Below are 72,089 nucleotides of genomic sequence, written 5' to 3'. Positions count from 1 at the left end.
GAAAGAGAAACAAACAGGAATATAAATATATAAAAAAAGAAGAAAAATTGTCGTTTCCAACACGAACCCCTATCCATTGTGAAGGACATGATCTGTAAAGAGTATTATAAACAAATTAATGTATATACATATTTAAAATGAATCATAATAAATGTCAATCTTAGCAAAGTACTACGAAATCTAGTTCCACATATGTTATCTTTTATCCTCAGCTCTATTTTCCAAGCCAATATAAATTTATATGGATAATAACCTTTTAAACAAGTAAAAGCGTGCTAAGTTCGGCCGGGCCGAATCTTATATACCCTCCACCATGGATCGCATTTTTCGAGTTCTTTTCCCGGCATCTCTTCTTAGGCAAAGAACTGCGCCCATTGGGGCTCACGAAGTAAAATAGAGAGAACGATTTATATGGGTCTGTATCGGGCTATAGACCGATTCAGACCATAATAAACACGTTTGTTGATGGTCATGAGAGGATCCGTCGTACAAAATTTCAGGCATATCGGATAATAATTGCGACGTCTAGGGGTCAAGATCCCAGATCGGTTTATATGGCAGCTATATCAGGTTATGAACCTATTTGAACCTTATTTGACACAGTTGTTGGAAGTAAAAATAAAATACGTCATGCAAAATTTCAGCCAAATCGGATGAGAATTGCGCCCTCTAAAAGCTCAAGAAGTCAAATCCCCAGATCTGTTTATATGACAGCTATATCAGGTTATGGACCGATTTCAACCATACTTGGCACAGTTATTGGATATCATAACGGAATACTTCTTGCAAAAATTCATTCAAATCGGATAAGAATTGTGCCCTCTAGAGGCTCAAGAAGTCAAGACCCAAGATCGGTTTATATGGCAGCTATATCAGGTTATGGACCGATTTAAACCATACTTGGCACAGTTGTTGGGTATCATAACAAAACACGTCGTGCGAAATTCCATTCCAATCGGATAAGAATTGCGCCCTCTAGAGGCTCAAGAAGTCAAGACCCAAGATCGGTTTATATGGCAGCTATATCAGGTTATGGACCGATTTAAACCATACTTGGCACAGTTGTTGAGTATCATAACAAAACACGTCGTGCGAAATTCCATTCCAATCGGATAAGAATTGCCCCTCTAGAGGCTCAAGAAAACAAGACCCAAGATCTGTTTATATGACAGCTATATCAGGTTATGGACCGATTTCAACCATACTTGGCACAGTTATTGGTTATCATAACGAAATACTTCGTGCAAAAATTCATTCAAATCGGATAAGAATTGTGCCCTCTAAAGGCTCAAGAAGTCAAGACCCAAGATCGGTTTATATGGCAGATATATCAGGTTATGGACCGATTTCAACCATACTTGGCACAGTTGTTGGGTATTATAACAAAGCTCGTCGTGCAAAAATTCATTCAAATCGGATAAGAATTGTGCCCTCTAGAGGCTCAAGAAGTCAAGACCCAAGATCGGTTTATATGGCAACTATATCAGGTTATGGACCGATTTAAACCATACTTGGCACAGTTGTTGGGTATCATAACAAAACACGTCGTGCGAAATTCCATTCCAATCGGATAAGAATTGCGCACTCTAGAGGCTCAAGAAGTCAAGACACAAGATCGGTTTATACGGCAGCTATATCAAAACATGGACCGATATGGCCCATTTACAATACCAACCGACCTACACTAACAAGAAGTACTTGTGCAAAATTTCAAGCGGCTAGCTTTACTCCTTCGGAAGTTAGCGTGCTTTCGACAGACAGACAGACGGACGGACGGACATGGCTAGATCGACATAAAATGTCACGATGATCAAGAATATATATACTTTATGGGGTCTCAGACGAATATTTCGAGTAGTTACAACCAGAATGACGAAATTAGTATACCCCCCATCTTATGGTGGAGGGTATAAAAAAGGTAATATTAATGATATTTTTACTTTACCAGCTGACCCGGGCCCGCTCCGCTGCGCCTTCTTTTACTTTATATGGAACAAAATTATCCTTTGAATATTTATTTTCGACAATTAAAGAGCTTTTAGTGAAATACTATGCTACAAATATAGTATATCGCTTGACTAATTGTTTAACAATATAAGTGCCTTTGTCCGAATCCCATATGATCTTTATTGGTATATGAATTTTAGTTTGGATGTAAGGTGTACTCCATTCTTGAAATACTTTATTTCAGCCCGCTACTCTCATGATATATTCTTTAGGGGTGTTTTCGGGGGTGAGGTGGTTCCCCAGGCACTTGGCCCTGAAAAAATATCAGCTTCATGCTCTTCTTTCAAAAACCATTTATTTAAACCCCATATTGCCATTGCTTTAGGGGAGTTTGCACGATGAGGCCTCCTCCAAACACGTGGCCCAAAATAGGTTATCAAATTCGTTTTCTAATCTTAAATACCACATATTGGCATGGTCGAAAAATTTTTACCCTTTGGGGGGTGTTTTGGGCAAGGGGTGATGCCCTAAATTTGGATATCAAATTCGTATTCTTCTCCCAAATACCTTTATTTGAGCCCCATTTTGCGATGGCCACTAAAAAATTGCTGTTTGTGGGGTATTTTGGGAAAGGGGTTGACCATCAGAAAATTGGTCCCGAAAGTGCGTATCAATTCTTGCTTTACCCCCAAAAGCCTTTAATTTAAGCTCCACATCGATATGGTCGGTAAATATGGCCGACTTAGGGGTATTTTGGTGATTGGGGTGGTCGCCCAAACACTAAGCCTGGAAAATATATCAGCAACATGCTCTATTCTCATATATCTATATATTATTTATTTGAACCCCATTGCCAAAGTCAGCAAATATGTCCGGTTTGGGTATTAACCCTAAAAACTATAAATATTTAGTTCCACTCTCTTTAAGACCAAAATTCTCTTGGTGAGCAAATACGGCCTATTTGGGGGTTGATATGTTGGTGGGACGTCCGTAATGTTGAAAGGTACTATGGTCGTAAATTTGTCCCCTTTGGGGGATGTTTTTGGGGAGAGGCGGCCCCCCAAACACTTGGTCCCATATTTGGATATCAGATTCTAATTCTACACGCAAATAACTTTTATTTAAGCCCTATATTCCCATGGTCAGTGAATAAGTCCTGTTTGGGGGGTGTATTGGGGAAGGGGTGGACCACCAGAAACGTGGTCCCACATTTGGATATCAGATTCGTATTCTACTCGCAAATACCTTTCATTTGAGTCCCATATTGCCATGATCGGTAAATATATCCGATTTAGGGGTGCTTTGGGGTTTGGGTGGTGTTGTGGGAGTGGCGTGGCCCCATAGACACTTTTCCCGAATATTGATATCAGATTTGAGCTTTACTCCCAAAGACCTTTCATTTGAGCCCCGTGTGGCTATGGTCGTAAATGTGTCCCCTTTGGGGGAGGTTTTTGAGGAGAGGCGGCCCCCCAAAAACTTGGTCTCATAGTTGGATATCAGATTATAATTCTACACTCAAATACCTTTTATTTAAGCCCCATATTCCCATGGTCAGTAAATATGTCCTGTTTGGGGGGTGTTTTGGGGAAGGGGTGGACCCCCAAAAACGTGGTTCCGCATTTGCATATCAGATTCGTATTCTACTTGCAAATACCTTTCATTTGAGTCCCATATTGCCATGGTCGGTAAATATGTCCGATTTAGGTGTGTTTTGGGGGTTGGAGTGGTCCCCCTAGCACTTGGTTCGACAATTGGGTATCAGATACGTTTTCTTATCGTAAATACCTTTCATTTGAGTCCCATATTGTCGTGATTGATCTAAATATATGTTTGGTAGGTTTAAGGGTGGGGCGGCCCCCCTAGGTACCCCATCCGAAATACCAAATTTTGATTTTTAGGATACTATATGAGAGTGCACAAAATTTCGCCTTAATCGCACCACCCATCTGGCGTTTCTGAAAATTAGGGTTAGGGGGAGGGTCCGCCCCCTTCAGATATCAAAAAATGTAGTACCCTGTTTTCACCACGGGATCATTATGCACCATCTGTGAAAATTTCAAGAAAATCGGTTCAGCCGTTTCTGAGTCTATAAGGAACACACAAACATACAAACAAACAAACAAACACAAATTGATTTTTATATATAGGATATATACCACTTTTGCTTACCCCACATTTTTTTAAATTGCCAAAATTGCTGGAACTGACCCATCAGTGGTGACATTTGGTCATAAAATCATAGCTTAATTTAATACTGATTGCCAACACACCAATCTTTCAAAGCCTCTAAAGTGTGGTTTTCTTTCCGAATATCTTAGTTATATTGTGAAAGTTTCGGCAAATCATTTTCAGTATTTTGTTTTGGGTTTTTAACAGATTATTGTTTGTGTCAAACAAACTCAAAACATTAAGCAATATTCGCCCTATTTTTACGAAGAACCTTTATTAAAATCGATGTTAAATGACCTAACGGCAAAGGCAAGTGAAATATAAAACTTGCTCTCATAGATAGAGGTCTGCTGACTTATATTATTTTAACACATTTCCTCACTTAAGGTGGGTATTCAATTAGTGTTTCACAATGAAAATGTAGACAACAGATTATGAAAAAAAAGAGTTTCTGATTTCATTCATTGTGATATACCCATAATCTACGAAAAAATTTAATAAAAGTGTTATACTATCAGTGATATTTTTGTAATTTTTCAAAAAAGTAATCAAGAAAAATATGGATAATTCACTCTGAAACACGAACTTAATGCCCACCTTGCAATTTGGCTCGTCGAATTTCATTAAAGATTTTCGTTCATAACACATTAGGAAATCATTATTCATAAAATATTTTCATTGTAAAAGAGATTTTTTTGGAAAAAACCCAAAAATTCAAAAAACAAATTTTAAAAAGTTTTAAGTAATATTTCACTGTGATCAAATCTACGATCAAAGCCAAAAGAAGTTTCTACAAGAAACTTCGTCCCTTAATCACTACGAGCTCCGTATCAATTGCCTTAAATACTGTATTGGGAATTAAGGAATTCCAAAAAAGTCGGGATGGTTATATTTGAAATAATTATTTTAAAATGTAAATTAAGTTTTAAAATTGTGTGTTTGAGCCTTTAAAATTCTTTATTTCATTGCTGATGTAATTCAAATAATTTATAATTATATATAACTCTCTTCTTTAACTCACCAATATCTATTCAGGGTGGGGACACTTCTCCCTGAATGCGGATATCGAATTCGTGCAATTGTGGTAACATCGAACAAGGCGGTGTTTATCCCCTCTTAATGTTGGCGACATTTGCGAAGTACAATGCCATGCATGGTCATTTAAAAAATTTTCCTCAATGAGGTGTCGCACTGCGGGACGCCGTTCCGACTCGGCTATAAAAAGGTCCATTATCATTGAATTTAAACTTCAATCGGAAAGCACTCATTGATGTGTGAGAATGTGCCCCTTCTCGGTTCCTGGTGGTAATATTGTTCCTTAGGGTAATGTTCTCATTAGGGGAGGGATGGCACCTCAGACATTTCGACTCAAATATGGATATCAAATTCGTGCTGCACTTTCAAATCCCTTTAATTTGAGCCCCATATTGCTATGGCCGGTAAATATGAACCGTTTGGAGGGTGTTTTGAGGCTGGGGCGGCCACCGGCAATTTTCACTAAAAAAGATATCAAATTCGTTCTTTATTCCCAACGAAAATGAAGTTCAGTTTAGGGGATGCTTTAGGGCGTACCCCAAAACACTTTGCTTCAAAATTGAATAACAAATTCGTTTTCTACTCTCAAATACCTTTCATTTTAGTCCCATATTATCATAATGGGTCAAACAACACATTTGACGTATCCTTAGGAGGAAAAGCGCCACCTAGACTTGAACGCAAATTTTAAATTCGTAGAATATATCTGTTTACAGGAGTTTTGGAGTTAGGGGGCCCGCTGGTTACTTGAGCCCAAAGTTTAATACCCTATTTGTGCTCTGGTCTCCAATACATTTCATTTGATACCCTTATTGTGCCCATCGGAACACTTTCGCGTATGGGTGACGTTTTTGGGGTAAAGGGGAGGGTCCGCCTCCACCAGATATCTAAAAATTATATAGCCTATGCTTCCTTCTACACAAACGTACACAATCTATGAACATTTTAAGAAAATCGGTTCAGCCAAGTATCGTATAGCCATAATGGGTCTAATGGCGTTTTTGAGGGGTGGCGTGACCCCCTATACTTCGATCTGATTTTGTATGCCAGATTTTAAATCTACTCCCGAATACCTTTCATTTGAGCCACATATTGAAATGAACGTCCAATATGTCTGTTTATGGGAGTTTTGGGGTTGGGGCAGCCCGTTGGGTACTTAGACTCAAATTTTAATACCATATTCGTATTCTACTCTCCAATGCCTCTTATTTGATATCAATATTGTCCCTATCGGTCCACTTTTGAATATTGGGTTGTGTTTTTGGCATAAGGGGGAGGGGCCGTCCCCCTTCCGATACCGAAAAATTATATAGCCTATGTTTCCTTCCAGTGGAACCTACACAATATACGAAAATTTCGAGAAAATCGGTTCTGCCATTTTTGAAAAACCGAGTCCCATATATCCGTGATTGGCTAATGTGCCCATTTTGGGCGTTTTTGTGGGGGTGGGGTGACCCCCTATACTTCGACATGAAATTGTATGCCAAATTCGTTATCTTCTCCCACATACTTCTCATTTGATACCCATATTGTCCATATCAGTCCACTTTTGATTTTGGCTGGTGTTTTTGGGGTAACGATGGAGGGTCCGCCCCTTCCGTTGTGAATAAATTATAAAGCCTATTCCTACTTCCTGGCCATATTTGCAATCTACTCCCGAATACCTTTCTTTTGAGTCCCATATTGTCATGATCGTCAAATAAACCTATTTTAAAGGGTTTTGGGGCTGGAGCGGCCCCCCAGGTACTTGAACCCAACTTTTATTATTAACTTCGTACTCTACTTTTGAATACCTTTCATTTGAATCTCATATTGTCCCGACCGGTGCACTTTTATTTTTGGGAAGTACTATTGGGGTTAAGAGGAGGGTCCGCCCCCTTCCGATATCAAAAAACTATATATAGTCTATGTTTCCTTCCAGACCAACCCACACAATCTGTGAAAATTTCAAGATAATCGGCACAGTCGTTTTTGAGTCTATACGGAACAAATTAACAAACCGACAAACAAACACAAATTGAATTTTATATATTTGGTTGCCAAAAAAGTAATTGCGGATTTTTCATAAGTTCGGCGTTGACAAATTTTTTCACAGCTTGTGACTCTGTAATTGCATTCTTTCTTTTGCCAGTTATCAGCTGTTACTTTTAGCTTGCTTTTGAAAAAAAGTGTAAAAAAAGTATATTTGACTAAAGTTCATTCTAAGTTTTATTAAAAATGCATTTACTTTCTTTTAAAAAATCCGCAATTACTTTTTGGGCAACCCAATATTAGACTAGTTGAGCCCGGCCCGGTTTGCTGCGCCCGATTATGCAATGTTGCAGAGGAGTACTCTAAATTTGAAAATTTCTGCATAATTGTAAAGGGTGATTTTTTTGAGGTTAGGATTTTCATGCATTAGTATTTGACAGATCACGTGGGATTTCAGACATGGTGTCAAAGAGAAAGATGCTCAGTATGCTTTGACATTTCATAATGAATAGACTTACTAACGAGCAACGCTTGCAAATCATTGAATTTTATTACCAAAATCAGTGTTCGGTTCGAAATGTGTTTATTCACCGTAACGTTGCGTCCAACAGCATCTTTGAAAAAATACGGTCCAATGATTCCACCAGCGTACAAACCACACCAAACAGTGCATTTTTCGGGATGCATGGGCAGTTCTTGAACGGCTTCTGGTTGCTCTTCACTCCAAATGCGGCAATTTTGCTTATTTACGTAGCCATTCAACCAGAAATGAGCCTCATCGCTGAACAAAATTTGTCAAAATTTGAACACATTTCGAACCGAACACTGATTTTGGTAATAAAATTCAATGATTTGCAAGCGTTGCTCGTTAGTAAGTCTATTCATGATGAAATGTCAAAGCATACTGAGCATCTTTCTCTTTGACACCATGTCTGAAATCCCACGTGATCTGTCAAATACTAATGCATGAAAATCCTAACCTCAAAAAAATCACCCTTTAGTTGAAAATCTATTCTAATTTTCTTATGGATTTTTCTACACTCAAGTACCTCTTATTTAAACCCCACATTGCAATGGTCAGTATGGTGTGGGGGTGTGGTTGACCCCCAGAGACTTAGTCCCAAAAGTGAAAGTCAATTTCGCGCTCTATTCCCAAAGACATTTCAATAAAATATGTCAGATTTGTGGAGTTTTATGGTGGTGGGGTGACCCACGAAACACTTAGTTCCGCATATGGATATCAGATTCGTTTTCTACTCTCCAATACCTTTAATTTGAGTCCCATATTGTAGTGGTTGGTCTATAAATCAGTTTGCCGGGTTTTGAGGGAGGGCGGCCCTCCTAGCCATCCACCCCAGAATTTGATACCAAATTTTTTGCTTTTAGGTCGCTGTATGTGTGCAAACAAAATTTCGCTTAAATCTCCGACATCAGTAATTTCGAAAATTAGGCTAAGGAGAAGGGTACCACCTATATGGAACACAAAAAAAGAAATCGACAAACAAATACAAATACATTTTATATATAGATAGCATCGCCTTCATTTTCAACCCGCGGAAAATATGTTTCTTATTCTTACTCAAAAATTTTGGCTAAAATTTAACTAATAAGATTTTTCTGGAATTTTTTTTTCTACAGAAATTTTTAGTATTTATATCTATTTTTTCTATGGCAAAGATTGGCAATTAAACAACCTAAAACACCGTCTGGGTGGGAAAGCTAAAAAATAATACCGCAAACAACCGCAACGAAATTCCTATATTTTATTTTTCTTTATTCAAAGGACCGATAGGTTGCCATAACAAAGATACATGCTGATGATTAATTTTTACCACGCTGCCCTCTCTTTGTTCATGTTGGCATGTTTTTAATTGGATCAAATAAATTCAATTAAAGACTGCCAGATGACGCTAATTTAAATGTTAGTGCTAGTCGCTTAGAGTGGATCATCATGTGGTGGTTGACTTTGACTTATAAAATACTTTTCAAACAAGGTGTTAATTACTTTTATAATTTTTGGCATAGAAATTCGATTTTCTTTTGTAATACGGCAAGTGGTTGTTAAAAAAGGCATTCGTTGAACCTATTTTTAATTGTACGAATTAAATTCTTAATAAATAGTATAAATTGTGCATTGGTCAAGATTATATTGTGTTCCCTTTCACTCATATCCATTGCGAAAAGAAGTGAGAATGAGTCAAATATATGCCTCCCTTCCATCACATATAGACACAAAGTTAAATGGGTAAACAAAAAAAGAAAAAAGTAAAAGCGTGCTATGTTCGGCCGGGCCGAATCTTATATACCCTCCACCATGAATCGCATTTGTCGAGTTCTTTCCCGGTATCTCTTTTTAAATAAACAAGGGATAAAAGAAAAGAATTGCTTTGCTAATTGAATTGAATGTTGGAGACCACAGTAGAAGTATATGTAAAAATTTCAGCCAATTCGAATAAAAATTGGGCCTTTTAGGGGCTTGAGAAGTCAAGATCCCATATCGGTTTATATCGGTTTATCAGGTTATGGACCGATTAAGGCTAGCACAGTTGTTGAAAGTTATAACAAAACACCTCATACAAAATTTCAGCTAAATCGGATAATAATTCGTGGCTCAAGAGTCAAGATCCCAGATCGGATTATATGGCAGCTATATCAGGTTATAGACTGATTTGAACCATATTTGGCACAATTGTTGGAAGTCATAACAAAATAACTCATGCAAAATTTCAGCCAAATCGGATAGGATTTGCGCCCTCTAGTGGGTAAAGAAGTCAAAATTCAAGATATATCAGCTATATGAAAGTATGGACCGATCGGAACAATGTGCGTATCAAATGAAAGGTAATAGAGAGTACGAATATGGTATTAAAATTTGAGTCCAAGGACCCAACGGGCCGCCCCAACCCCAAAACTTCCCCATACAGACATATTGGACGTTCATTTCAATATGGAACTCAAATGAAAGGTATTCGGGAGTAGATTTAGAATCTGGCATACAAAATCAGATCGAAGTATAGGGGCTCATGCCGCCAATCAAAAACGCCATTAGACCCATTATGGCTATATGATACTTGGCTGAACCGATTTTCTTAAAATTTTCATAGATTGTGTACAAACGTACGTCTGGAGGGAAACAGGCTATATAATTTTTAGATATCTGGTGGAGGCGGACCATCCCCTTTACCGCAAAAACGTCACCCATATCCGAAAGTGGTCCGATGGGCACAATAAGGGTATCAAATGAAAGGTATTGCAGACCAGAAATCGAATATGGTATTAAAATGTGGGTCCAAGTACCCACCGGGTCTCCCCAACCCCAAACCTCTTCTTAACAGATATATTCGAAGTTCATGTCAATATGTAACTCAGCGGAGCGGGCCCGGTTCGTCTAGTAGGCTATATTAAACGCCGCCACAACCCCAAAACTTTCCCAAACAGCCATATTGGACGTTCATGTCAATATGGGACTTAAATGAAAGGTATTCTGGAGTAGATTATGAATGTTGCAAAAAAAATTAAATGGATGTAATGGGAGGTGTCCCCACCCCAAAATGACATGGGCTACAGTGGCACGAATTCGATATCCGCATTCAGGGCGAAATGTCCCCACCCTAAAAAGACATTAGAGAGTTAAAGAAAGGGCAGCGGAGCGGGCCCGATTCGGCTAGTATCTTATAAGTTGCAGTGTAGGATTACAATAATTGAAAACATATATAACTTAATCAAGTTAACTTTTTCAAATTCATCCGCAATGGAGTTTTAAGTCTGTAGGAGCAACAATTTTGCTCTGATCTTTATAAAATTTCCAATCTTATATATAAAAATCAATTTGTGTTTGTTTGTTTGTTAGTTTGGCGGACCCTCCCCCTTATCCTAATTTTCAGAAACGCCAGATCTCGGAGATGGGTGGTGCGATTTAAGCGAAATTTTGTGTGCACTCATATAGTACCCTAAAAATAAAAATTTGGTATCCAAATTTCGGGTGGGGTACCTAGGGAGGCCGCCGCACCCTAAAACCTACCAAACATATATTTAGACCAATCACGACAATATGGGACTCAAATGAGAGACATTTACGATGAGAAAACTTATCTCATATCCATTTGTCAAACCAAGTGCTAGGGGGACCACCCAACCCCCAAAACACCCCTAAATCGGACATATTAACCGACCATGGCAATATGGGCCTCAAATGAGAGGTATTTGCGAGTAGAATACGAATCTGATATCCAAATGTGGGACCACGTTTCTGGGGGTCCACCCCTTTCCCTAAAACACCCCCCAAACAGGACTTATTTACTGACCATGGGAATATGGGTGTAAAATCAGAATCTGATATCCAAATATGAGACCAAGTGTTTGGGGGGCCACCTCTCCCCAAAAACTTCTCCCAAAGGGGACACATTTACGACGCCACATGGGGCTCAAATGAAAGGTCTTTGGGAGTAAAGCACAAATCTGATATCAATATTCGGGAAATGTATCTATGGGGCCACCCACCCCCACAACACCACCCAACCCCCAAAACACCCCTAAATCGGACATATTTATTGATCATGGCAATATGAGACTAAAATAAAGGGTATTTGCGAGTAGAATACGAGTCTGATATCCAAATCTGGGACCACGTTTCTGGGGGAGTGGACCCCTTCCCCAAAACACCCCCCAAACAGGACTTATTTACTGACCATGGGAATATGGTCAGTATAAATAAGTCCTGTTTGGGGGGTGTTTTGGGGAAGGGGTCCACCCCCCCAGAAACGTGGTCCCAGGGGCTTAAATAAAAGGTATTTGAGTGTAGAATTAGAATCTGATATCCAAATATGGGACCAAGTGTTTGGGGGGCCACCTCTTCCCAAAAAAGTCCACCAAGGTGGACAAATTTACGACTATAGCCATATGGGGCTCAAGTGAATGGTCTTTGGGAGTAAAGCACGAATCTGATATCAATATTTGGGAAAAGTGTCTATGGGGCCACCACACCCCCACAACACCACACAAATAGTAAGTATTTGCTGACCTTTGGGGGTCAACCCCTTTCCCAAAATACCGCACAAACAGCAATTTTTTTTGGCCATCGCAAAATGGGGCTTAAATAAAGGTATTTGGGAGTAGAATACGAATTTGATATCCAAATTTAGAACCATGTATTTAGTTAATCACCCCTTCCCCTAAACACCCCCAAATGGTAAACAATTTTCGACCATGCCAATATGTGGTATTTAAGATTAGAAAACGAATTTGATAACCTATTTTGGGCCATATGTTTGGGGGACACCTCATCGTGTAAACTCCCCTAATATGGGGTTTAAATAAATGGTTTTTGAAAGGAGAGCATGATGCTGATATTTTTCAGGGCCGATTGCCTTGGGGACCACCTCACCCCGAAAACACCCATAAATCAGATATCATGTGAGTAGCGGGCTGAAATAAAGTATTTTAAGAATGGAGTACACCTTACATCCAAACTTAAATTCGTAGACCAATGAAGATCATATGGGATTCGGACAAAGGCACTTATATTGTTAAACAATTAGTCAAGCGACTACTTTTTTCGAAGCATGGTATTTCACTAAAAACTCTTTAATTACCGAAAATAAATATTCCAAGGAAACTTTTGTTCCATATAAAGTAAAAGAAGGCTCAGCGGAGCGGGCCCGGGTCAACTAGTCTTATATATAAAATCAATTTGTGTTTGTTTGTAGGTTTGTACCCTAATTTTCAGAAACGCCAGATCTCGGAGATGGGTAGTGCGATTTTAGCAAAATTTTGTGTGCTCTCATATAGTACCCTAAAATAAAAATTTGGTATCCAAATTTCGGATGGGGTACCTAGGGGGGCTGCCCCATCCTAAAACCTACCAAACATATATTTAGACCAATCACGACAATATGGGACTCAAATGAAAGGTATATACGATGAAAAAACTTATCTGATATCCATTTGTCGAACCAAGTGCTAGGGGGACCCCAAACCCCAAAACACCCCTAAATCGGACATATTTACCGATCATGGCAATATAGGACTCAAATGAAAGGTATTTTGGAGTAAAATACGAATCTGATATCCAAATGTGAGACCACGTTTCTGGGGGTCCACCCCTTCCCCAAAACACCCCTCAAACAGGACTTATTTACTGACCATGGGAATATGGGGCTTAAATAAAATGTATTTGAGTGTAGAATTAGAATCTGATATACAAATATGGGATCAAGTGTTTGGGGGGCCGCCACTCCCCAAAAACTTCCAACAAAGGGGACAAATTTACGACCATAGCAATATGGGGCTCAAATGAAAGGTCTTTGGGAGTAAAGCACGAATATCAATATTTGGGATAAGTGTCTATGAAGCCACCCCACCCCCTCCCCCCCCCCCCCCAACACCACCTAAATATTAAGTATTTTCTGACTATTGCAATATGAGGCTCAAATAAGACGGTTTTCAAAGTGGAACACGAATCCGATATATATTTTCAAGACCAACTCACTGAGTGGCCGCCCATCCCCCAAAACCCTCCCAAATCCGGTCATGTTTGCTGACTATGGAAATATGGGGCTCAAATTAAATTAAAGCTCAAATCAAGACGTCCCACCACCATAAAAACCCCCAAATAGGACGTATTTGCTCACCAAGACATTTTGGGTTTTAAAGAAAGGGGAGCTAAATATACACAGTTTTTAGGACCAATACCCCAAACCGGACATATTTGCTGACTTTTGCAATAAGGAGTTTAAATGAGATTCGAAAACGAATTTGATATCCGATTTTGATGTAGGACCATGTATTAAGGGCTTCAACTTTTCCCCAAACACCCCCAAAGGGAGAGAAGAGCACGAAGCTGATATTTTTTCAGAGCCAACTGTCTGGGAGACCACCTCTCCCCCGAAAACACCACTAAATCAGATATCATGAGAATATCGGGCTGAAATGAAGTATTTTAAGAATGGAGAACCCCTTACATCCAAACTAAAATTAAAGATCATATGGGATTCAGATAAAAGCACTTATATTGGTAAACTGTTAGTCAAGCGATATACTATTTTCGTAGCATGGTATTTCACTAAAAGATCTTTTATTGTCGAAGATAAAAATTCCAAGGAAACTTTTGTTCCATATAAAGTAAAAGAAGGCGCAGCGGAGCGGGTCGGGTTCATCTAGTTATATATAAAAATTATATTGCCAATTTTTCCTTCCACACTAACCTACACAATCTTTGAAAATATCAAGGTAATCGGTTCAGCCGATTATATATATATTGACTCAAATATATATATATATATATATATATATATATATATATAGACTCACCACCACCACCGAAGGATGGAGGTATCTTCATTTTGTCATTCCGTTTGCAACACATCGAAATATCCATTTCAGACCCTATAAAGTATATATATTCTTGATCAGGGTAAAAATCTAAGATGATCAAGACATGTCTGTCCGTCTGTCCGTCCGTCTGTCCGTCTGTCTGTTAAAATTACGTTACAGTCCTTAACAAGTAAAAGCGTGCCGGGCCGAATCTTATATACCCTCCACTAGGATCGCATTTGTCGATCTTCCCGGCATCCCGGCATCCCTTCTTAGGAAAAAACGATATACGAAAAGATTTGCTCTGCTATTAGAGCGATATCAAGATATGGTCCGGTTAGGACCACAATTAAGTTGCATGTTGGAGACCTGTCAGCCAATTCGAATTAGAATTACGCCCTTTGGAGGCTCAAGAAGTAAAATAGAGAGATCGATTTATATGGGAGCTGAATCAAGCTATAGACCAATTCAGACCATAACAACCACGTATGATGATGATCGTCGTCGTACAAAATTTCAGGCAAATCGGATAATAATTGCGACCTCTTGAGGCTCAAGAAGTCAAAATCCCAGATTGGTTTATATGGCAGCTATATCAGGTTATGAACCGATTTGAACCTTATTTGTTGAAAGTTAAAATAAAACACGTCATGCTAAATTTCAGCCAAATCGGATAAAAATTGCGCCCTCTAGAAGCTCAAGAAGTCAAGTCCTCAGAACTGTTTATATGACAGCTATATCAGGTTATTAACCGATTTGAACCATACTCGGCACAGTTGTTGGGTATCATAGCAAAATACTACGTGCAAAAATTCATTCCAATCGGATAAGAATTGCGCACTCTAGAGGCTCAAGAAGTCAAGACCCAAGATCGGCTTATATGGCAGCTATATCAAAGAAGTATTTGTGCAAAATTTCAAGCGGCTGCTTTACTCCTTCGGAAGTTAGCGTGCTTTCGGCAGACAGACGGACGGACGGACATGGCTAGATCGACATAAAATGTCGCGACTATCAAGAATATATCTACTGTATGTGGTCTCAGACGAATATTTCGAGTAGCTACAAACAGAATAACGAAATTAGTATACCCCCCATCCTATGGTGGAGGGTATAAAAATAGAGATATTGAGCTGAAACTTTCAACACATTCTTTTTTTGTCCATCAGAAGGTAAAGTTCGAAGATGGGCTATATCGTACTATATCTTGATATAGCCCCCATATAGACCGATATTAGGCCCATAAAAGCCAAATTTTGTATCCGATTTTTTTGATATTTGGAACAGTGAGTTGTATTATGCCCTTCGATATCCTTCGTCAATTTGGCGCAAATCGATCTAGTTTTACCATCCGATTTTGCTAAAATTTGGGACAGTTAGTTGCGTTGGGCCCTTCTACATCCTTCGTCAATTTGAACCAGATCGGTCCAGATTTGGATATAGCTGCCATATAGACCGATCTCTTGGTTTTAGGTTTTGGGGCCATAAAAGGCGCATTTATTGTCCGATTTCGCTGAAATTTGAGACAGTGAGTTTGTCTTAGACCCTTCGACGTCTTTTTTATACCCTCCACCATAAGATGGGGGGTATACTAATTTCGTCATTCTGATTGTAACTACTCGAAATATTCGTCTGAGACCCCATAAAGTATATATATTCTTGATCGTCGTGAAATTTTATGTCGATCTAGCCATGTCCGTCCGTCTGTCCGTCCGTCCGTCCGTCCGTCCGTCTGTCTGTCGAAAGCACGCTAACTTCCGAAGGAGTAAAGCTAGCCGCTTGAAGTTTTGCACAAATACTTCTTATTAGTGTAGGTCGGTTGGTATTGTAAATGAGCCATATCGGTCCATGTTTTGATATAGCTGCCATATAAACCGATCTTGGGTCTTGACTTCTTGAGCCTCTAGAGTGGGCAATTGTTATCCGATTGGAATGAAATTTTGCACGACGTGTTTTGTTATGATACCCAACAACTGTGCCAAGTATGGTTCAAATCGGTCCATAACCTGATATAGCTGCCATATAAACCGATCTTGGGTCTTGACTTCTTGAGCCTCTAGAGAGCGCAATTCTTATCCGATTGGAATGAAATTTTGCACGACGTGTTTCGTTCTTATATCCAACAACTGCGCAAAGTATGGTTCAAATCGGTTCATAACCTGATATAGCTGCCATATAAACCCATCTGGGGTCTTGACTTCTTGAGCCTCTAGAGTGCGCAATTCTTATCCGATTGGAATGAAATTTTGCACAACGTGTTTTATTACGATATCCAACAACTGTGCCAAGTATGGTTCAAATCGGTCCATAACCTTATATAGCTGTCATATAAACCGATATTGGGTCTTGACTTCTTGAGTCTCTAGAGGGCGCAATTCTTATCCAATTTGAATGAATTTTTGCACGAAGTATTTCGTTATGATATCCAACAACTGTGCCAAGTATGGTTCAAATCGGTTCATAACCTGATATAGCTGTCATATAAACAGATCTGGGGACTTGACTTCTTGAGCTTCTAGAGGGCGCAATTCCTATCCGATTTGGCTGAAATTTCGCAAGACGTTTTTTATTGTTACTTTCAACAACTGTGTCAAATAAAGTACAAGTCGGTTCATAACCTGATATAGCTGCCATATAAACCGATATGGGATCTTGACTTCTTGAGCCTCTAGAGGTCGCAATTTCTATCCGATTTGCCTGAAATTTTGTACGACGGATTCTTTCATGACCATCAACATACGTGTTTATTATGGTCTGAATCGGTCCATAGCCCGATACAGCTCCCATATAAATCGATCTCTTTATTTTACTTTTTGAGCTCACAAAGAGCGCAATTCTTATTCGAATTGGCTGATATTTTACACAGGTCTCCAGGTCTCGCTCTAATAGCAGAGCAAATCTTTTCTTATATCCTTTTTTTTTGCCTAAGAAGAGATGCCGGGAAAAGAACTCGACAAATGCGATCCATGGTGGAGGGTATATAAGATTCGGCCCGGCCGAACTTAGCACGCTTTTACTTGTTTAATTTGGTCTTGATCGGTTCACATTTTGAAGTAGCTGCCATATAGAACGATCTCTCGGTTTTAGGTTTTGGGGCCATAAATGGCGCATTTATTGTCCGATATCGCTGAAATTTGAGACAGTGAGTTGTGGTAGGCTCTTCGACGACCTACTTCAATTTGGCACAGATAGTTCCAGATTTGAATATAGCTGCCATAAAGACCGATCTCTCGATTTAAGGTTTTGGGCCCTTAAAAGCCACATTTATTATCCGATTTTGCTGAAATTTGGGACTGTGAGTTTTGTTAGCCCCTTCGACATCCTTCTTTAATTTGGCCAAGATCGGTGCAGATTTGAATATTGCTGCTATACACCGATCTCTCGATTTAAAGTCTTGGCCCCATAAACGGCGCATTTATAACCCTATTTCACTAAAATTTGACACAGTGACTTTTGTAAGGCTTTTCGACATCCATTTTGTATATGGTTCAGATCGGATTATTTTTAGATATAGCTACTAAAAGGACTAATATTTTGTTATACACAATTGAACAATGACTTGTACTTATTAGTATTTGGTCCAAATCGGAACATATTTCCATATAACTGCTATGCGCATAAGGTATGCAATTTTGCCCGGACTTTGATGAAATGTGGTTTACATGTATACCCGAGGTGGTGGGTATCCAAGATTCGGCCCGGCCGAACTAAAGGCCTTTTTACTTGTTTGATATCGGACGGGGGGCGGACCCTCCCCCTTACCCCAAAAGTACTACCGGAACAATATGGGACTCAAATCAAAGATATTCAGGAGTAGAGAACGAATTTCATATTAAAAATTGGGTCGCCGCAACCCCAAAACCCCTCAATATGGGACTCAAATGAAAGGTATTCGGGAGTAGATTGCGAAAAAAGTTAGGAAGGAGAAAAAGGCTTTATTATCTGTTGGTTTCGGAAAGGGGCGGACCCTCCCCCTTTACCCAAAAACACCACCCAAAATCAAAAGTGGACTGATCGGGACAATATCGGTATCAAATGAAAGGTATTGGAGACTAGAAAACGAATATCGTATTAAAATTTGGGTCCAAGTTCCCAGCGGGCCTCCCCAATCCAAAAACTCCTCTAAACAGAGATATTCGACTTGCATGTCAATATGGGTCTCAAATAAAAAGTATTCTACAGTAGATTACAAATATGGCATAAAAAGTTAGGTCCAAGTAATGGGAGGTCGGCCCACCCCTAAGTACCCCCAAATGGGCATATTAGCCAACCATGTCTATATGGGACTCAAATGAAAGGTATTTGGGGGTAGATTACGAAATGACATTAAAATTTGAGTTCAAGTCGATTTTTGTAGCCAAGTGTTTGGGGGTAGGCCCTAAATCACCCCCTAAACTGAACTTAATTTCCGATTCTGGCAATATGGAGCTCAAATCAATGGTGTTTGAAAGTAAGAAACGAATTTGATATATTGGGTTGCCAAAAAAGTAATTGTCGGTAATATAGTAGTAATATAGTCGGCGTTGGCAAATTTTTTCAACGGCTTGCGACTCTGTAATTGCATTCTTTCTTCTGTCAGTTATCAGCTGTTACTTTTAGCTTGCTTTAGAAAAAAGTGCGCGAAATTTTGTTTACATTTGTTTGTTTGGCGTCAATTTTAATATGGGTACCACATGTATTGAAAGAAATTCATTTAACAAACCGAATCAACGCTTGTGATATGCACCTTAAACGCAATGAATTCGATCCGTTTTTAAAACGAATCATAACTGGAGATGAAAAATGAATTTTTTACAACAACGTTAGTCGAAAACGATCATGATCCAAGCATGGTGAACCAGCTCAAACCACTTCAAAGGCTGATATCCACCAAAAGAAGGTTATGCTGTCTGTTTGGTGGGATTGGAAGGGTGTGGTATATTTTGAGCTGATTCCAAGGAACCAAACGATTAATTCGGATGTTTACTGTCAACAATTGGACAAATTGAATACAGCCATCAAGAAGAAGCGACCAGAATTGGTCAATCGTAAAGGTGTCATATTCCACCAGGACAACGCTAGACCGCACACACCTTTGGTCACTCGCCAAAAACTGATTGAGCTTGGCTGGGAACTTTTGATGCATCCACCATATAGCCCTGACCTTGCACCATCAGACTACCATTTATTTCGATCTTTGCAGAACTCCTTAAATGGTAAAACTTTCGGCAATGATGAGGCTATAAAATCGCACTTGGTTCAGTTTTTTGCAGATAAAGGCCAGAAGTTCTATGAGCGTGGAATACTAAATTTGCCAGGAAGATGGCAAAAGGTTATCGAACAAAATGGCAATTATATATTTGATTAAAGTTCATTCTAAGTTTTATTAAAAATGCATTTACTTTCATTTAAAAAATCAGCAATTACTTTTTGGGCAACCCAAAATTTTTCCAGGGCAAAGTGCCGGTGGCCTCCCCAGCCCCAAAACACCCTCCAAATATTTCATATATTCTGACCATGGCAATATAGGGTTCACATTAAATGGATTTGGGAGTGCAGCACGCATTTGATATCCATATTTGAGTCGAAATTTCTGAGTGCCATCCCTCCCCTAAAAAGCTCTTCTCATAACCCTAATTTTCTAAACCATCAGATCTCGAAGATTGGTAATGCGATTCGTTCGAAATTTTTTTTGCACTCTCAGAGTCAAAACAAAACATGGTTTCTATTGTTGGGGTCGGGTGCCTGGGGGCCTTCAAAACCCGCCAAATGGGTATAAAGACCAATCACGACAATATAGAGCGCAAACGAAAGGTGCTGGAGAGAAAAAACGAATTTGATATCCAATTGAAGAGTCATGTGTTTGGAGAATTGTCCCACCCGAAAGCACCTCCCTATTATATAAAAGCTATATTTAAATTGATTGATTTTCGGGAAATTGATACTCATTTTCAGGTTAAAGTCCCTGGGGTCAATCCCACCCTCAAACTGAATTCATTTACTGATCATGTCATTATGGGGCTCATATAAAATTTGAAAGTAGAGCACGAAGCGTATATTTACATTAAGGGCCAAGTGTCTCTCTTAACCGGAAATATTTACTAATACGATAATATAGGACCCAAAAGAAAGCTATTTGGGAGTGGAGTAAAAATTACTCAGGAACCGAGAAGGGGCATACTTCTCACACATCAATGAAAGCATTTCGATTCAAGTTTAAACTCAATTATAAGGGACTTTTTTATAGCCGAGTCCGAATGCGGTGCCACAGTCCGAATGCGGTGGGGAGAATTTTTTACATGACCATGCATGTCAAATGTCGCAAGCATTAAATTTAAATTTTGTCCGATGTTATTGCCAGGATTTTAACGCAGGCGTTCAGCGTTAAGGGCGAACACAGCTACCGTGGTACGAATTCGATATTCACATTCAGGGCGAAGTGTCTCAACCCTAAATGATGTTAGAGAGTTAAAGAAGGAGCAGCTGGTATAAACTTTCAAGGCAGTAGAAGCCACAATTTTGGTCAGATTTCTACAATATTGGACGTGAGATATTATATTTTACGTCCCAGATTTAGATATTGCTCCCATATATATCTTTTATCCGATATTAATTTTTAAGGCTGTAGAAATCCACAATTTTTGTTTTAACGTAAGAAAATCCTACAAGGTTCTTTCTATTCGTCTGAATAGAATTGGAGATAAGTTCTATATATTAAAAGTAGTGCATAGACTAGGTTGCGTAGGGTATTATATAGTCGGATCCACCCGTCTTTTTGCCTTTCCTTACTGGTTTTATATTAATTTTGAATAATGTTTATGTTTGTTTAGTTATTTTTTATTTACTAATTTATTTAGTATTACTTTTTTAATATTGGGGCCAACGTAGCTCAGATGTAAGCATGTCCGCCTTTAATGTCGAAAGCCTGGGTTAAAATTTCCAGCGGTAGTTATTCCCTGCTACTGCTGGCAACACTAGTAAAATCAAAGAAACCCCATAGAATGTAATTTACCTGGTATTTTATGACGTCAAATAAACGTTTGAAGAAAAATTGCAAAGGCGTCTTACAACCTTAAAAATCTTATTTTTTTAACTAACGATTTTTAGGACATATTTATTGTAAAAAAAATTTTAATGGAATAAAACTATCACAAAAAAGTCTATTTTTAAAATGTTTACTCTTTGATATGGCATATTTCCAACTATTTATATATTTGGTCTATAATTCCAAAATGTTTTAATAGTAAGTTCCCCTGAGACTTCAAAACACAAGCATGATGATGCCTTCGCACTTTTGTGTCTTCCGAATATTACCAATTTGTCTTATTTGATTCACCACATTCGACGATTGAACGTCAATCAATGTATTGTTGGGCTTCATGTGCGCCTTAGCGACATGACAGATGTATCGTGTCACACAAATCACACTTTCTTATCGGTGAGAGTCAGTTAGATTTCGTAAACGTTCCCAAATCGATCTACATTTTTAAAATTTTAAGCTCATGGAAGCCTAAACTTTTATGCAATTTCATTAGTACTTTGGGTGCACTGTGCCCACCAATACTCAACCAAATGCCGGCCAGGTGGGTCAATAAATATATAAAGACCGGTATAATCAGATCCATCGATTTACTTTTTGAAATAAGATATATTTATACACATTCGAAAGAAATCAGAAAAATTCGACAGCAACATCCACAATTAAAAGTTTTCATATAAAGCTAAGTCAAGCATTTTATTTCCATTTTTGAATGGCAAAGAGAATTTAATAATTATTCTCGAACACAGACCACATAGGCAAAATTTTTCATATAGAAGTTATGGAAACCTATCTTCATATGTTGATAAATATTGGGATTGGACTACGAATTTCCATATTTATTAAATTAGACCTTATAATAATGTATAATTAAATAAATATAGAAATATCTCTCATAATAAAGACAAAGGGTGGGTCCCTTGACCCCAAAAAAGTCCCAAGAGGACAGTTTCACCGCTTTTCCCACTATGGGTATCTAATGAAAGGTATTTAAGAGTAGAGTACGAAGTAGGCATTAAAATGTGCCGGTGAGCCCCCTACTTCCAAATACGCCACCCAACAAGACACTTTAACCGCTTTCAGCAATATGGGTATCAAATGAGAGGTATTTAAAAGTAGAATATAAATCTGACACAAAAATTTATTTTTTGGTGTATGAGGGCCCTCCCTACCCCTAACACCTCCCAGCAGGACAAATTTACCGATTGGGACAATATGGATATCAAACGATAGATAGTTGGAAGCTGAGTACATATCTGTTATAAGAATTTGGTCCAAGGTGTCTACGGAGCCTCCCCAGCCCCAAAAACGGGCATAAATGTCCAACGTCACAAAATGGGTATCGAATGGAAGGTCTTTGGGAGTTTACTACGAGTTTGGTACGCACAATTAAAAGAAAGGTCTATGATAGTATATTTCGAGTCTAATGTTGGTATAACGATTCAAGTACCTGGGTCACGTCCTACCGTTCCGCAGGCAGTAATTGTCGTTTGGTTCTTAGCGTCGGGGGGATTGACCATCTCCAATGCAACGCCAAACTGTCATGTAGGATGACCGAGAAAATATTTTACTCAATTGAAAGGGCGTGTCAGAGGGCAATCCCCCTCCTCCTATCGTACCACAAAAAAGGGGAAAAAAATGTATGAATAATATGAAATAATATATGGAGGCCGATCAGGATAAAATAGGACAGAAATAAAAGCTCTTTGGTAGTAGAGTACACTTTTTACCCTTATATTGGGATGGACACAGAAGGACATGCGGCTCTTTAAAAATGTGGTATCCCAAGTGGTCGTTTTGAAATGTGATTTTGAATGTAGATAACCAATAAAAAAAATTAATTAGTGTGAATCTGAGCGAGACCCGTAGCCCCAAATATCTTGATAACCTCCTTCAAATGCTTGACATTATGGGGATCAAACAAAATCGTGCTCAAACACCATGCTGATATTATTTCAAGGTCCGCCTCTAAACTCCCTTCAAAGCTCCCTTGCATACTAGGTATTTGATATTAGAAAACGAATTTAATATCCAATTTTGAGGCCAAGTGTCTCATCCCATAAACTTTCCCTAAACCAATGACAATTTGGGCTCAAATTAAAGAAATTTGAGAGTAGAGCACGATGCTGATATTTTTTCAGGGGCTAAGTTCGTGGGTTGCCGCCCCACCCTGTATACCCCTCAAACTGGACATATTTGTGGACTATAGGAAAAGGGGCTAGAACCTGTATCTGTTTCATGGCCAAGTATTTCAGGGACGCCTCACCTTATAAACTCTGCTTAACCAAACATTTATACCGACTATAGCAATATGTAGCTCCAATGTGGTTTTTGGAAATGGAGTATGAATCTGATATCCACTTTTGGGGCAAAGAGTTTTGCTGCTCCAATCCACCACCAAATCTGAGAGAATGAAGTATATCTAACATACAAACTTTAATTTGCGGACCCTCCCCTTACCCTATTTTCAAAAACGCCACATCTCGGAGATGGGGAGGCCGATTTAACCCAGATTTAGTTTGTTTATAATAACTTAAATACAGAAATTTATATCCTCATTTAGGGTATGATATCTAGGGGGCCGCCACACCTCCAAAGCCACCAGCCAAATGGAAATTTAACCAATAATGACAATATTAGGCTCAAAGAAAAGTATTTCAGACTATAGCACGAATCTGATACATTGGAGTTCACCTCACCACTAAATCGACCACGGACACATTTGCCGACCATAGCATATTAGGCTCGAATTAAAGAAATTTCAGAATAGAGCACCAATATGATATCCGCATTGGGGCGATATATTTGAAAGGCCATACCAGCACCCCCAAATAGGACCTTTATTCTGACCGTGGCAGTATAGGGCTCAGATAAAATAAGAGAGTGAAAGAAGGCACAGCGGAGCGGGCCCTGTTCAGCTAGTCTTTTATATAAAATTCAATTTGTGTTTGTTTGTTTATTCAGTATAGACTCAAAAACTGTGTAGGTTGGTCTGGAAGGAAACATAGGCTTTATAATTTTTGATATGGGGAGGGGGGCGGACCCTCCCCTTTACCCCAAAAGTACTACCCAAAAATAAAAGTGATGGGTATCAAATAAAAGGTATTCAAGAGTACAGTACGAATTTACGAATGGGCGTATTAGCCGACCATGGCTATATGGGACTCAAGTGAAAGGTATTTGAGATGATAAAACGAGTTTGATATCTAATTTCGTAGCCAAGTGTTTTGGGGTACGCCCTAAGCACCCCCTTAACTAAACTTCATTTCTGTTGGCAATAAAGAACGAACTTGTTATCTAATTTAAGTGCAAAGTGCCGCAACCCCAATACGTTTCATTTTTACCGGTCATGGCAATATGGGGCTCAAATTAAACGGATTTGGAAGTGCAGCACGAATTTAATGTCCATATTTGAGTCAAAATGTCTAAGGTGACATCCCTCCCCTAATGAGAACATTACCCTAAGGAAGAACATTACCACCAGGAACCGAGAAGGGGCAAATTCTCACACATCAATGAGTGCTTTCCGATTCAAGTTTAAACTCAATGATAATCTACCTTTTTTATAGCCGAGTCCGAACACGCCGTTCGCAGTGCGACACCTCTTTGCGAAAAAATTTTTTAATGGCCATGCATGGCGTTGTACCTCGCAAATGTCGGTAACATTAAGAGGGGATAAACGACGCTTTGTCCGATGTTCTCACTAGGATTCAAACGCGTTCAGCGTCATAGGCTACAATGGCTCGAATTCGATATCCACATTCAGGGCGTAGTGTCCCCACCCTAAAAAGATATTAGAGAGTTAAAGAAAATGCAGCGGAGCGGTCCCGGTTCGGCTAGTACTGATATATAAAGCATTCCAACAACCGCTCCAACATTTCTTGATCACGTTCTATGGTAGTGGTACAAAATGCAGTTAATGTTCGATAATCTATACCTACTGTCCTGGCTATTATTGAAATGTCTTTGTGATAATGGAATTATCACAATAAAAGCCAGAAATGGTAGCAGAGCACTCTCCAATATACGGTGGGGCAAAAACCTTATGGTAACCTTTGGCGGTGGCCAAATACCACTTCCAAAGTGATTACGAGTCACAAACGAGGGGCGGACAATGATAAAAATTACAGATATGAAAACATAATCTTTTTACGGCGATCAAATTTCTAATCGCCTGACGATTTAGCGGGGAAAGGGACCTCAACCCAGCCATGCAATCAAGTGTTGTTTGGACCATACCAACAGTAAAGCCTTAATCACAACAAGGAACGTGTGTACGAGCAAGCAGCAGAGGAAAATAGTCATTGGGGGACTAATAAACTCTGAAAGCGCACAGCCTTCGTTGGAAAGTCACTCATCATTTACGGCTGCACAAACTCAACACCTCCCCAGGAAAACAAAAGGCCAAAATCATGACGAGATTAACAGGCCTAGGCTTTATTGGGACAGGAAGAGCAACCAGAACAGGGAGCAGCGTGAACAATGGTGCATATGGCTGTTAGCCAGCATAAAACGACAGAAATACATATAGAGCGAACCATAAAAATAAAAACCAAACAAGGGTAGTTTTGTTATGGTCTCTATAACCTTCCTTAAATCCGCCACAGCCCTTAAGGAGTTTTTCTTGTAATTCCTCCACTACCCACCAGACAGCTCACTGCTTTTCGGTCGGTAAAAAACATTTTGTTAAATTGCGTGTCAAGAAGTTATTTATGATTACAACTTAATAATGCCAGGAGTAGATGACATTCGTGGAGTGGGTCATGAATATCTATCGGAAGGGACTACTGGCTGACACAAACAAACCTGCCGACGTGATTGCGGTGACTGTCTGCAAGTGTTTTGCCGGCAAACGAATCCCCAAAGAATTGAGTACGACAGCATTAGAAATTTAACTTTTGCATCTGTTGGAAAATCAAACAAAACAGAGCCAAGCAACAAAAATTGAAGTGAATGGACGCAATAACAATGATAACAATGGTAAGATGGTAGCATAGAAAAATTAAAACAATAAAAAAATATTCAAAAACTCGCAAGATTTAATTCGATTAACAATGAAAAGGACTAATTTAAAATTTTAATTTTCCTCCAATGTCAGGAGAGACTAAACGCCTTAATTAAATAAAGAGACAGTGGTCGCCCTAACAATCCGGACAATGGTTATTCAGTTACAAAAAAAAGTCCATTTTACCCCATTAGGTTAGATTTAAGTGAAATTCTGCCATCACACTCATTTAGATGTTTCCGTCCATTGTGATGCCACAGGATAGGAGATACCGTTGAACCATACAGATCGTTTAAAAAAGCCACACACACACACAGCAGATGTTCTATAGTCTCTTCTTACTCGACGTCCTCACAGTTCGGCAAAAGTCGTTACTGGCAACTTTCAGTCTGTCAGCATGTTTTCCGATTAGACAGCGATCTGTCACGACGGACACATTGACTGTTCGAGAAAGTTAGAGCAAAGCGGTAGACCTCATCAAGTCGAGATAAGGCCACATAATTTTGGAATGTTTACAGCGCCCCCTATGTGACCATCTATCATTCGTTGCCCTTTGGACCAGATCCTGCAGGCTTAGTCTACATGTCGCTAAAGGCATACCCACAGATTCCAGACACTTTGGAATATGTAATGTAATCCCCAGTCTCGCAAGCTCTCCCGCTTCACCATTCCCTGGAATATCTCTGTGGTGTGGCAACCAGAACAGGTGAATTTTGAACTGTTCAAGCATCTCGATGAGAGATCGGCGGCGGTTTTTGTGTTCAGAATTACGTTCTCCATTGATTTAATGGCTGCCTGGCTGTCTGAGAAGATATTTATGACAATCGTCGTAATGACATTATACCTTAGCCATTCAACTTATATCTTAATTGCAATGATATCCGCTTGCTAAACACTGCAATGGTTGGGTAGCCTTTTCGATATGACCAGTCCAAGTTCTTCAGAGTACACCCCAAAGTCCACCTGGTTGTGTAGTTTGGAACCATCCGTAAAGAACTCTATGTGACTTCAACTATCAGGGATATTGTCTGGGATACCGGGCATTGTATCAAGGATCACTCAGTGTCCGTAGGCACCGCAAGGCCAAAGAGAAAGCTCCCTTTGCCTTACAGCAGTGCTCGCTGCAATTTGTCTAGCTACGTTATCCAGGGGTATTAGGTGTAGCATTAAATTTAGTGCATCAGATGGTGTTCTCTTCAGTGCGGCTGTTATGAACAAACAAGCCATCCTTTGGTTCCTGCTGAGTATTGAACAGTAGATGGACGCCGTCCACCAGACCAGAACATCATATAGCATTATTAGTCTGACAACTGCAGTATATACCCAGTGCATGAAACGCGGTTAAAACCCTTAAATTTTGCCAATAGCTCTTTTGCAGGAGAATAGGGTAAGTGTGGATATGAAGTTCAATTTCCTGTTCTGCAGAACACCTAAATAGTTTGTTCTCTCAGAAAACGGAACATTCTCGCCTCCCGAAGAGATAGGTGCCACTGTAGGTAACTTGTATCTCCTGCTGAAAAGAACTACTTCCATCTTGCACGGATTTATACCTAGACCACATAGAGCTACCTAAAATATATCTCTAAGAGTGGTGGGAAGCTTTCTCCTTACCGCAATTGCCACGTCATCGGCATACGCAACCACTTTTACAACTTTTTTCTTCCAGAGACAATAATATATTGTTAATGGCTATACTCCAAAGCTTAAAGGCTTTGGAGGAGCTTAAGGAGGCTTAAAGGAGTCGAAACAAACTATCGCCCAAAAAATTTTCGACTCAAACACAATTTTCCCAATAACCTCCGACGAATGCATACAAGTAACAACCTCTTCTGGGGCCACGTTATCCTTTGATAAGTTTCCCGGGAAATGTGTATCAACGAGTAAGTTTAGTGTTTCCTCACCAGACATTGTCCATACATAGAGGTGGGCGATGGGTAAATACCCAAAAGGAATTTACCCGGTAAATTGGGTAAAAACCCAGGTATTTACCCATTTATACCCAAAAGCTAAGTATTTATAATTTTGGAGATATCTTGGGTATAAATTTTCCAAAAAATTTTTGATGATTTCGTATTCATTGCATTTACACCTGACCTTCGTATCTCATAAAATCGCATTTAAGTTATATATAGCCACTATATAGATCGATCTCCAGACTTGTCTTGAGTCTTGAGGCAATAAATTGATACTTCTTAATCCGATTTCGATGAAATTTGGCACAGTGAGTGATCACTATCCATTTATGTGAAGTGTGGTTCAGATCGGACTATATTTGGATATAGCTGCCCTATAGACAAACCGCCCGGTCTCACGAAATAGGGTATTGAGGCCATAAAAGATCCATTTATTACCCGAACCCGAAGAAATTTAGCTCAGTGTTTTCTGGAAGACACCTACTCATTCCTGTTATATGTGGTCCAGATCAGACCATAGCTGGATATAGTTGCCAGATGCCCCGCTGAAGAGATTTCTGCAGTCCTTCCTTAGACCAACCAGTTCTGGCATCCACCACGGCGGTCGGTGTTTGCCCCTTGGCTTGTCACTAGGACATACTAACTCAAGCGAGTCAATCAGGGCCTTCGTGATCTATGTACTCCACTGTTTCCACTTCATTTTCTGGTCCAGAAGGGATAGACGTGCAGAATGTTTGCCGAAATTTATCGCAATCCACCTTTCTTCTGCATAGCCTAGGGACCACTTCTACAGTATTTTCGCCAAGGCTGAAACTAATATAACGATGATCACAAAAGCTGTGGTCACCCAACATTTACCAGTCACATATAATTCCTCTTATATCTTTCGAAACAAAGGTAATGTCTAGTACCTCCTGCCTGTTCCTATTAATAAAGGTCGGTTAATTCCCTTTATTACTAATCGTCAGATACCAACTTATAATATATTCGATAAGCAGCTCAACTCTTTCGTTGATATCCGAAAAAAATTTTTTTTACCCTGACAATACCTTTTATTCTTGATAATCTCGTATAGAACATGTTATTCAGGATTTAGTTGTGGTCCACACACAAATAAAATCTAATTTCCCAGAAGTTGGAAACGTGTCAACAGATATATGACAGAGAAAAATAAATCCTCAATATCTCATCCATAATAATATTCCTTATGAGATGCAGAAAATATGGTATAAACCCAAACTTCATTAAAATGCAACCAAAAATATAGACAAGATTTTCGAAACGAAGTCGGCAATTACGGAAACATTCAAAAAACCTCTACAAACACATATTTACAATTTTCATAAAAAAATCTTAATCTATTGATCAAACAGGAAAATTAAATAAAAAACAAGTAAGAGCGTGCTAAGTTCGGCCGGGCCGAATCTTATATACCCTCCACCATTGATCGCATTTGTCGAGTTCTATGCGCGGTATCTCTTTTTAGACAAATAATAATAATTGAATAAGAACTGTTATCCTATTAGAGTTATATCAAGTTATAGTCCGATTTGGACCATAATTGAATGCTGATTGACATTGTAGAAGTCATTGTGTAATATTTCAGTTCATTCGGATAAAAATTGCCCCTTGTAAGGGCTCAAGAAGCAAAATCGGGAGATAGGTTTATATGGGAGCTGTATCAAGCTATTGATCGATTCAGACCATACTAGACACGTATATTGAAGGTCATGAGAGAAGGCCTTGTACAAAATTTCAGCCAAATCGGATGAGAATTGCGCCCTCTAGAGGTTCGAGAAGTCAAGATCCCAGATCGGTTTATATGGCAGCTATATCAGGTTCTATATCGATTTAGGCCATACTTAGCACAGTTATTGGAAGTCATAACAAAACACCTCATGCATAATTTAAGCCAAATCGGATGAGAATTGCGCCATCACTTGGCTCAAGAAGTCAAGATCCAAGATCGGTTTATATGACAGCTATACCAGATTATGAACCGATTTGAATCATACTTAGCATAGTTGTTGAAAGTAATACCAAAACACTACGTGCAAAATTTTAGTTAAATCGGACGATAATTGCGCCCTCTAGAGGCTCAAGAAGTCAAGACCCAAGATCGGTTTATATAACAGCTATACCAGATTATGAACCGATTTGAACCATACTTGGCAAAATTGTTGGATATCATAACAAAATACGTCGTGCAAAATTTCATTCCAATCGGATAAAATTTGCGCCTTCTAGAGGTTCAAGAAGTCAAGACCCAAGATCGGTTTATATGGCAGCTATATCAGGTTATAGACCGATTTATACCATACTTTGCACAATTGTTGGATATCATACCAAAACACGTCGTGCAAAATTTCATTTAAATCCAATAAGAATTGCGCACTTTAGAGGCTCAAGAAGTCAAGACCCAAGATCGGTTTATATGGCAGCTATATCAGGTTATGGACCGATTTGAACCATACTTGGCACATTTGTTGGATATTATAACAAAATACGTCGTGCAAAATTTCATTCAAATCGGATAAGAATTGCGCACTCTAGACGCTCAAGAAGTCAAGTACCAAGATCGGTTTATATGGCAGCTATATCAGGTTATGGGCCGATTTGAACCACACTTGGCACAATTGTTGGATATCATGACAAAATACGTCGTGCAAAATTTCATTCAAATCGGATAAGAATTGCGCACTGTAGACGCTCAAGAAGTCAAGACCCAAGATCGGTTTATATGGCAGCTATATCAAAACATGGACCGATATGGCCCATTTACAATACCAACTGACCTACACTTGGCTAGCTCTACTCCTTCGGAAGTTAGCGTGCTTTCGACAGACAGACGGACGGACGGACGGACGGAAGGACGGACGGACGGAAGGACGGACGGACGGACAGACGGACGGACATGGCTAGATCGACATAAAATTTCGCGACGATCAAGAATATATATACTTTATGGGGTCTCAGACGAATATTTCGAGTAGTTACAAACAGAATGACGAAATTAGTATACCCCCCATCCTATGGTGGAGGGTATAAAAAACGTAATACATACAACGTACAGAAAACAAAAAATGCCATAAGGAAAATAATAACACCAGATGAAGCTACCGCACTACTAAGCAGCGAAAGTATCGTGGAAAATAACGATATGGTAAATGAATTATATACAAATAAGGTAATTAGTGAAGTTGAGAAAAGGATACTTAAGACGGAAACGGCTATAGCACCCAGAATTTATGGTCTCCCCAATATTCACAAATGGGTTACCCACATCAACCGATTTGCTCTTCGGTAAACTCACCTGCTAGCAGACTGCATATATATTACTACAATTTTATCTAATCTGACAAAAGAATCTAAGTACAACGTCAAAAACTCAGACGAATTTAAAGAGAAAATACAGAATACTTCGATAAACACCGACGTAACATTGTTTTCACTCGATGTAGTGTCCCTCTTCCCTAGTATACCAGTGGACTGTGCAATAAGGATTATATGAAAAAAGTGGACAATTCTTCAAAATTTTACAACCATGACCATGGGTCTTTTCCTACGATTCTGTATACAAGAAAATCGGTATTTTAAAGATAAGGACAAGCTATATATGCAAAAGAAAGATTTGCCTTTGGGATCGGCAGCATCACAAATCGTGGCAGACATTGTAATGGAGGAGCTATTGAATAAATGCTCTCAAACTGTGATATTAGACCTAGGATCTTGACGAAATATGTGGATGACATTTTTGGGAAAAGCAAAACAAGTGTAATGGAACAAATCATGACAACATTCAATAGTTTTAAATCAAGCATCAAGTTCACAATAGAAAAAGAACAAAACAAGTGTTTACCATACTTGGATATGCAATTAATACGAGAAATGGCAATATTTAAATCGATTGGTACTGGAAGCCTTCATCATCGGGCAGAATATTAAATTATATATATATATATATAATATTATATATATATATATATATATAATATTATATATATATATAATATATATAATATCCCAAAAAAAAAATATTTTTAATACAGCTTTAAATCTTATCAATAGAGTGACGACATATAAGTTACGAAAAATTCCACGATATAAACACAAGAAAATCGTCAATATCCTTCAAAATAATAGTTTCCCATCAACAGTCATTAAATCATTTTTAAAAACATCAACTAACAGTAAGCCACAAAAGAGAGAACCAATAACATACAAATCCATAACATATGTACCAAAACTGTCGACTGTCGAAAACTCCCGAATGTTGATGTCAGATTAATGGTCTACTCCCAAATACCCTTCATTTGGGCTTCATTTTTCCATAGTCGGCCAACATGACCGGTTTGGGAGTGTTTTGGGGAATGGGGTGGACACTCATTGAGTTGGCTTTAAATATATATTTCAGATTCGTGTTCTTCTCTAAAATACCTATTATTTGAGCCTTATATTGCAATGGTCAGCAAATACTTCCTATTCTGGTGGTGTTATGGGGTTGAGGGTGGTCCCCCAAGCACATGGTCTGACAATTGGACATCAGATACGTCTTCTTATCCTAAATACCTTTCATTTGATTCCCATATTGTCGTGATTGGTGTATATATATATTTGATAGGTTTTGGGTTGGGCGACCCCCCAAAGTACCCCGTCCGAAATATGGATACCAAATTTTTGTTTGTAAGTTACTATAAGAGAGCACACACACACACACAAATCGCACCACACATCCCCGAGATCTGGCGTTTCTGAACATTAGGGTAAGGGGGAGGGTCCGTTTCTCCTTCAGATATCAAACAAGTAAAAAGGCGTTAAGTTCGGCCTTTCATCAAAATTCGGTGAAAATGTCATAACTTATGTCCCATATCAGTTATATCAAACTATGTTCCGATTTGGACCAAATACTAATAAGTACAGTAGCTATATCTAAAAATAAACCGATCTGAACTATATACGACACGGATGTCGAAAAGCCTAACATAAGTCACTGTGTCAAATTTCAGTGAGATTATTTTTTAAAGACAAAATTTCAATTTTATCTGTCCCAAACAACATTTTCTTAAAATTTTTTCTATAAACAAATTTGAAGAAATATATTTAAAGACAACATTTAAACCCATTACGCCTGACCCTCGATTCCGTTGTACGATTTTGATGAAATTTTATTTATTCATAATTTAGGGAATTTATATTGACGTAGCAATTTTTCCATGGAATTTTCTTGCCAAAAAATTTTTTTATAAAAATTGTTTCGAAAGACAAACATTTAAAAAAAAGTTCAAATTTCAGTGAAATCGGATTATAAATGCGCCTTTTATGGGGCCAAGACTTTAAATTGAGATATCGGTCTACATGGCAGCTATATCGAAATCTGGACCGATTTGGGCCAAGTTGCATAAAAATGTCGAAGAGCCTAAGACAAAGCACTGTCCCAAATTTGGCCGAAATCGGACAATAAATACCTCTTTTATGGGCCCAAAATTTTAAATCGAGAGATCGGTCTATATGGCAGCTATATTCAAATCTGGGCAAAGTTGAAGAAGGACGTCGAAGAGCCTAACTAAGCTCACCGTCTCAAATTTCAGCGACATCGGACAATAAATACGTCTTTTATGGCCCCAAAACTTAAAACCTAGTTATCGGTCTATATGGCTCTATATCCAAATCTGGACCGATCTGTGCGATATTGCAGAAGCATGGGTAGGGGCTTAACTTAACTCACTATCCCGAATTTCGGCGACATCCGACAATAAATGAGCATTTTATGGGCCAAAAACCTTAAATCAAGAAATCGGTCTATATGGCAGCTATATCCAAATCTGAACCGATCTGGGCCAAATTTAAGAAAGATATCTAAGGGCCTAAGACAACTCACTGTCCCAAACTTCAGCAAAATCGGATAATAAACGTGGCTTTTATGGGTCTAAGACCCTAAATCGGAGGGTCGGTCTATATGGCAGCTTTATCCAAATCTGAACCGATCTGGTCTAAATTAACGAAGGAAGTCGAAGGGCCTAACACAACTCACTGTCCTAAATTTCAGCAAAATCTGATAATAAATGTGGCTTTTATGGGCCTAAGACCCTAAATCGGCGGATCGGTCTATATGGGGGCTATATCAAGATATAGTCCGATATAGCCCATCTTCGAACCTAACCTGCTTATGGACAAAAAAGAATATGTGCAAAATGTCAGCTCCATATCTCTATTTTTAAAGACTGTAGCGTGATTTCAACAGAGAGACGGACAGACGGATAGACATGTCTAGATCGTCTTAGATTTTTACGCTGATCAAGAATATATATACTTTATAGGGCCGGAAATGGATATTTCGATGTGTTGCAAACGGAATGACAAAAAGAATATACCCCCATCCTTCGGTGGTGGGTATAAAAATGTAGTATCCTATTTTGACCAAGGGGTCATTATGCACTATCAGTGAAAATTTCAATCAGCCGTTTCTTAGTCTGTAAGGAACACACACAAACAAACCTACAAACAAGCACAAATTGATTTTTATATATAAGAAGAAGATTGATGACGTTTTCATTCACAAATTCCCTAAAATGTTATGCATGATTTTCGCGATAACTATATGAAAATGTCATCAATGATTTAATATGATCATGCACCGTTCTTCTAAGATGCCTAACCCTGGACAGAGTTAAAGACGTTGCCTGCCGGAAATATTTTAAAACATAGTGTTGGCGCTGCCAATAACATAGGTATACATGATGTGAAAGTTGCAAAGATTTATATATGTGCAGTATTGGCGCTGATCCTACTGGTCGATCTCAGAGCTATGTTATCTTCTTAACATGTTGGAGAACAGTGTGTGAGTTTGAAGTTTCTTCACCTACCCATATTTATTAAACATTTTTTGCAGTCCACTGCATTGCAACATCAAAAGCAAAAGACATGTGCGCCATCAACATTCCCCCTAACCATGTCAAATTTTTTCGATATAAAAAATGCTGTAAAAAGCAGTCATGTACCAAGAGCATAGCAGTGTGTGTGCATTGACAAATTATTAGGAATTTAAATTATGTAAATCCTTTTTTATAAATCAACTACAACTGTTCAAAAAAAACGTTCAGAAGTGTGAAAGTACACACACACACATTCTCTATTTTCATCCCTCCCACTCCACTGTAAGCGCTTATGTTGCTGCCTGTATGACAGACACTGGGTTTACAATTTTTTTAAGTTAAGGACCTGAAAAACGTCATTTGTGCATTGTTCTGAAAGGGAGAACAAACAAAAAGCAAAAATTGTTAAATCAATTCAATTGAATTGAATTGCATTTTATTGTTTGCATTGATTTCGCCTTTCGTTCAGTTGAACGAGGTATTATCCGTGATTTATTTCACGGCTTTCCAGCGGTTTAAATTAACGCATTTTCTCTTGATTTTTGATTGTCCGTCGGACGTGTGCGAGTGTGTATTCGTTGCACAGGATATTTAAATGCGCTTGATTTTTTTCCATTAGAAAAAGTGGTTGCGTATAAGGGAAGATGGATAATATATTGAAAATCGTTAACGAACAATGTTTTATAGTTTCACGTCGGATCGATTGAAGTTCGTTTCGATTTTACGTAATAATAAAACATCAGAGCATTGTCGTTGGTCTTGGCGCATTATCGTGTAGATATGAAACAGCCTGGCTGGTGACAGATTTATGACAATGTGATGAGGCTAGGGAAGAAATACTTCTCATAGCTAATGGTATCGAACAGAAATGGCGAAGAAGATACGGCTGAATTATACCCTGATTAACCAAATCAATACTAAAGTCGGGCAAAGCCGACTTTTTGGTACTCAACACCACAAGTCCACAGTAGTTCAGAAGAGGACAGTAGACAACAAATATATCTGAAACGGTATGTACAATGCCTATTGGAGAACATTGTGAAAAATTTCGAAAAAATATTTTGTTAGGCACCAAAGCTGGAATATATATGGGGATAATTCCAAATCTGAATAAAATTCGATCAAATTCAGTACGCATAGCTGATTCAATATAAAACCAATGGGCAAAATTCTGAGGAGATCAGTTGTAAAATGTTATAAATCTAAATCGGTTGCTACATGGGTACTATATACAAATCTAACCGAACTATTCCTAAATAAGTAAACATATCAACGCCAAGATATTCACAAGGATACATTGTTGCCCCCGATAAAAGAAATGAAAAACAACTAAATTGATAACGTTGTGTTAAATTGAAGGCATTCATTCAGTGTGTTGGATCCACCATCGTTCTCAGAAGCTAATATTAATCATCATTAAGCATCAATGCCCTGGTACAACAAAGGTTTTTCACCTTTCCAAGAGTAGCGAGTAGTGTACGATCTGACATTGCATGGAAGCTACACGCAAAAAACTTAAAAGTCTGGAGTATCTTTAGACCAGATAAAAATGTTTTATTGGGGAAGTACTATTTTTAAAATAATTTGCAACATTTCACACCACTGTCAAATGCTAGTCGTTTATTATGTATTCGTACTTCGTTTATACTAAAGCATTTTCACGAAAATTCAAAAATTCTTTAAAGCCAAAATTTTTTTTAAATCCAAAGTTGCTGTGTTACACGAAAATATGATTCATGTCCTTTTTATACCCTCCACCATAAGATGGGGGGTATACTAATTTCGTCATTCTGTTTGTAACTACTCGAAATATTCGTCTGAGACCCCATAAAGTATATATATTCTTGATCGTCGTAACATTTTATGTCGATCTAGCCATGTCCGTCCGTCTGTCCGTCCGTCCGTCCGTCTGTCTGTCGAAAGCACGCTAACTTCCGAAGGAGTAAAGCTAGCCGCTTGAAATTTTGCACAAATACTTCTTATTGGTGTAGGTCGGTTGGTATTGTAAATGGGCCATATCGGTCCATGTTTTGATATAGCTGCCATATAAACCGATCTTGGGTCTTGACTTCTTGAGCCTCTAGAGTGCGCAATTCTTATCCGATCAGAATGAAATTTTGCACGACGTGTTTTGTTATGATATCCAACAACTGTGCCAAGTATGGTTCAAATCGGTCCATAAACTGATATAGCTGCCATATAAACCGATCATGGGTCTTGACTTCTTGAGCCTCTAGCGTGCGCAATTCTTATCCGATCAGAATGAAATTTTGCACGACGTGTTTTGTTATGATATCCAACAACTGTAGTAAGTATGGTTCAAATCGGTCCATAACCTGATATAGCTGCCATATAAACCGATCTTGAGTCTTGACTTCTTGAGCCTCTAGAGGACGCAATTCTTATCCGATTGGAATGGAATTTCGCACGACGTGTTTTGTTATGATATCCAACAACTGTGCCAAGTATGGTTCAAATCGGTCCATAACCTCATATAGCTGCCATATTAACCGATCTTGGGTCTTGACTTCTTGAGCCTCTAGAGGGCACAATTCTTATCCGATTTGAATGAATTTTTACACGAAGTATTTCGTTGTGATATCCAACAACTGTGCCAAGTATGGTTGAAATCGGTCCATAACCTGATATAGCTGTCATATAAACAGATCTGGGGATTTGACTTCTTGAGCTTCTAGAGGGCGCAATTCCTATCCGATTTGGCTGAAATTTTGCATGACGTATTTTATTTTTACTTTTAACAACTGTGTCAAATAAGGTTCAAATCGGTTCATAACCTGATATAGCTGCCATATAAACCGATCTGGGATCTTGACTTCTTGATCCTTCGAGGTCGCAATTATTATTCGATATGCCTGAAATTTTGTACGACGGATCCTCTCATGACCATCAACAAACGTGTTTATTATGGTCTGAATCGGTCTATAGCCCGTTACAGATCCCATATAAATTGTTCTCTCTATTTTACTTCGTGAGCCCCAATGGGCGCAATTCTTATACGAATTGGCTGAAATTTTACACAGGTCTCCAACATATAATTTAATTGTGGTCCGAACCGGACCATATCTTGATATTGTTTTAATAGCAGAGCAACTCTTTTCTTATATCCTTTTTTGCCTTAGAAGAGATGCCGGGAAAAGAACTCGACAAATGCGATCCATGGTGGAGGGTATATAAGATTCGGCCCGGCTGAACTTAGCACGCTTTTACTTGTTTTATATCTTGTGTTTCTTGCCCAGGCAGTTTAAGAGCGTGAGCATAGTGAGCGTATGCTTAAAAAATTAATTTGTACTTTTATTCATTGCCTAATGCTCAGTCTGCAAGAAGTTGGTATTGGTTGGATCGTGGTCCTTAGCGGATATAAAGTCAGCAAGTGTCAATTTTGCAAATTTCACTCCAGGCAAAAAAAAAAATGCTCGTTTATATAACGCCACAAACAAAAAACACCTCACCAAAATATTCCAGGCTGCAGGAAACAAAAACTAGTACGGCAACACAACAACTCATATTTAAATTTCGCTTTGCTTTTAGCACAATGCATTCAACAGATATATAAAACAAAACATTAATGGTCGCGTTTGATAATGCATGGCTTTTAATTCTATGGTGTCATTAAATTCAAATAGACACTGAAAGTGGCTGAACTATTTACATATTCTCATTTTAAATATTAATATGAGTTATTTAAAGACAACCTAACCTCGAGATTATTTTTTAAAGACAAAATTTCAATTTTATCTGTCCCAAACAACATTTTCTTAAAATTTTTTCTATAAACAAATTTCAAGAAATATATTTTAAGACAAATTTTTAACCCATTACGCCTGACCCTCGATTCTGTGATTCTGATTGGCACTGTACGAACGCACAGTTCGTCCCCAGCCTTTAAGTAAAGGTGGTGTTTCCGACGGGATGACGGCAGAAATGAGCGATGGGTTTGCGAAGCTCACAAGCAGACCGAGAAAGCGATCTGGGGCACGACGAAGGAGGCAGAGGAGTATGTACCGGCAGCGCCATCGGGCAGGATGCTGGAAAGGATAGAACTGACGGAAGCTTTCAAGAACTCTGTTAAAACCAAGCTAGCCATCCTGCAATGGAGACTCCAGACAGTATCCTGCGTAGGTAGACAAAGTAGGAACAGGAAGGAAGGAAGAGCGCACGGCCTCTGAGTCTTCGTGGAGGACTGCGACTTCCAAAAGGAGGCCACAGCCATCACGGAAGGGGAAGATGGTCTCAGAGAATGGTAAGGAGCCGCCCTCTTATGCCAGAGTGGCAAGGAAGCACAACAGAGATGAGATAACATATGCAGTCATCGATGTCGGCTGTGCATCCGATAGGATTCCACCAGATCATCGGTATCAGGTGAGGCATTTGGTGAACGATCGGGTTATCGAACATCTATTGAACTCTGTAGGGGGTCCACCCATAAGAATTATGCGCTGTGAGTATTGAGGACATCTTAACGCTGCGCTTTGCGTCAGCAGAATGAATTGATACCGTAAAACAGCACGTTAGAATTATCCACACTCCCTCTGGCGCAAAGCTCGACCTTGTGACAAAGATGGACATCCCACAGCTTATGTAGGCTAAGGTCTTCATCAAGGATGTGGGTGGCGAAATCGCGACAGAACTGATGGTGGAAGTCTTAAACAAGCATAACCAAGATTTGGCCGTGGAGAAATGGCAGGTTTTCCACAGGAAGGAGAAACAGGAATGAACTCTCCATGTGCTAGGCGTTGATCAAGTCTCCGTGACAAGTTTGGCTTAGACTAAAGGCGTGGCGTATTACGGGGCGATGGCCGTCTTTTTCTTGATTGGGAAGACTAGGATAGGCGAATACCTTCATATTGAGCCATCAGACGGTGCAGCGGCGGGACACCCAATAACGCCTAACGGAAAGGGGCCGACGACGAGACTATCAACGACTCTTTAAATAATGGGAAGACTAGGACAAGTAAGGATTCTAATAAATCAGGCAGTGCAGGGGATAAGTAAGGTGCGAGAGTTCGAACACAGCCTAACTTGACAACGCAACCATCAACGACTTTTTTGAGATTAGGAAGACTCGGATGGATAAAGATTCTAATGCTAAATCAACATCAGGCAGTGCTGTGACAGTGAACTCAATGCAGCCTAACGCACATGAAGTCGACGATGAGACCACAACCTACTCCCAAGAAGGCAATTTACTCAAGATTTGGAAGACTAGCATATGCAAAAATCCTAATATTGGAACATCAAGCAGTGCAGGGACGGTAGTCTCAATATAGCCTAACGATCAGGAACCCGATGATGGAACCATTACCGACTTTCTCAAGAATCGGAAAACTAGGATAGACAAAGATCCTTATATTAAAATGAGGCCATCACCCACTCCCAAGAAGCCCATCTAATGGAGGACCAATGATTGAGGTCATCCAGATAAACCTCCACCGAAGAGTGACAGCGACTCACGCTCTGATCAAGAAAATCAGCAATAGCAAGATTTATATTGCCTTAATGCGGGAGTCATGGACGACCCGGAACAAAGTTTCTGGACTGAACCATATAAACTTACAAAATTATTCTATGCTAACACTGGTACTCGGCCGAGGACCTGCGTTATTTGTCCTAAAAATTCAAACTAAGTATTTTCCCCAGAGTTGTCCACTTCGGATGCAACAGTGATGAGGCAGGGAGACGCAGCATGATTATTCACTTTTCCGCCTTTCGACTCTCCGACACTGCCACCTACGTCGCAGCTGCCACGGTTGGTGAGGAAAGCAAAACGGATATTAAATGAGAAACTTATAGGGTGCGATGCAAACTCTCACCATATTCCGCGGAGTAGTACCAACATTAATAAACGGGGATGTGTATTAAACACGGCTATAGTTATATAATAAGATTAACAGCAGCAAAACGTGCCTTCTGGAAGCTTTCCTGTGACCAGTTCGATAGCGTTAATGACGCCGCCATTATGAAAAAGTTTCTCTCATCTCACCCATGTCCAAACCGAAACGTTAGTAGACGACATGGGACTCAAAGTAGATGCAACGAAGGACATGTTGAGGCTTTTGTTGAAAAAAAATTCCACAGGATACGACGGGGCTCACGGAGACTCCGGAATCTTGGTCAAGGAAGCCTTGAGGAAATTCAAACCATTTAAGTCACCCGGACATGATGGAATATTTTCGGCCGACTATCTGGCACTTCTTCTGGCCTATATTTTCACAGCATGCGTAGGACTTGCAAATACTCCGAAAGCCTGGCAGGAGGCAAGGGTGGTGTTTATACCCAAACCCGGCAAGGCAAGTTATGCGACACCAAAGGCCTATAAGCCTATATCAAGGGAAGGTCGGTGGAAACTGCCCTGCATGAGGTTGTGCATAAAATAGAAGAATCGTTCGATGCCAAGACGTACACATTTTCGGTTTGCATTGACATCGAGGAGACGTTTAATAATGTGCGGAACGACACATTAATTCAATGCTTAGACCAGTACCGGATGGACCGGTTCTTTAGAGACTGGATAAACCAGGGTCTTTAGAGATGGATAAACAAGTCGATAAAAGCGGCACAAGGCACGCCACAGGGGCGTGGCGAATGATTGTCACCCACTACTTTGGGTGACAACCATAAAAAACCTATTGCAGATGCTGACTGAGGAGGGATTTGAACCCGTCTGCTATGCAGACGATGTTATAATACTTCTTAGGGGTAAGGATCTGAACTAGTTTTGCGAAAGGGTCTTGCATTTGGCATATGACTGGGCTAGACCCAGTGGTCTCAATGTTAACCCAAAGAAGGAGGAAATATGCCTGCTCACCAGGAAGATGAAGGTGGCCCAATTTAACGCACCACGTTTCTTCAATAAGACTATACTATATCGGACAAGGTCGTATACTTAGAAGTGATCTTGGTTAGGAAACTTAATTAGAAGTGTCACGTTGGGCACTATGAAGACGGGCCGTGGGCTTGAAATGGGTCCTGAATCCGAGGATAGTCCACTGGCTCTACAGGAGCGTGATTAGACCAATACTTACTTACGCCTCAGTAGTTTGGTGGACTGCTATGTAGAAAAAGTGTATCATAAGGACCATACAAAGATTCAGAGAATATGTTGTATTGGCATATGGGGAGCGATAAGGACCACCCTCACTAGGACACTGGAGCCTATTCTAGATATCCGACCCATTGACATACATATTAAATGTGAGGCAGCCACTGCGGCTATGAGATTTAAAACGATGGGAGAATGGATTGAGGATGGGAGCAGCTCATTCCCTTCCCTCCGCCATACCTGGAGGGAAGGGAAGAGGTTTTCGATCGGATACCTGAAACACACTTGAGGTCTACTGGGAGGCACTGCTGCCAGAGGCACAGTCTTGGACTGGCGGTTCCCCTTGTATTGCCTTCTGGAAGATCATGTTACACGGATGGTTCAAAGCTAGAGGAGAGAGTGGGCCAGGGAGAATACAATACATCCTACAGGCGGAAATCCGTGGATCACGGAATGCGTTAGGTGGTGTGGTGTTTACGCGAGGACGTCGCGTGTGAACATCTTTACGGACAGTAAAATGACCATAAGGGCAATAACAACCAGAACGGTAAGATCATGAACAGTCCTGCAGTGTATAAATGAGATTAATGGCTTCTCTGAGGATGACACAATCCGCCTCGTTTGAGTGCAGGGTCAGAGAACTGCCGTCGATAAACTTGGTTAACCCGAAGCCTTTCGAGTCGAAGCAGTCCGATTTAAGGTCGTGGGCGACAAGCGGTGGAACAGCGAAACAGTCGGTAGGACGTCGAAAATCCTATGAGTTGATCCGGATCTTGAGAGGACTAGGCTATTACTGAAAAGAAGTAAGAAGAGGTTAGTGTAGCTTTTGGTGTCATAACGTGACGCATAGACGATCTCACTTTTGCAAAATCGGTGCGGCAAGTGATGGCATGTGTAGGGCATGTGGGGAAGATGATGAGACGTTGGAGCATTTCCGGCTTTTGCTGCTAACAGACAGCGGTACTTAGGGGGGACCAGAGATGAATCAATTTAGGGGAGTGGTTTGGTAAACATTTAACGATTTTGTAAGTAGCACGAAATTCCTAACTTAAAATTTTCTTTTCCGGGTACGTTTTGATTTTAGTGCGCACAGCAAACCGATTACAGGCTTAGGTGTATGTCTATAGTGGCATGGGGCAGATTAATATCTGCACCCTCTTTTCAACCTAACCTAACCTAAAATAATTATTTTAAACAAAACGATTTCGTTTTTCTTGGAATTCCATAATTCAAAATACATTATTTAATGCAATTGATACGGAGCACATAGCGATTAAGGGACGAAAATTCTAGTAGAAATTCGACAGTTCTGTTGGCTCTGACCGTAGATTTGAGCACAGTTAAATATTATTGGGTTGCCCAACAAGTAATTGCGGATTTTTTAAAAGAAAGTAAATGCATTTTTAATAAAACGTAGAATGAACTTTAATCAAATGTACTTTTTTACACTTTTTTCTAAAGCAAGCTGAAAGTAACAGCTGATAACTGACAGAAGAAAGAATGTCACAAGCTGTGAAAAAGTTTGTCAACGCCGACTATATGAAAAATCCGCAATTACTTTTTGGGCAACCCAATATTTAAAACATTTTAAAATTTACTTTTTCAATTTTTGATTTTCTTCCAAGAAAATCTTTTTACAATGAAAATATTTGCCAAGTAATGATTTCCTTATGTGTTATGTACGAAAATCTTTCCACGAGTCAAATTGCATGTTTACAAAAAGCCGAGGTATTAAGTTGGTGTTTCACAGTGAAATACCAAGGTTTTTCACGATTAATTTTTGAAAACTTACAAAAGCATCACTAATAAAATTACGCTTTTATTAAAATTTTATCATAAACTAGTAAAAGCTTCCTAAGTTCGGCCCGGTCGAATCTCGGGAATCCATCACCATGGATTCCGCTAAAAATTTAGTTAAAGGGCATTATTTTAATCTACATACAAAACTTCTGTTCAACCAGCGAACATTAAACTTCTAGGAACCGAACAAGGATAATCGAGAGACCGATCTACTTGGGAGCTAGGTCAGGTTTTTGTCTGATTTGGACCGTATTTGGCACAGTTATTGGAAGTCGTAACAGAACACCGCATGAAAAATTTCAGCCAAATCGGACAAAAATTGCGGCTTGTAAGGTCTCGAGAAATCAAATCGGAAGATAGGTTTACTTGGTAGCTATGTCAGGTTATAGACCGATTTGGAACGTACTACATGCCAACTTTCAGCCAAATCGGACAAAAATTGGGGCTTTTAAGGGCTCAAGAAGTCAAATCGGGATATCGGTTTATATGGGAGCAATATCAGATTAAAGACTTGGATTTGGACCGTACTCGTCAGAGCAAACCTTTTCTTTTATCCTTTTTTGCCCAAGAAGAGATGCCGGGAAAATAACTCGACAAATGCGATCCATGGTGGAGGGTATATAAGATTCGGCCCAGCCGAACTTAGCACGCCTTTGCTTATTTTTATGATGTTCTCGCCAGGACTCGAATCCATGCTTTCAGCGTCTTAGGCGGTGGGTATTTAACCTGATATAGCTCCCTTTAAAACCAATCTTATAATTAGTCTTCTACGAACACTAGAAGCTTCAATTCGGGCATCATTTGGCAGAAGTTAAGTATGTAAACTATGTCGACATGATGGAATTTTCTGCAGAATGGTGGATTGTTCCCAAGATTCAGCATGGCTGAACTTAGCATATTTTTACTTATTAAATCTAATTATACCCTCCACCATAGGATGGGGGTATACCAATTTCGCCATTCTGTTTGTAACACTCCGAATTATGCGTCTGAGACAGATAAAGTATATATATTCTTGATCGTCATGTCATTTTAAATCGATCTAGCCATGTCCGTCCGTCTGTCTGTCGAAAGCATTTTCTTATCCGATTTGGCCGTAATTTTGCACGAGGTGTTTTGCTGTGACTTTAACAACTGTGCTATATATGGCTCAAATCAGATCATAACCTGGTATAGCTGTCCTAAAAATCGATCTTGGATCTTGACTTCTTGAGCTGCTCGAGGGCGCAATTCTCCTCCGATTTTGCATGAGGTGTTTTGGTATGACTTTCTATAACTGTGCTAAATATGGTTCAAATCGGTTCATAGCCTGGTATAGCTGCCATATAAATCGATCTTGGATCTTGACTTCTTGAGCCGCTAGAGGACGCAAGTCTCATCCAATTTGGCTGAAATTTTGTGTTGGGGTGTTTTGTTATGATTTTCAACAACTGTGCTAAATATGGCTCAAATCGTTCCATAACCTGATATAGCTGTCGTATAAATCGGTCTCCCGATTTTGCTTCTTGAGCCCTTTCAAGGCGCAATTCTTATCCGAATGGACTGAAATATTACACAATGACTTCCAATACCATAATAGTTCATATTCATTATTCTTTGTTTGCCTAAAAAGAAATACCGAGCATAGAACTCGACAAATGGGATCCATGCACGCTCTTAATTGTATTTATTTAATTTTTATACCCACCACCGAAGGATGGGGGTATATTCATTTTGTCATTCCGTTTGCAACACATCGAAATATCCATTTCCGACCCTATAAAGTATATATATTCTTGATTAGCGTAAAAATCTAAGACGATCTAGACATGTCCGTCCGTCTGTCTGTTGAAATCACGCTACAGTTTTCAAAAATAGAGATATTGAGATGACATTTTGCACAGATTCTTTTTTTGTCCATAAGCAGGTTAAGTTCGAAGATGGGCTATATCGGACTATATCTTGATATAGCCCCCATTAGACTGATCGACCGATTTAGGGTCTTAGGCCCATAATAGCCTCATTTATGACCCGATTTTGCTGAAATTTGAGACAGTGAGTTGCGTTAGGCCCTTCGATATCCTTCGTCAATTTGGCCCAGATCGGTCCAAATTTGGATATAGCTGCCATATAGACCGATCCTCCGATTTAGGGTCTTAGGTCCATAAAAGCCACATTTATTATCCGATTTTGCTGAAATTTGGGACAGTGAGTTGTGTTAGGCCTTTTAACATCCTCCGTCAATTTGGCCCAGATCGGTCCAAATTTGGATATAGCTACCATATAGACCGATCCTCCGATTTAGGGTCTTAGGCCCATAAAAGCCACATTTATTATCCGATTTAGCTGAAATTTGGGACAGTGAGTTGTGTTGAGCCCTTCGACATCTTTCGTCATTTTGGCCCAGATGGGTCCAGATTTGGAAATAGCTACCATATAGACCGATCCTCAGATTAAGGGTCTTAGGCCCATTAAAGCCGCATTTATTATCCGATTTTGCTGAAATTTGGGTCAGTGAGTTGCCTTAGGCCCTTCGACATCTTTCCTCAATTTGGCACTGATCGGTTCAGATTTGGATATAGCTGCCATATAGACCGATCTCTCGGTTGAACAATGACTTGAATTTATAAGCATTTGGTCTAAATCGTTTGATATATCTATATAGCTGCTATGGGGCATAAGGTATGCATTTTTCACTGGATTTTGACGAAAGGTTGTTCACATATATACCCGAGGTGGTGGGTATCCAAAGTTCTGCCCGGCCGAACTTAACGCCTTTTTACTTGTTTTTATTTTGTTCTATTTTAATTTATTTGTTTCACCTTATTAAATTTAGTTTATTCTAATTTACTTAACTATCCTCCTAACAACCCCTTCATAAATTAAGCAGCAGACTTTTTCAGCAAACAACAGGCTGAAAACAGCAGGCAGTCTGCTGGACTGAAATTGCAAACAGTTTACTATGACAGCAGAACTACTGCTGTAATGGCAGCAAAATAAACTACTAACAGTCAGCAGACAGTGTCTGACATTATCAGCAGACTTTTTTCTATGAGTGTTAGATATAAAATCCCACATTGTCAACCGATTACCATTACATTTATGATTTGATTATTGAGATCAAACGATTTGTGTTAAACGAAAAATCTTTATTTAGTTGGGACACTCTACTGTACATGTTTAAGAAAATCTCTCATACTTATGAGCATGTGTCAGATATTCATGTTAAGACGCCACAGACTCGTCGCAAGCATTTTAATTAAAGGCTAGAAGTTGTATGTTTTTTCTGTAGAATCCTTTGTATTTATCCTTTCATTTAATTCGGAGATACACGAAATGGCAAGCCATAATTTCATTGAAATTTTTCGTATTTTTGAGATTTAAAATAGGGCCGACAATTCTCCACCATTGTAATTGGTGAAAAAGTTTAATTCCGGAATGTTTGTATTCGCCCAGTAAAATCCTGGTTAATGATGCTGCAATAAATTGCCCAAATTAAATGTCTACGCAAGCCTAATGAAATCAACGCCTATGTTGAGGAGAGTGTATGTGGGACAAAGCCGACACTAAAAATAACCATGGGATGCCCATTTCATTAGATTTGCGCCAAATAATTTAGTTAACTTTGCCGAAACTACATTGTGGGTTATGTCAAATGCGAGAGTGTGGAAAGAATTTTAGCCCATAATTATGAAGCTACTCGAGCACAAAAGCACAATGTTCAAAGAATGATTTCATTTGATATTCTCACCGTGGGCTACCACATTATTACCATACCGAATTAATTTCGAGTTCCCGATTACGTCCTGGTTAGAAAATTGTCCCAAAAACGGATGGAGTATATAAAGAACTGATGGTCAGACCTAGCATGTCTGTGGCGTATCAGAACAATATTTTTTCCTCGAGTTTCCCCCCAACACGCAGGGGATGTCTCCTTTATATGCAGTGCATTGCGTTGGCAATTAGGAAAGTTAAGGGTTGGAGGGGGGAAAGAGGGAGTAGTGTTTATTGACATTAGTCTTAAATTTCTGAACGTCAATGTCGGTGGGAAAGACATAAGCCGGAAGTCGATTCCACATACGAATGGTTCGGGCGAAAAATTAATTTTCTCGGTAATGCATGGTTCGGTCGACTGGCCAATCAATTACAAACGGGTGTGAGTTCCTGACAGGTCTTGTATTCCTGGTGAACATCGTAACGTCAGGGATAAGAAGACGAATATACCTGGATCAAACGCCATGAAAATAACGATAGAGCAATACAACGTTACCCATTTATAGGTAAGTTCGCCTGTATAGATGATTTTTTGAAGAAAATGCAAATATTTATGATAAAAAAGGTTGTCGAAGTTCATTTTGATTATTTGATATGAAAAAGATGATATTCTGTTATGGCGTTTCTTTTTACTTATTTTGCAATGCTATTTTACGCAATGTTTAGTCTTAGTTTGTCGTTGAATTACAATTTGCAAATATTTCAACTCCACAAAAAAAGACTGGGACCAAGTACGATTTTGCCAACGCCATTCGGATATAAAGTGGTGTTAAATTTTGAACTGCCCATAAGTTACTTAGCATCCCAAATGTTTTGACGACATTATTTTGTATGTGGTTTTTCCAAATTAGCCAGTCATTGAATATAGTATAATGGCAGATTCATTTACTCGTTCTAAATCCTGGTTTAATCTATTAATGCATTCAGGTAATTTTGTTATATGTGTGCTAGTATACACTTGAACATCATCTGCATAAAGATGAACATCCGTATTTTGCAAAACAAGAGGAAGATCATTAACATAAATGTAAACAAGTAAAAGCGTACTAAGTTCGGCCGGGCCGAATCTTATATACCCTCCACCATGGATCGCATTTGTCGAGTTCTTTTCCGGGCATCTCTTCTTTGGGAAAAAAGGACATAAGAAAAGATTTCCTCTGCTATTAGAGCGATATCAAGATATGGTCCGGTTTGGACCACAATTAAATTATATGTTAAAGGCCTGTGTAAAATGTCAGCTAATTCGAATAAGAATTGCGCCATTTGGGGGCTCAAGAAGTAAAATAGAGAGATCGGTTTATATGGGAGCTGTATCGGCCTATAGACCGATTCAGACCATAACAAACACGTATGTTGATGGTCATGAGAAAATCCGTCGTGCAAAATTTCAGGCAAATCGGATAATAATTGCGACCTCTAGAGGCTCAAGAAGTCAAGACCCAAGATCGGTTTATATGGCAGCTATATCAGGTTATGGACCGATTTGAACCATACTTGGCACAGTTGTTGGATGTCATAACAAAACACGTCGTGCCAAAATTCATTCAAATCGGATAAGAATTGCGCCCACTAGAGGATCAAGAAGTCAAGACCCAAGATTGGTTTATATGACAGCTATATCAAAACATGGACCGATATAGCCCATTTACAATACCAACCGACCTACACTAATAAGAAGTATTTGTGCAAAATTTCAAGCGGCTAGCTTTACTCCTTCGGAAGTTAGCGTGCTTTCGACAGACAGACGGACGGACGGACGGACGGACGGACGGACGGACGGACGGACGGACGGACGGACGGACGGACAGACGGACGGACGGACGGACGGACGGACGGACGGACGGACAGACGGACGGACATGGCTAGATCGACATAAAATGTCACGACGATCAAGAATATATATACTTTATGGGGTCTCAGACGAATATTTCGAGTAGTTACAAACAGAATGACGAAATTAGTATACCCCCCATCTTATGGTGGAGGGTATAAAAAAACATGGGACATTTTTACGATAATCAAGACGCATTTATAACGAAAATGTTCTTCTATTGTAACTATGTAACGTTTCGCCTCAACATATCAGACGTTATAAACATCATAAACGTAGTATTATGAATGTAACATACTTTGTTTATTGTAAACTCTTTAGCAACTTCGCCTACGGTAAAGGTACCTTTCGTTTGTTGTAAAATCAAAAGTGTTTTGAAAGCCGCAAACGATTATTCGTTTTACAGACCAACAATTATTCTCTTCTCTCCTTGTAAGGAGGGAGGGTGAGTTTTTAAGCGTATAGACTAGTGATGGATAAATGGTCGGATGGTAAACTCGGAAATTGAAAATTTTTAAAGATTTTCCATGTCCAATGTCAAAAATCATTAAAGCAATATAGAAGATTTTAAAAATAATTTTGTATCGTAACATCAAAATAAATCCAAGTATATTCTGGAAAAATTTGAAAACTTAGATCTGCTTATAATTGATAGAAAACTGAGTTAAAATTATGCCACAACATCAAATTGAACTTGCTAGCCTTTTCAATATGTACAATCTATTTTATTTTTGAATTAACAAGTAAAAAGACATTAAGTTCGGTCGGGCCAAACTTTATATACCCACCACCTCGAATATATACGTAAACCACCTTTCATAAAAATCCGGTGAAAATTGCATACCATGTGTCCCACAGCAGTTATATCAAAATATGTTCCGACTTGGGCCAAATACTAATAAGTACAGTAGCTGTATCTAATTTCAATGAAATCGGATTATAAATGCGCCTTTTATGGAGCCAAGACTTTGAATCGAGATATCGGTCTACATGGCAGCTATATCCAAATCAGGACCGATGTGGGCCAAATTGACGAAGGATGTCGAAGGGCCTAACACAATTCACTGTCCCAAATTTCAGCAAAATCGGATAATAAATGTGGCTTTTATGGGCCTAAGACCCTAAATCGGATGATCGGTCTATATGGGGGCTATATCAAGATATGGTCCGATATGGCCCATCTTCGAACTTAACCTGCTTATGGACAAAAAAATAATCTGTGCAAAGTTTCAGCTCAATATCTCTATTTTTAAAGACTGTAGCGTGATTTCAACAGACAGACGGACATATCTAGAGATGGTCTTAGATTTTTACGCTGATCAAGAATATATATACTTTGTAGGGTCGGAAATGGATATTTCGATGTGTTGCAAACGGAATGACAAAATGAATATACCCCCATCCTTCGGTGGTGGGTATAAAAAGAATATACATATAAATAAGCAGGGCATTAAATTAATTTATGAGCAAAGAAAAACTAGTTGAAACCCCGAGTAACATTTTACTTTATACCTGCAGGAAGCATAATTGCAATCCTATTGAACTACCTGTAAATAGTGTCGTACTTCCGCAAGTAAGCAAATTAAAGATCCTGGGCGTAATTTTTAAAAATAAATATCTTTGGAAGGATCATATATTGAAGTTAAGAAAATATCTCTCTGGATCTCACTAAGTAAAAAATTTAATATATTATTTCTCTACGGAAACAGTGTAAAGTCTACATTAAAGTAGCATTAGAGCCAGTACATATACCTACCGTTCAATCCCAACGAACATGTTCCCGTTTATCTTCTTTGGAAGAGAGAATTATTAAGTATTAGGAGGCAAAAAGACCCCGAATGTACCGAAAGTTATTTCCCAATGTATTAATAACAAGTAAGAGCGTGCTAAGTTCGGCCGGGCCGAATCTTATACACGCTCCACCATGGACCGCTTTTATGGAGTTCTTTGCGTTGTATCTCTTTTTAGGCAAACAAATAATAATGAATAAGAACTGTTATGGTATTGGAGCTATATCAAGTTATAGTCCGATTCAATCCATAAATGAATTGAATGCTGAACATTGTAGAAGTCATTGTTAATATGCCAGTCCATTCGGATAAAAATTATTCCTTGTTGGGGCTCAAGAAGCAAAATCAGTAGACCCGTATATATGGGAGCAGTGTCAAGCCATAGATCTATTCAGACCATATTGGACATGATGTTGAAGGTCATGGGAAAAGTCGTTGTACAAAATTTCTGCCAAGTCGGTTAAGAAATGCGCTCTGTAGAGGCTCAAGAAGTCAAGATTCCAAATCGGTTTATATGACTGCTATACCAGTTTATGTACCGATTTGCGCCGTACTTAGCACAGTTTCTAAAAGTCATAACAAAACACCTCATGTAAAATTTCAACCAAATCGGATGAGAATTGCGCCCTCTAGAAGCTCAAGAAGTCAAGAGCCAAGATCGGTTTATATGACAGCTATATCAGGTTATGGAGCGATTTGAACCATACTTGGCACAGTTGTTGGGTATCATAACAAAATACTAATTCGTGCAAAAATTCATTCCAATCGGATAAGAATTGCGCCCCCTAAAAGCTGAAGAAGTCAAGATCCAATATCTGTTTATAATAGGACAGCTATATCAGGTTATTAACCGATTTGAACCATACGAAGCACAGTTATTGGAAGTGATATCAAAACACCACGTGCAAAATTTCAAATTTGGACGAGAAGTGCGCACTCTAGAGGCTCAGAAGTCAAGACCCAAGATCGGTTTATATGGCAGCTTTATCAAAACGTGAACCGATTTGGACCATTTACAATCCCAACCGACCTACACTAATACTCCTTCAAAAGACGGACATGGCACACTTTTCAGACTCTTTAAGTAAGTCCCAATATAGTACTTCTTCGTAATATAAATTTCTAATTCTTACCTTTGAGTTGATTACCACCTAAAGAAGTCGAGCTTGAATGACCACAAGAATAATATTTACAAAGAAAATATTGTTTAATTGAGTTCTGAAGAAAAAATTTTAAGTTTTGCAGACATGCCAGGACGCAGATATCACACCACTGGTGGACGCTTTTCGATGACTGGTTTGATCACAATAATCCATATTTTAGCCATCATTAACAGATTTCTGTCTTAATAATATAAAAGAAGCAAAGTTAAGGTTTAATACACTACCGTTAAAGATAAATATTCCTTAATGTTAGGAAAACAAATTCCACTAAATGAAATTTTGTTCTTAAAAAGTGTAAAAATTGGGCGTCTAAAAATTAGGTTCTGTTTCTTTAAAGTAAGGGGTTTTGAAAGTTTATTGATATATCCAGCAGAACTTTCTTGCAAAATGATGTAAAGATAGGACTAAAATTAAAGTAATTGCCGCTTATATCTGATAAAATATATACAGGGTGCGCCAGACGTGGTTGCTTATTTGAACAATTAAAATAAAAGTAGTTCAGTTTTTGTTGTAATTATTTTTTTCTGTGATTTTATTGTTGACCTTTGGAATTTGATAACTTTGTCTTCTTGGTTTTTCTCGAAGTCATCGAACAGTTTACAAAAACAGGTGTTGATGTTTCATTTAATTGTTTTATTTGTAATTTTTACCAATTTTTCGACCACCGCCGGTGATCTTCATCAGGGTTTTAACCATAAATTTAACAAACAAGTAATTTAACAAAAAGTTAAAAATCATTTATACATTTGAAAATAATTACATTTTGAAACAAAACAATCGACTTTTCCTTTATAGCGCACAAGTTCGACAAAAGCTCTCTCATTTTTATACCCTACACCATAGGATACTAATTTCGTCATTCTGTTCGTAACTACTCGAAATATTCGTCTGAGGCCCCATAAAGTATGTATATTCTTGATCGTCGCGACATTTTATGTCGATCTAGCCATGTCCATCCGTCTGTCCGTCCGTTAGTCCGTCTGGCTGTCTAAAGCTTCTTATTAGTGTAGGTCGGTTGGCATTGTAAAAGCTGCCATATAAACCGATCTTGGGTCTTGATTTTTGAGCCTCTAGAATGCGGAATTCTTATCCGATTAGAATGAAATTTTGCACGTAGTATTTTGTTATTATACGCAACAACTGTGCCAAGTATCGTTCAAATCGGTTCATAATCTTATATGTCTGCCATATAAACCGATCTTGGGTCTTGACTTCTTGAGCTTCTAGAGTGCGCAATTCTTATCCGATTGGAATGAAATTTTGCACGACGTGTTTTGTTATGATATCCAATAACTGTGCCAAGTATGGTTCAAATCGGTTCATAACCTGATATAGCCGTCATATAAACCGATCTTGGGTCTTGACTTCTTGAGCTTCTAGAGTGCGCAATTCTTATCCGATTGGAATGAATTTTTGCACGAATTAGTATTTTGTTATGATACCCAACAACTGTGCCAAGTATGGTTCAAATCGCTCCATAACCTGATATAGCTGTCATATAAACCGATCTTGGCTCTTGACTTCTTGAGCTTCTAGAGGGCGCAATTCCTATCCGATTTGGCTGAAATTTTGCATAATGTATTTTATTCTTACTTTCAACAACTATGTCAAATAAAGTTCAAATCGGTCCATAACCTGATATAGTTGCCATATAAACCGATCTGGGATTTTGACTTCTTGAGCTTCTAGAGGTCGCAATTATTATCCGATATGCCTGAAATTTGTACGACGGATCCTCTCATGACCATCAACATACGCGTTTATTATGGTCTGAATCGGTCTATAGCCTGATACAGCTCCCATATAAATCGATCTCTCTATTTTACTTCTTGAGCCCGCAAAAGGACGCAATTCTTATTCGAATTGGCTGACATTTTACACGGGTCTCCAACATATAATTTAATTGTGGTCCAAACCGGACCATATCTTGATATCGCTGATGGCGGAGGAAATCTTTTCTCATATCCTGTTTTGCCTAAGAAGAGATGCCGGGAAAAGAACTCGACAAATGCGATCCATGGTGGATGGTATATAAGATTCGGCCCGGCCGAACTTAGCACGCTTTTACTTGTTTTAATTTAGTTTTGGTTGTTCCTACATATGTCGTTTGACATAAATTAGTTTCATCCCCATTACATTTAATCTTATAAACTACATTTGATTTGTCCTCCCTTTTTCATTCTTGATTTAGTCCTGCTGAATATACTGTTTAGTGTGTTGTGGCTTTTTAAAGCAAGCCGGCATTTTTCTCTGTTGTATATATTGGAATTGGTAATTCTTTCCAAAACCCCTGTTTATAGTGATATTTGAAACTCGAATCCAGTGTTTGAAGCATATCATAGGTATATTGGCAATGTCTTCGCGAATGTTGTTCTTGAAGTGTCCGGGTTCGATCGACATAAACCAGGTATTTCAATCAAATAACCTCATAAAATGAAATCGCACGGAGTCAAAACTGTAGAGCGTGTCCGCCATTCGAAATCGCTACTGAGAGATGAGGCGATCGGGAAAATGTTGCAACAAATTCATTGAGTCTCGTGCTGTGTATGCAGTGGCTCCATCTTGCTGCAACCACACATTTCTCACGTTTTTATCTTTAGGGGATGGAAGACAAAGCCCTGAAAAATATAAGAACCATTAATTCCCATTACCGACATCGCACACCAGACAGTATATCGTTCACAATGAAGTGGATTCTGGTGAAGTTCACGAGGTTTTACACCACTCCAATAACACATGTTTTGCTTGTTGGCGCAGTCGGGAATGTAAAAGTGAGCCTCGTCACTGGAAAAAACTACGTTGCGTAGCAACTAGGATGCATTTATAAGGTGAGGTCATGCGAACAGCTGAGTACAATTTTTTTATGTTTATTTTGATTTTGTAATAAATCTAAATGTCAAATGCTTGTTAAGACAGATGTGATTTTTTTTCTAATATCTTAAAATGATGTTTTATTTGATCCAATATCCATACGCAACACTACAGTATGATGAAAATATAACTTTAAAACACATTTGAAGAAGATAAATTGTAAAACAAATCCACTTTGATATTTGCATTGACGGCATTTGCCAATCAAGGTAGTTTCTTTGGGGGTAGATGCCTGTTGTTGTGCTAGTGACCGTTAAAAAAGAAACTCTCGAAGCAAACTTGGGGACTTCTTCCTCCAGATGCAACGCATCTCAATCCCCTCATAAGAGCTATATCTAGATCTGAACAGTACTTCAAATCAGGAAGTTATTTTAACTCTATCTTAACAGTAGATCTAGCCCTTCACCTTCTTGGAATTGCGAACACATGATGCCCTTTATTAAGGGCATAATAACGCAAGGTACATTTTATCTCTACTGAATTGAGGTGTGGAATTTGAATAGCAGCCCACGTATATGCAAACCTCTCCAAAATAATGATGAAATACAATTTGAACTAGTACAGCCAAACACTCTGGCGAAATTTAATTTTAACTCTGCTCCCAAAATGAAAATGAAAACACTTTCAGGGTGATTTCAGTGTATGAATAAATTATCACTCGCTCCTATCCTTTCTTGTCTTAGTACAAATCCTTGAAGTGCACATACATACCAACACATATTTACGTTTGTCAGGAATCTGAAGCCCTTTATGGGCCATATGGATGGAAATCTACGACCATTAACCATCCACAGCCTCAAAAGTACTTAAGGCAGCCATCGTACACTTTGCGCAAGACTCAGCAAGATGATGAAGTCATACAGTCAAGCGGAATGAAGAATCAACAGCAATGTTTAGGACAAGGTTAAGTATTATCCATAAACATATAAACACGCGTACATACGCATGTACCTTTAAGGGTATAGAAGGGAGTAAGCCTAAAAGGAAATTTTTCTAGGGGAGATGCTATGTTGTCCTTGCTTGTTGACTGCCATTCTCGTAATGAACGGTTTCTTGCGTAAACGTTTTCTTTTCGAGTTTAACTCTATTATAAGCCGAGAAAAAACAGTGGTACATTTCGTATGATCGTCTTTTCATTATCGGTTATGCTTTAAGTTAAGGCCACACAGAATATCTATCATCAAAGATTCAAAGGATTATGATATTTTCATACACTCCACCATAGGATGGGGTGTATACTAATTTCGTCATTCTGTTTGTAACTACTCGAAATATTCGTCTGAGACCCCATAAAGTATATATATTCTTGATCGTCGCAACATTTTATCTAGATCTAGCCATGTCCGTCCGTCTGCCCGTCCGTCCGTCTGTCTGTCGCAAGCACGCTAACTTCCGAAGGAGTAAAGCTAACCGCTTGAAATTTTGCACAAATACTTCTTTTTAGTGTAGGTCGGTTGGTATTGTAAATGGGCCATATCGATCCATGTTTTGATATAGCTGCCATATAAACCGATCTTGGGTCTTGATTTCTTGAGCCTCTGGAGTGCGCAATTCTTATCCGATTGGAATGAAATTTTGCACGACGTGTTTTGTTATGATACCCAACAATTGTGCTAAGTATGGTTCAAATCGGTTCATAACCTGATATAACTGCAATATAAACCGATCTTGGGTCTTGACTTCTTGAGCCTTTAGGAGGCGCAATTCTTATCCGATTTGAATGAATTTTTGCACGTAGTATTTTGTTATGATACCCAACAACTTATCCGATTTGAATGAATTTTTGTACGAAGTATTTTGTTATGATACCCAACAACTGTGCGGAGTATGGTTCAAATCGGTTAATAACCTGATATAGCTGTCATATAAACAGTTCTGGGGACTTGACTTTTTGAGCTTCTAGAGGGCGCAATTCCTATCCGAATTGGATGAAAATTTTGCATGACATATTTTATTCTAACTTTCAACAACTGTGTCATACAAGGTTCAAATCGGTTCATAACCTAATATAGCTGCCATATAAACCGATCTGGGATTTTGACTTCTTGAGCCTCTAGAGGTCGCAATTATTATCCGATTTGTTGAAATTTTGTACGACGACGACCATCAACATACGTGTTTATTATGGTCTGAATCGGTCTTTAGCCCGATACACCTCCCATATAAATCGATCTCTCTTTTTTACTTCTTGAGCCCCCAAAGGGCGCAATTCTTATTCGAATTGGCTGACAGGTCTCCAACATATAATTTAATTGTGGTCCAAACCGGACCATATCTTGATATTGCTCTAATAGCAGAGCAAATCATTTCTTATATAGTTTTTTGCCTAAGAAGATATGCCTGGAAAAGAACTCGACAAATGCCTTCCATGGTGGAAGGTATATAAAATTCGGCCCGGCCAAACTAAGCACGCTTTTACTTGTTTTTTTTTTTTCAAAAAACTAAAAATATTATTTTTATAAATATTGTTTTTATACCCTCCACCATAGGATGGGGGGTATACTAATTTCGCCATTCTGTTTGTAACTACTAAAAATATTCGTCTGAGACTCCATAAAGTATACATATTCTTGATCGTCGCAACATTTTATATCGATCTAGCCATGTCCGTCCGTCCGTCTGTCCGTCCGTCCGTCCGTCTGTCCGTCCGTCCGTCCGTCTGTCCGTCCGTCCGTTCGTCTGTCTGTCGAAAGCGCGCTAACTTCCGAAGCAGTAAGGCCAGCCGCTGGAAATTTTGCACAAATACTTCTTATTAGTGTAGGTCGGGTGGTATTGTACATGGGCCATATCGGTCCATGTTTTGATGTAGCTGCCATTTAAACCGATCTTGGGTCTTGACTTCTTGAGCCTCTAGAGTGCGCAATTCTGGTCCGATTTGAATGAAATGTTGCACAACGTGTTTTGTTATGATATCCAATATCTGTGCTAAGTATGGTTCAAATCGGTCCATGACCTGATATAGCTATTATATAAACCGATCTTGGGTCTTGACTTCTTGAGCCTCAGGAGGGCGCAATTCTTATCCGATTTGAATGAATTTTTGCACGTAGTATTTTATTATAATATCCAGCAACTGTGCCAAGTATGGTTCAAATCGGTTAATAACCCGATATAGCTGTCATATAAACAGATCTAGGGACTTGACTTCTTGAGCTTCTAGAGGGCGCCATTCCTATCCGATTTGGCTGAAATTCTTGTTCGAATTGGCTGACATTTTACACAGGTCTCCAATACATAATTTAATTGTGGTCCAAACCGGACCATATCTTGATATCGCTCTAATAGCAGAGCACGTCTTTTTTTATATCCGATACAGATCCCAAATAAATCGATCTCTTCAAGAAGTAAAATATTCTTGAACCCCCAAAGGGCGCATTTCTTATTCGAATTGGCTGACATTTTACACAGGTCTCCAATACATAATTTAATTGTGGTCCAAACCGGACCATATCTTGATATCGCTCTAATAGCAGAGCACGTCTTTTCTTATATCCTGTTTTGGTTTAGAAGAGATGCCGGGAAAAGAACTCGACAAATGCGATCCATGGTGGAGGGTATATAAGATTCGACCCGGCCGAACTTAGGACGCTTTTACTTGTTTTATCCTTTGTGGCAAACTGCACCCCATGCAGAACTGAACTTTCATATGGCATTCCCAGATAATAGACTTTAGTTGTACCACAGTGCATATATAAATACATATAAAATTAGTGTAAATATATGAAAACCCACAAAGAGTAGAAGGCGTAAAAAGTAGGTTTTGATTTATCACGGTTTTAAAACAATCACAAAAGTTGCCGGCGTTCTCAGCATCAGCTTCGCCACTGGAAGGGTGCAACTTAATTAAACATTTGTTTTGTTTGTGTTTGAGCTGCTTGTAGAACAAAAACCCAATCCATAGAAGGCTTGCCATGTTCCGTAACTCAAGCAGCATCAACACAAGTAGCGTCAAAGGCGCCAAACCCCCAACAACTACCGGAGACGACGGGAGCAGTTGCAGGAAAACGGCAGTCTCACAAAAAATTAAAAGGACACCAACAATGTGTTAAATTAATTATGAGTTTATTTAATGTAATTAGGTACCTTAAGATATTATAACAATAAACACACAAGTCAAACAATCCAAAGTGGAGCTTCATTGTTTTTTCGTGCTTGGGTCAGGGTTCATCGACGTCGCCGACTTTTTGGCGGCTGTCATACGCTACCCAAGCAAACAACTCCGATCCTTTGTCATGAAAGGGATGCTTTGTTTATTTATTCAGTCCACAAAGTTTCCGCCGAAAAGGGACACTTTGTTCGCACATCTAATTCTGTTATAGAAAGGTCTAATTGCTTTAGGGATCATTGCATGAGCAAATTAAAATGAGATGACTTTAAATTCTGGCTTACTGCCACCTTTTCACTGCGAGTCCTAATGGCAATAGGCGTTTTCAATTTGAGTCACTGCGAAAAGCGAATATAAATGAACGTGTAGGGTATGCAATGTTCGCTTACACTATTTTAGGATTGAAATATTGTGAATGGGTTTCGAATATACTATTTTTTGGAAGCAACATTTTTTTTTAATGAAAAGTGAACCAAATTATTAATATAAACCTGGAAGATAGTGTGGTCAGAAGGACAGTGATCAGATGAACGAACGGATCTCGTTGGGGATGACACGAGGATTATCGCTTATGCGGACGACGTCATGCTGCTTTTCCGAGGCAGGTTTCTGTCGACGATAAGCGAGATCATGGAAGAGTCACTGAGGAGGTTGTCGCGATTGGATGAGGACCAACCCAAAGAAGAGGGAGCTGGTGCTCCTCACGCGTAGATATAAGATACCGGAGTTCAGACTCCAGTCCTTGGACGGGGTCGCCCTGCGGCTGTCGAAGGAGGCAAAGTACCTAGGCATAGTACTCGATTCGAAACTTTCCTGGATGAGGAAACGAGAAAAGAAGCCGTAAGGCACTGTGCGCTTTTTACTCCTGCAGAAGGATGTTCGGTTGGAAGTGGGGGTGACTTCCAAGATGATTTATTGGATGTATACGGCCATCGTGAGACCAGTACTGGCCTATAGAGCACTGGTATGGTGGTATGCCGTAGGGAAGAAGACGCGTGCGAGAAAGGAAGATCTCCGACTACCTGGCACTAGAGCCGACTAGAGTGAGGGCATTCGCGATTCGATTTGCTGAGAGGGACGAATGGATGGCGAATGCTGCACTTGAGGAGGATGAGACCTCGATCTACACAGATGGCTCTAAGATGGAGTCAGGGACTGGATTAGGGGGTCTACTCTGTCGGACGAGTGTACAGTCTTTCAAGCAAAGGTCTGTTTCATTGCAGTGGCCGCAAGAGAAATTCTAGGAAGGGACTTAACGCCCTCGAAACTTAGATTTTATGTGGACGGTCGAGGATGAAGAGATGCCTGGCGGATGGGTGGATTCCCTGGATACGCTCCGGGTCCACGATGTGACGCTGACATGGTTTCCTGGGTATGACAGATTCCAGGAATTGAGAGGGCGGACGAGTGCGCCAGAAGGAGTTTATCTGCGCCAGACGGACCAGTCATCGGTCTTGCCTTCGTGGCATTTGAGCTACTGAACACAGTAGAGGGGATGGCCAGGACGGGGTCGGTGGAGAGGTGGAACACGGTGGATGGTTGCCGGACTGCAAATGCGCTATGGTCGGTCATCGACCGGAGAACGACGAGGGAGTTGCTGGCGTTCGATAAGAGGTCGATGAGTACCTTGACAGGGGTCATAACCGGACACTCTGCCATAGGCCGCATGGTGCATCGGGATACCGCACAAAGACTTCTGCAGAAGTTGCCACGATGAGGATGAGGAGGAGACTATTGTTGCTGGCGTTCGATAAGTGGTCGATGAGTACCTTGGCAGGGGTCATAACCGGACACTCTGCCATAGGCCGCATGGTGGCGCGCATCGGGATACCGCAAAATGACTTCTGCAGAAGTTGCCATGATGAGGATGAGGAGGAGACTATTGAGCACTTTCTGTGCTCTTGTCCGGGTCTGTAGAGACGTAGGCTCTCCATTCTGGGTAGCCGTTTCTTCTGTGATCTGGGTGAATTTGCGAACGCACCTCTGGTAGGTCTCCCGAGATTTGTTGAAAGAACAGGATGGTTCCTATGGGGGGTGCAATATTACATCGTCGTTCCGAAGAATATATCCCTAGGAAACGCATATTGGTCTGGCCAGACCAATTTTAAGTTTTATGGCTTCCCTACAATTCATTAATCATTTTTTTAAAAAGGAAAATTTATTTATAAATTAAATGAAGAGTTCTAAGTAAATTAAAAAACTAAAATTACAGAATTTAAATTATTAAATTAAAATTATTTTGGTTATTATATGCTAATGAAACCAATACCTACGGATTTGAGCAGTCATGGTCTGGCTGGACCACGACATACATTTCGCAAATTCTAAATTCTAGATTTAAAATTTTTTAGCTAAAAACAAAGTTGACTTAATTTCAAACTAAATATTTAATTTTTTAATTATTTATGTTTTTATACCCAGCACTATAGGATGATGGAAATCTTTTATTTTTATTATTTAGCTGGCGAACGAATAAAGGTATCCGCTTCAAATTTTGCACAGGGACTTGATGTAGGTCGTTGGGGATTGCCTCATCGGTTCAGATTTGGGCCTTATGGTTTCAGAATTGGTTATAGCCCCATAATAACAAATATCCCGATTTAACTTCTTGAGCCTCTAAAAGCCGTCGTTGTTGTCCGATTTGGATGAAATTTTGGGAAAATGTTTTTGGGGAGTTCTAATAACCGTGACAAATGCGTTCCAAACCGATCATTTACCTGAGTGTATGGTCATGACTTCCAATTCATGATAAGTATTTTCTAAATTGATCTATAAGCTGAATAGATTCCATATCCCGATTAGTCTTCTACGGCCCCTTGAAGCTAAAATTGTTGCTTCATTTGTCGGAATTCTATTGTTTCCTTAACGATATCATCATAATTTCGTTTAATTGTCCTCAATTTTCGTTTAAATCACTTAAAGTAAAACATGAGTTAATATTGAAACATTTTTTGAACCACAAACGAAAATTTTGAAAACAACAATTAAAATGTTATAGCTCTTCTAAAGGAGTGGTCTGTTCGCCCATCCTAGAGATGTCCTTGATTGCCTTGACAAGCCGAAATCATCTTAAGTAGTAAAGCTATCCACTTGAGTTTTGGCACAAATACTTCTTATCAACGAAGGACGGCCAGGTTTGTAAATGAGAGAAATCGGTTCATGATTTGATACATTTAGTATTGATATCGTGTATCTGTTACGGGCCTGTTAGCCACCAAAGCCGGGTAATGGTAATCATCTTTTCCACATGCTATCACTTGCCACACCTATTTTGCATAAGTGCGCTCGTAGTACTATATGTCTCGTTATGTTTCAGAAAGCTAAACTGACCTCATTGTTACTTCCTTTCAGTAATAGCCTTGTCTTCTCAAGATCCGTATCTCCTTACAGTCGTCCTACCGACCGAAACGTTCTTTTGATATAATTATCACATAAATCAATTTGGGTTCATAAACGACGAATTTTTTGCCCGATCTTCCATTTAATGTTTGACCGATTTTGCGGATATTTTAGAGCAGTGATACGTGTTAGTCAATGCAAGTAAAGTCCTAAACGCAACATTTTAAGATAAAGCTGCCACGTAGATTAGGAAGGGTAAATTCAGGAAGGAAGGTGCAAAAAACATACCTCAAGCGCTTGTAGCCGAGATTCCACGGATCAAAAATCGAAATTGAGCTTGCGATTTTTAACAACAAACTTCTAATTTTGGACTACTATAACACAAGCCTCCAATTTTGTCTTTAAAATCCGAAAACTCGATTTTCATTTTAGACCAATGGTTTCTTCAGCTTGGCATTTGTCGTAGATTGTGATTTTGACAACCACAAAATTGACTCCATCTAATGTAAACCGATCTACCAATTTATTGATGTCATAAAGGGCACATTATAGTCCAATTATGCTGAAATTTTAGAAAGTAAGTTGTATATAAACCGATCACACGTTTTAAGGTCTTGAGTCCATAAAGGAGTATTTTTCATACGATTCCGAAAAAATATGGAACAGTAGTTGCATTATATCCCTCGATATAAGTGCCAAATGTAACCTACATGTGGAAATATTTGAATATTTCTGCTATGTAACCTAATATCCCAAATTTGCATCTACAGTTTATAAATATCATTTTTATACCCTCCACCATAAGATGGGGGGTATACTAATATCGTCATTCTGTTTGTAACTACTCGAAATATTCGTCTGAGACCCCATAAAGTACATATATTCTTGATCGTCGCGACATTTTATGTCGATCTAGCAATGTCCGTCCGTCCGTCCGTCTGTCTGCCGAAAGCACGCTAACTTCCGAAGGAGTAAAGCTAGCCACTTGAAATTTTGCACAAATACTTCTTTTGCACAAATACCTACTTCGTAGGTCGGTTGGGATTGTAAATGGGCCATATCGGTCCAAGTTTTGATATAGCTGCCATATAAACCGATCTTGGGTCTCGACTTCTTGAGCCTCTAGAGTGCGCAATTCTTATCCGATTGGAATGAAATTTTACACGACGTGTTTTGTTACGATATCCAACAACTTTGCCAAGTATGGTTCAAATCGGTCCATAACCTGATATAGCCGTCATATAAACCGATCTTGGGTCTTGATTTCTTGAGCCTCTAGAGTGCGCAATTCTTATCCGATTGGAATGAAATTTTGCACGACGTGTTTTGTTATGATATCCAACAACTTTCTCAAGTATAGTTCAAATCGGTCCATGTTTTGATATAGCTGCCATATAAACCGATCTTGGGTCTTGAATTCTTGAGCCTCTAGAGTGCGCAATTCTTATCCGCTTGGAATGAAATTTTGCACAACGTGTTTTGTTATGATACCCAACAACTTTCTCAAGTATAGTTCAAATCGGTCCATGTTTTGATATAGCTGCCATATAAACCGATCTTGGGTCTTGAATTCTTGAGCCTCTAGAGTGCGCAATTCTTATCCGCTTGGAATGAAATTTTGCACGACGTGTTTTGTTATGATATCCAACAACTGTGCCAAGTATGGTTCAAATCGGTTAATAACCTGATATAACTGCCATATAAACCGATCTGGGATCTTGACTTCGTGAGCCTCTAGAGGTCGCAATTATTATCCGATTTGCCCGAAATTATGTACTACGGATCCTCTCATGACCATCAACATACGTGTTTATTATGATCTGAATCGGTCTATAGCCCGATACAGCTACCATATCAATCCATCTCTCTATTTTACTTCTTGAGCCCCCAAAGGGCGCAATTCTTATTCGAATTGGCTGACATTTTACACAGGTCTCTAACATATAATTTAATTGTGGTCCAACCCGGACCATATCTTGATATCGCTCTAATAGCAGAGCAAATCTTTTTTTATATCCTGTTTTGCCTTTGAAAAGATGCCGGGAAAAGAACTCGACAAATGCGATCCATGGTGGAGGGTATTTAAGATTCGGCCCGGCCGAACTTAGCACGCTTTTACTTGTTTATATCCGTTTTCTTTGAAATTCGGTTCAGTGAACTCTCTGTGGATATAATAGTTATTTTGCTATTATGCTATTTATTTAGATACTAGCTGACCCGGGCCCGCTCCGCTGCGCCTTCTTTTAATTCATGTGGAACAAAAGTTTCCTTGGAATATTTATTTTCGACAATTAAAAATCTTTTAGTGAAATACCATGCTAACTTGACTAACAGTTTAACAATATAAGTGCCTTTATCTGAATCCCTTACAATTTTTATTGGTCTACGAATTTAAGTTTGGATGTAAGGTGTACTTCATTCTCAAAATACTTCATTTCAAACCGATATTCTCATGATGTCTGATTTAGTGGTGTTTTCGGGGGAGAGGTGGTCCTCCAGATACTTGGCCCTGAAAATATATCAGCATCGTGCTCTTCTCTCAAATACCATTTATTTAAACCCCATATTGCCCTTGGCTTAAGAGGAGTTTATAGGATGAGGCGTCCCCCAAACACATGGCCCCAATTAGGTTATGAAATTCGTTTTCTAATCTCAAATACCTTTCATTTGAGCCACATATTGGCATGGTCAAAATTTTTTTTTCCTTTTGGGGGTGATGCCCTAAATACATGGTCCTACATTTGGATATCAAATTCGTATTCTACTCCCAAATACCTTTATTTGAGCCCCATATTGCGATGGTCACTAAAAAATTGCTGTTTGTGTGCTATTTTGAAAAGGGGTATCAATTCTTGCTCTATCCCCAAATACTTTTCATTTAAGCTCCACATTGACATGGTCGGAAAATATGCCCGATTTAGGGGTGTTTTGGGGATTGGGGTGGTCGCCCAAACACTAAGCCCGGAAAATACATCAGCAACGTGCTCTAATTTCATTTAACTATATATTGAGTTGCCCAAAAAGTAATTGCGGATTTTTCATATAGTCGGCGTTGACAAATTTTTTCGCAGCTTGTGACTCTGTAATTGCATTCTTTCTTCTGTCAGTTATCAGCTGTTACTTTAAGCTTGCTTTAGAAAAAAAGTGTAAAAAAAGTATATTTGATTAAAGTTCATTCTAAGTTTTATTAAAAATGCATTTACTTTCTTTTAAAAAATCCGCAATTACTTTTTGGGCAACCCAATATAATTTATTTGAACCCCATATTGCCATTGGCCTCAAAATTGGATATCAATTTCGTTTTCTAATATCATTTAAACTCCTTATTGCAAAAGTCAGCAAATATGGTCTACTCCCACATACCTTTAATGTGAGCCCCATATTTCCATAGTCGGCAAACTTGACCGGCTTGGGGGATGGGCGGCCACTGTTGTGAGGTTGGGGTTGCCCCATAGACACTTTTGCCGAATATTGATATCAAATTCGTGCTTTACTCTCAAAGACCTTTCATTTGAGCCCCATATTGCTATGGTCGTAAACTTGTCCACTTTGGGGGATGTTTTTGGTGAGCAGCGGCCCCCCAAACACTTGGTCCCATATTTGGATATCAGATTCGTATTCTACATTCAAATACCTTTTATTTAATCCCCATATTCACCTGGTTGAGGTGTTTTGGGAAAGGGGTAGACCCCCAGAAACGTGGTCCCACATTTGGATATCAGATTCGTATTCTATTCCCAAATGTCTTTTGTTTGAGTCCCATATTGCCATGGTCGGTAAATATGTCCGATATAGGGGTGTTTTGGGGGTTGGGGTGGTCCTCCTATCACTTGGTCCGACAATTGGATATCAGATACGTTTTCTAATCTTAAATACCTTTACTGTATGAGAGCACACAAAATTTCGCTTAAGTCGCACCACCCATCTCCGAGATCTGGCGTTTCTGAAAATTTGGGTACGGAGGAGGGTCTAAGACGATCTAGACATGCCCGTCCGTCAACAGTCTTTAAAAATAGAGATATTGAGCTGAAACTTTGCACACATTCTTTTTTGTCCATAAGCAGGTTATGTTCGAAGATGGGCTAAATCGGACTATATCTTGATATAGCCCCCATATAGACCGATCCGCCGATTTAGGGTCTTAGGCCCATAAATGCCACATTTATTATCAGATTTAGCTAAAATTTGGGTCAGTGAGATGTGTTAGACCCCTCGACATCCTTCGTCAATTTTTCCCAGATCGGTTCAGATTTGGATATAGCTGCCATATAGACCGATCCTCCGATTTAGGGTCTTAGGCCCATAAAAGCCACATTTATTATCCGATTTTGCTGAAATTTGGGACAGTGAGTTGTGATATTCCCCTCAAAATTTTTTTGTCGATATTGCCTACATCGGTCAAGATTTGGATATAGCTGCCATATAGACCGATCCGCCGATTTAGGGTCTGAGGCCTATAAAAGCCACATTTATTATCAGATTTTGCTGAAATTTGGGACAGTGAGTTGTGTTAGATCCCTCGACATCCTTCATCAATTTTGGCCAGATCGGTCCAAATTTGGATATAGCTGCCATATAGACCGATCCTCCGATTTAGGGTCTGCGGCCAATAAATGCCACATTTATTATCCGATTTTGCTGAAAATTGGGCCAGTCAGTTGTCTTAGGTCCTTCGATATATTTTCTTCAATTTGGCCTTGATCGGTTCAGATTTGGATATAGGTGCCGTATAGACCGATCTCTTGACTTAAGGTTTTGGACCCATAAAAGGCGCATTTATTGTCCGATGTCGCCGAAATTTGGAACGTTTAATTATGTTAAGTTCTTTGACATACTTCTGCAATATGGCACAAATCAGTACAGATTTCGATATAGCTGCCATATTGACCAATCTTCCGATTTGGGGTCATAGATCCATAAAAGCCGCATTTTCTATGCGATTTTGCTGAAATTTGGGAAAGTAAGTTGTCTTAGGCTCCTCGATATCTTTCTTCAATTTGGCCCTGATCGGTTCAGATTTGGATGTAGCTGCCAAATAGACCGATCTCTCGATTTAAGGTTTTGGACCCATAAAAAGCGAATTTATTGTCCGATGTCGCCGAATTTTGGGACAGTGAGTTGTGTTAGGCTCTTCCACATTTTTCTGCAACGTGGCCCTAATCGGTCCAGATTTGGATATAGCTGCCGTTATCTCGATTTAAAGTCTTGGTCCCATAGTAGGCGCATATATAATCCGGTTGCAATGAAATTTGACACAGTGACTTATGTTAGGCTTCTCCATATCCGTGTCGTATATGTTTCAGATCGGTTTATTTTTAGACATAGCTACTTAAAAGACCAATATTTTGTTATACACAATTGAACATTGACTTGTTATTATTAGTGTTTGGTCCAAATCGGAACATATTTCGATATAACTGCTATGGGACATAAGGTATGCAATTTTCACCGGGTTTTGATGAAAGGTGGTTTATATATATACCCGGGGTGGTGGATATTCAAAGTTGGGCCCGGCGGAACTTAACGCCTTTTTACTTGTTGTATATAAGATGTACCTATGGTGGTATCCTAAGTTCGGCCCGGCCAAAAGAAAAAATTATGATGTGCAATAACGGTTGATGATTGTGGCCTAGAGCATACTAATGTTAGTTTAGGTTAAAGTGGCAGACTGCCATCATACTTAATTAGCCGTTTCCGTTGAGCCGTTCAGATCGCTTTAAAAAGCCCAACAATTTGCGAATCTTCACATCCGCTAAATTAGACAGGTTCTCAAAGAAATGAGTAGTGGAACTTCTTCTGACTGCCAGTGCGACACACACACAGCAGATGTTCTATAGTCTCTTTTTCCTCAACGTTCTCACAGCCTCGGCAAAAGTCGTTACTGGCAACCTTCAGTCTGTCAGCATGTTTTCCGATTAGACAGTGACCTGTCATGGCGGACGCAATGACTGAGTCGTCTTTTCTAGCCAGTGACAGCAAAGCGATAAACCTCTTCAAGTCTAGATAAGACCATATAATTTTGGAATGCTCACAGCCCCCTCTTTGTGATCATCTATCACTCGTTGCCCTTAGGTCCTGATCCTGAAAACTTAGCTTGCATGTCGCTAGATACATACCCACAGATTCCAGTTTCCCCAGAATGTGAAAGGTAGTTCCTAGTGTCGCAAGCTCGTCCGCTTTACAATTCCTTGGGATATCTCTGTGACCCGGCACCCAGGACAGGTGAATTTTGAACTGTTCAGCCATCTCGTTCAGAGATCTGCTACAGTCGAGGGCAGTTTTTGAATTCAGAATTATTTTAATTTTATTTTATTTATTTTTTTCATTTTATTTATTACAACTGAGTCATACTCATTTAGTATTTTTAAGTTAATAATTTACAAGACTTAAGTGCTGCTTAATAGCTAGCATTTTATAATTGTTGAGACGCAATTCACAAATTACACTCTATTATAATTATGTGTGTTTTAGGGGACTAAATCCATAGGAGTTGTTTTTTGAAGCGCTCTAGCGGGTGTATAATTTTCGAATATGTTGTTTATATAAGACTTCACGTGTATCGCCAGTTTATTGGCGTGTCACTGTGCGGCGGAGGAGATCTCTTCCACTATTGTTTTCACTTTTTAAGTCTCTGTGAAGATCGGCATATCTAATATACCACGGTACATTGACAATCGTGCGCAGGATTTTATTTTGCGTTTTTTGTATTTTTTTTCTACATCGGTCTTTGAAGTCCAGCCCCAAAGCTGAATTCCGTACGCCCATATGGGCTTGATCATTTGGTTGTATATCAGCAGTTTGTCCTTTATTGATACTCTGTTATCCACTAGCTGCCAATACAGTTTGCTATATTTCAATTTTATTTCTTGGTTTTTATACACTCCACCATAGGATGGGGGTATACTAATTCCGTCATTCTGTTTATAAAACCTTGAAATATGCGTCTGAGACCCCATAAAGTATATATATTTTTGATATTTATGTCATTTTCAGTCGATCTAGCCATGACCGTGCGTCCGTCTGTCTATCGTAAGCACGGTTATTTTTGAAGGAGTAAAGCTAGGCGCTTGAAATTTTGCACAAATATTTTTATTAGTGTAGGTCGGTTGGGATTGTAAATGGGCCAAATCGGTCCATGTTTTGATATAGCTGCCATATGGGTCTTGGGTCTTGACTTCGTGAGCCTCTAGAGACCGCAACTCTCGTCCGATTTGACTGAAATTTTGCAGATTTGTGTTTTGTTATGACTTCCAATAATTGTGCGAAGTATGGTCTAAATCGGTTCACAACCTGGTATAGGTGCCATAAAAACCGATATTGGGTCTTGACCTCTTGAGCTTTTAGAAGACGCAATTTTTTACAACGGCTTCTCCCACGGCCTCCAACACTACACAGCCTCTAGAGAGCGCAATTCTCGTCCGATTTGACTGAAATTTTGCACGTAGTATTTTGTTATGACTTTCAATTACTGTGCTTAGTATGACGCAAATCGGTTCATAACTTGATATAGCTGCCATATAAACCGATCTTGGGTCTTGATTTCTTGAGCTTTCAGCAGGCGCGATTCTTTTCCGATTTGGCTGCTATTTTGCACGTGGCGTTTTGGTATTACTTTCAACATTTCTGCGAAGTATGGTCTAAATCGGTTCATAACCTGGTATAGGTGCCACACAAACCTATATTGGGTCTTGACTTCTTGAGCTTTTAGAAGGCGCAATTCTCATCCGATTTGGCACAAATATTGTACAACGGCTTCTCCCATGGCCTTCAACATACGTGTGCAATATGGTCTGAATCGATCTATAGCTTGATACAGCTCCCATATTTAGCCTCTTGAGCCCCGAATCGGACTTTAACTTGATATAGCTTCTCCTCCGTCCTTATGTTATCTTTGTTTGCCTAAAAAGAGATACTCCGCAAAGAAATCGAATGATGCGAACCTTCGTGGAGGGTATATAAGATTCAGCCCGGCCCAACTTAGCACGCGCTTACTTGTTCTTTTTTATAACCTTCACCATAGGATATATATACGAATTTCATCATTCTCGAATTATTCGACTAAGCCCCACAAAGTATATATAATCTTGTTCGTCGTGACATTTCAAGTCGATTTAGCCATTTCCGTCCGTCTGTCTGTCGAAAGCACGCTAACATTCGAAGGAGTTAAACTAGCCGCTTGAAGTTTTGCCCAAATACTTCGTATATGTGTAGGTCGGTTGGGATAGTAAATGGGCTATATCGGTCTATGTTTTGGTATAGCTGCCATATAAACCGATTTCGGGTCTTGACTTCTTGAGCCATTAGAGGGCACAAATCTCATCCGATTTGGCTGAAATTTTGCACGAGCCATTTAATTTTGACTTTCAACAACATTGCTGAGTATGGTTGAAATCGGTCCATAACCTGATATAGCTGCCATACAAACTGATCTCAGGTCTTGACTTCTTGAGCTTCTAGAGGGCACAATTCTTATCCGATTAGGCTGAAGTTTTGCACGAGGTGTTTTATTAAGAATTCTAATAACTTTGCCAAATATGTTTCAAATCAGTCCATAACCTAATATTGCTGCTATTTAAACCGATCTGGGATCTTGACTTCTTGAGCCTCTAGAGGGCGTAATTATTATCCGATTTGGCTGAAATTTTGTACAACGGCTCCTCCCGACCTTCAACATACGTGTCAAATATGGTCTGAATCGGTCTTTAGCCTGATACAGCTCCCATATAAACCGATCTCCCTATTTTACTTCTTGAGCCCCTAAAAGGCAAAATTCTTATTCGATTTGGCAGAAATTTTACACATAGACTTCTACGGTCTCCAACATTCAATTCTATTAGCACAATTCTTCCCTTTTTCCTTTGTTTGTCTAAAAAGAGATACCGGGAAAGAACTCGACAAATGCGATCTATGGTGGAGGGCATATAAGTTTCGGCCCGGCCGAACTTAGCACGCTTTTACTTGTTACATGTTCCTTCCACCTGATTTTGGTATAAAGGGTTATTCCAAGGTATTTGGCTGTGTTTGCATAAGGCATTTTTACATTGTTTAAAATATCGGAGTTGGTGATATGTCGAACTAGCCATGTCCGTCCGTCTGCCTGTCCGTCTGTCTGTCGAAAGCACGTTAATTTTTGAAGGAG

The sequence above is a fragment of the Stomoxys calcitrans genome, chromosome 3, assembly GCF_963082655.1.
Source record: "Stomoxys calcitrans chromosome 3, idStoCalc2.1, whole genome shotgun sequence".
NCBI lineage: Eukaryota > Metazoa > Arthropoda > Insecta > Diptera > Muscidae > Stomoxys > Stomoxys calcitrans.
Note: the sequence above shows the minus strand (reverse complement) of the source record.